We start from the raw sequence: 69,203 nt of genomic DNA on the forward strand, positions 1-69,203 counted from the left end.
TGGTTAAGAGGGTGAAGTTCAAAATCAATATTATAAGGGTCCACTGGCTGGGCATGATGAGCTAGCTCTAGGGTTGAAGTGTGAGAGTATATGGCTGATTTGGGGTAAAAGATAAGATTATAAATGGGAAGGCATTAAAGAAAGTGAGTGGCCAGACAGGAAGTACCTGAAAATATCTTCAACACCATTAACCAAAGTGAAACCACAATGACATCTCACCTCACACCCAGAGTCAGCTGTCATCAAAAAGATTGACATCACCAAATGTTGGTGAGGACATGGAGACACTGGAGTGTTCACACACCACTGTCAAGAGGGAAAGTGGTGCACCCACTCTAGAAAGCAGTTAGGATTGTCTTTAAAAATTAAGCCCACGTTTACCATGTGACCTAGCAACTCACTTCCTAGGCCCCATCCAAAAAACATAGGTTCCCACAAAGTCTTGTGCATCAATTTCACATTGACATTTTTCATGATAACCAAGGAATTGTAACAACACATATCTACCAATTTTAATAATATGGTATATCCATATAGTAGAATATTATATTAACAAAAGAAGAAATGAGACAGCAATTCATACTCCAAAAAAGTGAAACTTGGAAACATTATGCTAAATGAAAGAACCCAGACACAAAGGCCACATAGTGCATGCTTGCATTTATATGAAATTCCTGAAAACCCACAGAAACAGAGGTAGATCAGAGGTAGATCAGAAACCTCTGGAGCTGAGAAAACAGAACCAGAAGAGCCCATAAATGGTGGAAAGGATCTTTCTGTGATGATTAAAATGTCCTAAAATTAGACTGCAGTCATAATTCTGTAAATCTAAAAATCATTGAATTACACTATTTAAACAAATGAATGTTATATAAATTACAACTCAATAAAGGTTTTTTTTTAAATTCAAAAATAAAAAGCAAAGAAAGACACTGATAGACTGAGTTTTAAAGGGGACATCCGTGTGCATGTTGAGGTCCCCAAGGGGAAGGGCAGGAGTTGCTGTGGAGAGAGAGAGAGGCAAAGAGTTTCTCCAAGGAAGAGGTGCTTCCAGTCTCCCAGGGTAGTGCAATGCACCTGGTGTCATGAGCTCTGCACAGGTTTCAGGAGAGGAGAGACGGACAGTGGACTAGCAGCACAGGAGAGGAAACGGAATGCATATGCTAAGAACCAATAATCATCACAACTTTCCAGTGAGGTAGGCAAGAAGCCCTGGATTTGGAGACACAACTGGGACCCTCGTTTTGGTTCCTCCAGTGATTGACAATTGACTTACCCTCTTGGTCTCTCAATAGTGAAATGAAATGCGAATAATAGTCCCTATCATCCTCATAGCACAACAGAATACAGGGAGATTCTGAGGGTGAAACTTAAGTATGTACAACCCACCTCACATTTTGTCATAGACCATGAGAAACTTTTATCCTCCAATACATTGCATTGTTGCCAATAAAAAAGAAAACCCTGGACTTTAGAGAAATTAGGAAATTTTTCTAAAGCCACATAGCATATAAAGAAAATGAATATCAGATTCCTCCCAACACTATACTATCTCCTTCTTGCAAATCACCTCTCAAGGGCAACTCCTGGGATTTCTATGCTGACTCTGACACAGAAACATTAGAAAATATTAAAGTCCTTTCAGTTCTATAAAAAAAATTACATCAGAGAATTTCTGAAGCTAAATTAGAATGAGTCTGCTCTCAGTAGGGCATCTTGGAAAATCGGGACACAGTCAACGCTCCAACTCTGGGCCACTCGAGGTTCTTTCTCTGCACCAGACACAATATATTTCTTGCCAGTTCTTCAGTGGGTCCTGCCCAACCATCTGCTCATTAAACAATTATCTGTTGAATTCTTTCTGTGCCAGGCACCACTTTTTTTACTGGTGACTCAACAAATTCTTGGAGCTTCTGTTCTAGTGAAAAGAGGAAAGAGCAGAAGGAATCGTATATTAAAAAACATAACAAAGGGGGACACACAAAAGTCACTTGTCGCCAATGAACAAAAGGGATTATTTCTGATAATGAGGTCGGCAGGTGACCTGGGGTGGTGTGGATGAACGGGAGGTGGGGGGACACACCTAGGGTGGTCGGCATGACCTCTCTGTAGAGGTGGCATTTGTAGGATGAAAGCAAGCTGGCCTTGGGAAGTTCAGGGAGAAGGTGCTCCACAGGTGCAAAGGCTGAGGTGGAGTGAGTTTGGTGTGTTTTAAGGACAGACAGGGGCCAGTGATGGACACAGCGTAGGCAACACAGGAAATGGAAGGTGGGATGGGGGCTTTTTAACAGGCAAGAAGAGAGATCTGGGGCAGGTTGAAGAGGATGAGTCCAGCTGCTGCTCAGCAGACGCCAGCTGGTTCCCTGAAGAGGGAAAGAGGGAGATCAGGAAGGGGGATCCTACGCCCTGAGACAAGCTGCTCCCTTTCCTTCAGAATTCCTTCCCGTTTTCTTTGCCGGCTAAATCCATACTTCACCCTTGCCTTTCAGAAAGGTTCGTGATATATAAAAGGTGGAAACAAGCAATGCCATCCGTCGACAAATGGATAAACCAAATGTGGTATATCCACAAAGTGGAATATTACTCAACCTTACTAGAAATGAATGCTGACACGGTTAGGATGTGGGTGAACCTTGAAAACATCATGAGAAGTGACACAAACCAACACAAAAGCCAGAGTACGTGATTCCAACTATACGAAATATGGAAAATAGAAATATCCAGAGATGGAAACAAAAATAGCAGGTGCTGGCCCTAGGGAGGGAGAATGGAGAGCAACTCTTAATGAGTACAGGTTCCATTTGGAGTGAATAAAAAGTTTTCTTCATCAAAGAAAACTTGATGAAGTGGGTACACAAAACTGTGACTCTACTAAATGCCACTGAATTGTACACTTTTAAGTGTTTAACCTTATGTTATATACATTTTGGCTCAATTAAATTTTTTAAAAAAGGTATAATTGTGTGTGTGTGTGTGTGTGTGTGTGTGTGCGCGCGCGCGCATGCACATGCATGCGTGCACGTATTTGGTAGCAGGCAAGATTAATGTGTTCTGACCAACTTAAATTAGAAGAAGGAATCCATTCAAAAGACTCTGAGTTTCCTCAGGGATTCTATGAAAGACATGGTTAAGTAGGTTTGGGGGGACCCCATCAGCAGGAGAGCATATGCCTCACTCCTGAAGACTTGTTCCTGGTCTTCCTCCAATCACCTCCTATCCCCCAGAGAGGTGAGAAAAGAAAGAAAACCTGGTTGGCCAACATTGCGTCCCATGCTTCCGTTGTCCTTAGGCCTCGGGGTCTGGATCTGAGCTCATCAGCCCAGAATTCCCCCCAAAGGGATAATTGCCCAAAGAAAGATCATTATAAGAACCAGAATTGGAGAGGAAGGGAAACGGTGTGTCTTAGACCATTTTGTGCTGCTATCACACAATTCTACACACGGGGTAATTTATAATGAACAGAGATGTGCTGCCTCACAGTTCTGGAGGCTGGAAGTCCAAGATTGGAGGGAGTCGGCAGCTGGTAAAGGGCGTCTTCCTGCATCATCCCATGAGGAACAGTGGAAGGGCGAGCGAGAGCAGGAGTGGGCCATTTTATAAGAGCGCTAGTCCCAGGCTTGGGGTGAAATCCTTGTGGCCTACCCACCTCTTATAGGTCCTACCTCTTCATCCTATTGTAATGGCCATGAAACGTCAGCCTGAGTTGGGGAGGACACACATGATGATAGCAGATGTCCACTGGACACCACCAGGTCTTACATCATTTCAACTGCATCTATCTGGTCATTGTTCACTAAGTACCCTGCAGCAGGCCTGTTAGGCACTAGAGTGATAACCACATTGAAGTGGCCTCTCTGGAGTGGTGGTCATGAAGAAGGACAGGCCCTGGACACAGGTCTGTGGTCTGAGTGCTGCAGCAGTGCAGAGGACACCTGGGAAGTGTCCGCCTGTTACCAAGCAGAGGAGGGGAGAGCTGCCCAGATGTCACTGCTCATCACATTGACGTCACCACCCCTTTGTCTACCTCGCCCATTAGACTGTGCGCCTGTGAGCTGCACCAGCCACAGAACAAACCTGGGGCTGAGCACTGAAAGAACAGGGAGGGGAGGGAGGCAGGGAGAATGTGGTGACCAACTGCGTGCCCCAGATTTCACCATGGGTCCTGCTCCCCTTCAGACAGGGTGTCTTCAAAACTGAATTTCATTATGTGACCATCTTGCCCCCATTTTGAGGGCAGGGTGGGGTGACACTGGTGCACTGTGACAGCTGATGGCAGGGAGTTGGGCCTGTCACCTGATGGAACTCTCTGCTTCCAGCAGGCAATGGTGACGTGACCGACCCCAGATGGCGGCAGCTTCTCCATCCACTGCTCTCTCCCTGGACTGCCTTGGTCCCCTATCAGCCCACATCCAAGGAGCCTTCTTGGAGATGAACCAAGCTGTCTGTCGTGGTTAGCTTCTTATAGGTTGTGAGATGCTGGGTCATTTTTTTTTAAACTTGTGTTTACTTGAATTTTCTTTTTTTACTTAAATAAAATGATGCTGAATCACTTTCAAAAATAAAGAAAATCGAATTAGAGAAGCTATTTTTCTCCTGCCACTCTTTAAGTCCCTGTGACACGGATACTGCAGCCAGCACTTCAGAGAAGGCCACAGACATGAACTCGTGCCTGCTACACAGATGAGAAGCAGGAGGGCCAAGGGAACTGCGTGACAGGTCCAAAATCACAAAGCTGGAAGCAACGGAACAGCCGGAATTCTGTGTCTTCGGCTTGCCTACATCTGCTGACTTCAAAATCCATGCTTTGTCTTTGTACCACTCTGCCTTCTGTTAAATGTTGGAAGAAATTGTTTATTTAGCTGGATTGACCTCATTCCGCTCTCCCTTCTAGTAGTCATCCACCAACTGAGAAATCCCCCAAGGTCCCAGGAACTGGCACTGCTAGCACTACTAACCTTGCTATTACCACGGCCACAAGGGTAGGAAGAAGAGGAAGCAAGGAGAGCCCGCTTTGAAAGAGCTCGCCTTGTGTCTAGCACTGTGTTAAATGCGACGTGCTTTGCCTGCATGGACTCGTTTAATTCTCATAAAAATGCCAAGAACCAGGCGACATTGAGTCCTATTGAGGACTTGGAGACGATGACTTAGAATGGTGAGGTGCTGGTCCAAAGACCCAGCAGTGAAATAGCTGGGGCTCAGCCCAGCCCAGCCCAGGGCCAAGTCTGGCTTCAGAGTATCAAGCTGTCTGTTATGCTGGTGTTCAAAGGATGCCACTCAGGGGGAAAAGAAAGCAGGAAGTTGGGAAGGTGCAAGGTTCTGGAATGTGCTCCTTGAATTTTCCTTTTACAAAAAAAAGAAAAAGAAAAAAGGAAAGAAAACAGACCCACTGGCACTGTGTTTCAGCTAACTCCTCCCCAATAACAGCAGATCATTTTCAGCCTTAACTTGAGTTTCACCTACACAAAGGTAGCTGTTTGATTTGGAGGGGGCTGGAAGAGTGGGGCGCCCTCCCTTTTCACTAGGCAAATGTAAAATGACTCACTTTGGTGTTGAAAATCCAAGTCCTGATACACCAGCCTGTGTTTTTCTCCAGCCGTTTCATTTTTTCTTTGTTTTTATTTCCTTTAAGGCTACAATAGGAGACGAAATTTTTTGCAAAGAGGTTGCCAGGTTTTGCATGCACCTGCTGAAGTGCCCTTGCCCCAGGGTACCATGCCTGGCTCCCTAGCAGGTGTAGCTTGCAGCTGTAGCAGATTTCACCCAGCATGGGACAGATGGAGGGGACCCAGCCAGCACAGTGGGATAGATTTTTAAAAAATACATGATCAGACCTTCATCAAGGCCTGGTAGGGAGATGTGGCATCGAGGCAAAGTCTGCCAAGTTGGCAGGTGTCAGCGTCTGCTGCCTTGTGAGCAGCAGGGGGATTCCTCTTGGGGTGGTAGTTGGCATCCCCTGCAGCACAGACAGATCATTCTGCATCTCAGTCGTTTGGAAGTGGCTAGGTAGATAGCAGCTTGGAGAAGCTTTGCAGAGAGAGTGTGAAGGGGCAAAGGCACAGGAGCCTTGGAGATCTGGGGTGGAAGAAGCCCCGCTTCACCATCACTGAGCGTGTTACATAGGCAGGTCAGGCATCCGCTCTAAGGTTTCCCTTCCTCACTTTCAAAACAGGGATGGGACAGCATGACTGGAGTCACTAGAGACCTGCTCCCTGCTTTCCTCACTGGGCTGCCTCAGTGGACTCACATAGTCAACCCACAAGGGAAGGAGCAGGGCTCTCTCCTGATGCAATTAAGAGAGGACATGGCAGGGAGGCTGGGAGGCCATCCGTGCATGGCCAGAGACGTGGTTGCAAGATGAAGGAACATCATGTTGGTTGTGACAGCTGACACAGGACTGCCATGAGGGTTACGGGTAGAGTGGGGAACACCTGGCACGTGGCAGGTGCAATGTTAAATGGGCAGCTGCTTTTATAATAAACCGCTGGAGCTGCACAAGCCTGTGAAGGCAGAGGCCGTTCCGTGGGCCAGTCAAGGGCAGGCGACGTCTGTTCTGCGCAGCATTCCAATCACGGCAGTTCTCTGAGGAAGTAGATGGGAGAAGCATGAGGTGCAAGAAGAAAGGAAAGGTCAGGATTGGCCTGGAAAGTTGGCTTTATTTTTATTGGTGTGTTGTGATTCAATACACCAATAAAAAAATTATACATAATAGTGGGACTGTGCATACCCAAGAGCATAATTAGATCAACCTCATTCCCCGGTACCTTCCCCTTCCTCCCTTTCTCCCTCTCCCCGTTCTGCTCGCTCTACTCAATTGGTCTCCCTCCTATTTTTGTGATATCTCCTTTTTAATTCATTCTCTCTCTCTCTAGCTTCCACTTATAAAAGAAAACATTTAACCTTTGACTTTCTGAGTCTGGCTTGTTCCATTTTATATGATATCATCCAGTTCCACCCATTTATCAGCAAATGATGTAATTCCATTCTTCTTCATGGCTGAGTAAAACTCCATTGTGTGTGTGTGTGTGTGTGTGTGTGTGTGTGTGTGTGTGTATCACATTTTCCTCATCCGTTTGTCAGTTGGTGAGTACCTACACTGGTTCCATAACTTAATTTGTTGTGAATCATGCTGTTACAAACATTGGTATGCATGTATCACTAGAGTATGCCGATTTTACTTGTTTTGTATAAATGTCAAGCTGTGGTATAGCTGGGTCATATGTGCTTACATTCTTAGTCTTTTAGGGAATCTCCACACTGCTTTACAAAAGGGTTGTACTAAATTGCAGTCCCACCACAAAGTATAAGTAGACCTTTTTGCCTACTTCCTTGTCAATAATCTATTTGTCTTCTTGATGATTGCCATTCTAACTGGAGTGAGATGAAATCTCATTATTGTTTTGATATCTAATGGTGAGATTTTTTAATGTAATTATTGGCTCTTTGTATTTCTTCTAAGAAATGTCTACTTAGATCATTCGACCATTTATTGATTTTTTTGTTTTATGGCGTTAAGATTTTTTTGTCTCCTTACATATTCTGGATATTAATTCCCTATCAATCAGAGGAGTAGCTGGCAAAGAGTTTCTCCCATTTCCTGTAGGCTCTCTCTCCATGCTCTGAATTGTTTCAATTTCTGTGCAGAAGGTCTTTAATTTGATGACATCTCACATATTGATGCTTGGTTTTATTTCCTGAGCTTTAGGTGTTTTGATAAGGAAGTCAGCACTAATATTTTGAATTGCTGAGCTTATCTTTCTTATAGCAGTTGTGTTTCTGGTCTAATTCTTAGGTCTTTGATCACTTTGAGTAGATTTTTGTGCAGGATGAGAGATAGCAATCTAGTTTCATTCTTCTACATATGGATGACCAATTTTCCCAGCCCCAATTGTTTAAAAGGCTGTTTTTTCTCCAAAGGATGTTTTTGGCACTTTTTTCTAGTATCAAATGACTTCATCCAGGTGGATTTTCCTCTGTGTCTTCTATTCTATTCTGCTGGTCTTTATGTCTATTTTGATGCCAATACCATAGCTCTGAGTATAATGTGAGATGAGGTAATGTGATGTCTCTAAATGTTGCTCTTCTTGCTCACAATTGCTTTGACTATTATGGATCTTTTATTCTTATATATGAATTTTAGGACTTTTGTCCAGTTCTGTGAAGAATTTCAATGGTATTTTGATGGGAGTTGCATTGTATCACTTTTGATAATATAGCCATTTTGACAATATCAATTCTGCCTACTCAAGAACATTGAAGGTCTTTCTATCTTTTTAAGTCTTTTTAAATTTCTTTCTTCAGTTTTCTATAATTTTTATTGTAGAGTTATCTCACCTCCTTGATTAGATCTATTCCTAAGTATTTGTTTTCAGCTATTGTAAATGGAATTGCTTTCCTGATTTCTTTCAGTAGATTCACTATTGGCATATAATAAACTATTGATTTTTTTTGTATGTTGATCTTGCATCCTGATACTTTGCTGAATTTATCAGTTCTCTAGAAGAGTCTAAGTTTTAAGTCTTCTGGTGGAGTTTTTTTGGTCTTCTAAATAGAAAATCATGTCATCAGTGAACAGATAATTTGACTTGTTCTTTTCCTCTTCATATCCCTTTGTTATTTTCTTCTCTTGCCTGATTGCTTTGGCTAGAGTTTTAAGGAAAATGTTCAATAGGAGTGGTGAGAATGAGTGTCTTCATCCTGAGTTTAGAAGTAAGTACCTTCTATCCCTAGCTTCCTCACTGTTTTAATATGAATGATTGCTGGATTTTCTTGAAGTTCTTTTCTGCATTGATTGAGATGATAATGTGGTTTTTGGTCTTAATTCTATTTATGTGATTAACTGTATTTATTAATTTATATATATTGACTAATCTTTCATCCCGGGGAACTCTGTTTTTATTTAGTCTTTTTTGCTTCATGGAGAAAACTCTCACCTGCATTAGCATTTCTGGCAAGAACAGCTCATGTAATGATCTTAAAGGTCACATGCCCTTCAACTACCCTTCCCAGCATCAGTCCACCGCAGGGAAAGCAAAGGCAGTGGGCAGACAGATCTGGATGTGAAACGTAAGGTTCCCACTTACCCTCTTGGGAACCCTTGGGAAAGTTTTTTAACCTCTCTATGGTTATCTATCAAATGTATAGAATGCTAATTTCCATACCTGCTCTGTTAGATTCTCCAGAGAAATAAAAGCAATATGATATATGTATCCATATTATCTATAGTTAATATTATATACATCATATATATTATTGGTTATAATGTGCCTTATAAATATATATTGTATATCACATACTATGTTTATATCATATCTTATTGGTCATAATATGTTATTAAATTATATTCTCTTATATATTATATACGGTTATATTATATAATATATCCTATTGAATCTGTGTTGGGGAAACCTTTAACTAATACAGTATACTGAATATGTGTATAAATAAATAAATAAATAAACAAATAAATGTAGGGTGGGGGAGAGGGAGTTTGATTTTGTGGTTTTTTTTTTTTTTCATCTTTCATACATTTGATTCAAGTGGGTTATGAACTCCCATTTTTACCCCACATACAAATTGCAGAATCACATCGGTTACACATTCACATTTTTACATAATGTCATATTCGTGACTGTTTTATTCTGCTACCTTTCCTATCCCCTACTATCCCCCCTCCCCTCCCCTCCCATCTTCCCTCTCTACCTCATCTGCTGTTGTTCAATTCTCTCCCTTTTTTTCCCCCTTTCCCTTCACAACCTCTTATATGTAATTTTGTGTAACATTGAGGGTCTCCTTCCATTTCCATACAATTTCCCTTCTCTCTCCCTTTCCCTCCCAGCACTCATCTCGGTTTAATGTTAATCTTTTCCTCATGCTCTTCCTCCCTGCTCTGTTCTTAGTTGCTCTCCTTATATCAAAGAAGACATTTGGCATTTGTTTTTTAAGGACTGGCTAGCTTCACTTAGCATAATCTGCTCTAATGCCATCCATTTCCATGCAAAGTCCATGATTTTGTCATTTTTAAGTGCAGAGTAATACTCCATTGTGTATAAATGCCACATTTTTTTTTATCCATTCATCTATTGAAGGACATCTAGGTTGGTTCCACAGTCTAGCTATTGTGAATTGTGCTGCTATGATCATTGATGTGGCAGTATCCCTGTAGTACGCTCTTTTAAGGTCCTCAGGGAATAGTCCGAGAAGGGCGATAGCTGGGTCAAATGGTGGTTCCATTCCCAGCTTTCCCAGGAATCTCCATACTGCTTTCCAAATTGGCCGCACCAATTTGCAGTCCCACCAGCAATGTACAAGTGTACCCTTTTCCCCACATCCTCGTCAGCGCTTATTGTTGTTTGACTTCATAATGGCTGCCAATCTTACTGGAGTGAGATGGTATCTTAGGGTGGTTTTGATTTGCATTTCTCTGATGCTAGAGATGGTGAGCATTTTTTCATGTACTTGTTGATTGATTGTATGTCCTCCTCTGAGAAGTGTCTGTTCAGGTCCTTGGCCCATTTGTTGATTGGGTTATTTGTTATCTTATTGTTTAATTTTTTGAGTTCTTTGTGTATTCTGGATATTAGGGCTCTATCTGAAGTGTGAAGGGTAAAAATTTGTTCCCAGGATGTAGGCTCTCTATTTACCTCTCTTATTGTTTCTCTTGCTGAGAAAAAACTTTTTAGTTTAAGTAAGTCCCATTTGTTGATTCTTGTTATTAACTCTTGGGCTATGGGTGTCCTATTAAGGAATTTGGAGCCCAACCCCACAGTATGTAGATCGTAGCCAACTTTTTCTTCTATCAGACGCAGTGTCTTTGATTTGATATCTAGCTCCTTGATCCATTTTGAGTTAACTTTTGTGCATGGTGAGAGAAAGGGATTCAGTTTCATTTTGTTGCATATGGATTTCCAATTTTCCCAGCACCATTTGTTGAAGATGCTATCCTTCCTCCATTGCATGTTTTTAGCCCCTTTATCAAATATAAGAAAGTTGTAATTTTGTGGATTGGTTTCTGTGTCCTCTATTCTGTACCATTGGTCCACCTGCCTGTTTTGGTACCAGTACCACGCTGTTTTTGTTACTATTGCTTTGTAGTACAGTTTGAACTCTGGTATAGCTATACCTCCAGATTCACACTTCCTGCTTAGAATTGCTTTTGCTATTCTGGGTCTTTTGTTTTTCCATATGAATTTCATGATTGCTTTATCTATTTCTATAAGAAATGCCGTTGGCATTTTGATTGGCATCGCATTAAACCTGTAGAGAACTTTGGGTAATATCGCCATTTTGATGATGTTAGTTCTGCCTATCCATGAACAGGGTACATTTTTCCATCCTCTAAGATCTTCTTCTATTTCTCTCTTTAGGATTCTGTAGTTTTCATTGTATAAATCTTTCACCTCTTTTGTTAGGTTGATTCCCAAGTATCTTATTTTCTTTGAGGATATTGTGAATGGAGTGGTTTTCCTCATTTCCATTTCAGAAGTTTTGTTGCTGATATACAGGAATGCCTTTGATTTATGCGTGTTGATTTTATATCCCGCCACTTTGCTGAATTCATTTATTAGTTCTAGTAGTGTCTTTGTAGACCCTTTTGGATCTTCTAGGTATAAAATCATGTCGTCCGCAAATAGTGATAATTTAAGTTCTTCTTTTCCTATTTTTATGCCTTTAATTTCTTTTGTCTGTCTAATTGCTCTGGCTAGTATTTCAAGAACTAAATTGAATAGAAGTGGTGAGAGAGGGCATCCCTGTCTTGTTCCAGATTTTAGAGGGAATGCCTTCAGTTTTTCTCCATTAAGAATGATGCTAGCCTGAGGCTTAGCATATATAGCTTTTACAATGTTGAGGTAAGTTTCTGTTATCCCTAGTTTTTCTAGTGTTTTGAACATAAAGGGATGCTGTACTTTGTCGAATGCTTTTTCTGCATCTATCGAGATGATCATATGGTTCTTATCTTTAAGTCTATTTATGTGGTGAATAACATTTATTGATTTCCGTGTATTGAACCAGCCTTGCATCCCAGGGATGAATCCTACTTGATCATGGTGCACAATTTTTTTGATATGCTTTTGTATTTGATTCACCAGGATTTTATTGAGAATCTTTGCATCTAAGTTCATTAGAGATATTGGTCTGTAGTTTTCTTTCTTTGAAGTGTCTTTGTCTGGTTTCGGGATCAGGGTGATGTTGGCCTCATAGAATGAATTTGGAAGAGCTCCTTCTTTTTCTATTTCTTGAAATAGCTTGAAAAGTATTGGTATTAATTCTTCTTTGAAGGTTTTGTAAAACTCCGCTGTATACCCATCCGGTCCAGGGCTTTTCTTGGTTGGTAGTCTTTTGATGGCTTCTTCTATTTCTTCCTTTATTATTGGTCTGTTTAAATTGTATGTGTCTTCCTGACTCAATCTGGGCAGATCATATGACTTAAGAAATTTATCAATATCTTCACTATCTTCTATTTAATTGGAATATAGGGTTTCAAAATACTTTCTAATTATCTTCTGTATTTCTGTAGTGTCTGTTGTGATATTGCCTTTTTCATCCTGTATGTTAGTAATTTGAGTTATCTCTGTTCTTCTCTTCGTTAGCATGGCTAAGGGTCTGTCAATCTTATTTATTTTTTCAAAGAACCAACTTTTAGTTTTATCAATTTTTTCAATGTTTTTTTTGTTTCAATTTCGTTGATTTCTGCTCTGATTTTAATTATTTCTTATCTTCTACTACATTTGCTGTTGTTTTGCTCTTCCTTTTCTAGGGTTTTGAGATGTAGTGTGAGTTCATTTATTTGTTGGTTTTTTCTTTTTTTGAGGAATGAACTCCAGGAAATGAATTTCCCCCTTAAAACTGCTTTAATAATGTCTCATAGATTCCAGTATGTTGTGACTGTATTGTTGTTTATCTCTAAGAATTTTTTGATTTCCTCCTTTATGTCTTCTGTAACCCATTGATCATTCAGTAACATATTGTTCATTTTCCAGGTGATGCAGGATTTTTCCTTCCTTCTTTTATCATTGATTTCCAGTTTCATTCCATTATGATCAGATAAGGTGCATGGTATTATCTCCACACCTTTATATTTACTAAGAGTTGCCCTATGGCATAATATATGGTCTATCTTTGAGTAAGATCCGTGTGCTGCTGAGAAGAACGTGTATCCACTTGATGATGGTTGATATATTCTATATATGTCAGTTAAGTCTAGGTTATTGATTGTGATATTGAGTTCTATAGTTTCTTTATTCAGCTTTTGTCTGGAGGAATTGTCTAATGGAGAGAGCGGTGGGTTGAAGTCACCCATAATTATTGTGTTGTGGTCTATTTGACTCTTGAACTTGAGGAGAGTTCGTTTTATGAACGTTGCAGCACCATTGTTTGGTGCATACAAATTGATAACTGTGGAAACGACTTCGTTTTATGAACGTCATGATAATTGATTTTGTGGAAATGACTTATAGGACTGTGGGAAGTGCAAGTCTAGAATCTGTAGAGCAAGCTGATAAAGTAAAACTCAGATGAGAGAGATGCCACTGTCTTGAGTCTCTTGGCTGCAGACTCGGGCAGAATGTCTACACTGCAGCCTGAAGGGAGCATTCCTTCCCCTGGAGGAGCCTCTGTCTTTGCTCTAAGGCCTTCAACTGACTGGGTGAGACCTACACGTACTATGGAGGTTACTCTGCTTTCCTAACATCAAGGAGTGTGAACATTAATTGCATCTACAAAACGCCTTCTCAACAACATCTTAACGGGTGTTTGACAAGCCACGGGGCCCATGGCCTTGCCCCACTAGCACAGAACATTCATCGTCATGCCCAGGGGGTGTCGGGGGTTCAGTGTGTAATGGCCACAGCGGTCCCAGGCATTTTCTCCCACTGTTTGCTAATTACCACGGTGACAGTTTTTTACATTTTCTTCTCCCCATTTTTGATACTTGGCTTTTCCTGCCATACCTCACCTTTCTCAAGAAGAGACAACGATACCACGATTCTCATCAATGCAGAGGAAAAAACTCACCTAAACTACTGAAAATTCTGACTTAGTAAATGTTGCTTGAAAAAATGTTTCAGTTCTTAAATGTATCTGACACTTGAAATCATATGCTTAGCCAATTCTCTGTCTGCCGACATCTGTTCCTTGAGAATAGAATGATACTTCATTAAAAAGAAATTTGGGTCCCTAAAAAATACTGTGTAACCATCAGGCGATCAATAGTTGCAAAGATTGATTAAATTTGTGTATGGATGAATGAGCTTGAGCAACTGTAAAATATTTGAATTTGCTAGAACAACAGAACAATACTTCTCATGAAGGTCTGTGGATGACCTGCATCAGTCAAAAGAGTGATGCTTCATTCAGCAGATGGTGCATCTCCTACCAGCACTGGCACACACCAGGGGTGGTTTGTTTATGCCCTCCCCCAACCTGACATGTTGGCACATCCCTGATGTGATGAGATTAGAGCGTGGGACCTTTGGTAAATGATGTGGTCATGAGGATGGGCCTCCCATGAATGGGATTAGTACCCTTACAGCAGGAGGAGGAGACCCGGGGTCTCTCTCTCCACCATGAGAAGAACTGAGGAGAAGGCGGTCATCAGCAAACCAGGAAGAGGACCCTCACCAGATAGAGTTAACAGGAAGAGGGTCCTAACTAGAAAGATTCAGCCAGTGCCTTAATCTTGGACTTCTGGGTCTTCAGAACTATGATAAAGAAATGTTAGCTATTAAAGCCACACAGTGTATGGTATTTGTTACCACAACCGGAACTGACAAAGACATTGGGTGACTGGGAGCCGGCTGCAGTTCTTAGCACCTCCTACCACCACGGGCCATACGGGAAGCACCCTTCTCATTTCGCACATGTCTTGTTTCCCTACTGGACAGCAAGCTCCCTGAAGGCAGGCAGCCCCCAGCTTAAAGCATTGTGTCCCTGGCTCAGTTCTTGCAGGTAGTATGCTCTCAAAAAAAAAAAAAAAAAAAAAAGAAAGAAAGAAAAGAAAAAGAAAAGAAGAAAGAAAGAAAGAAAGAAAGAAAGAAAGAAAGAAAGAAAGAAAGAAAAGAAAAGAAAAGAAAAAAAGCTGGTTGAATTTTAAAAGTTGAGTTACTCTCTATGGATTCTTTTCACACTTTGATTTACTTTCCCAACCTTTTTGGCATCTTGTTGAGGGATAAAGTATGCAGAGTTTGGAAGCTGAGAGGCATACTTTCTGCACAAATCTACATATGAACCAGAATTTCTTCATACATATAAAATGATCACACATAGCATCCCACCACCCTTGAAAGATGCTAAGGAACTAACAAACTCTGATTTGAAAAAGGTAAATAAGGGGAGAGAGGTGGGCATTCATTCTCCCTTTCCTATAACATCTGAACACTGGGTAATCAGACGGCAGATGTTTCCCTGTACAGACAGCCCCACGAATCAATAAAGAAGATATAGTTGAACTAGAATTTCATCACTTTTCCACCCTTAAAACGGTAAAGGTCTAAGCATTGAGCAGAAATGGCTACTGATGGCATAGATACTGTGTCCCTTTTGATGAAGACTTTGACACCACCCTTGAAAAAGTTGTCCCCCAAAAACCCAAAACTAAAAATGATGAAGCTTTAAAATCAACCATCCATTGGCAGGAAATGTGAGAGAGTGAAGGAAACGCTGGACTTCACCACAGGAATGCAACCCGCAAAACTCCAGCTGAGGAAGTCACAAGACAGAACACAAGACAGAGGATCCAGTTTCCATCAGAAACAAACTTCAAAGGCTGGGGACGGGGTGGAGGTTGGTGGAGGAACCAAGGCACTAAAGAGACCCCAAAGACACGTGAGACCATCCAGCCAACAACAGGAAGTGCTGTGTGGTGGTCTGGAGGGTGCACAGTGGAGAGGGAAGTACGGGTAAGGTACAGAAGTAATTACCATGAAAAAAAGGACAGTGGGAGTTCCCAAGGTGGGGCTTTCCAAGGAAACCTGAAGCCTGCCATATGGATAGCTAGGTTTTGTCTGTTTTCATGTTTGATTCTTAAAAGGGTCTTTTCCCTATAATAATTCATTAATTCACACTTTTTTAACTTTGTTTTCTGTGTTTTTACAATAAAAGCTTTTAAAAATGGCTGTTCCACCTGTTTTAGAGTGACCGGAGCCTACCTACACACATCATCTCACAGGTGCAGGGCCTCATCTGTCTTCTTTGTTGTCAACACCAGCAAGCCTGGCTTTCAGCACATGGTTGGACTAAATATCTATTTACTAAGTGGATGAATAAATGAGACTGTAGAATCAAACGCACAGTGGATTTTGACAAAGGCTTCAGCAACGTCTCAGATTCCCAAGGCATGGCACTCCAGAACTTTGCTGGGTGTTGAGGACCTCTGCAGTGTCACATGGGACATTCAGCCCTTTCTCAGTCAAACCAAAGATACGGTGACATTCCCTTGTTGCAGGTCCAGGTCACCTTGGTGGGCATCAGGAATGTCCCTAACCCCCCTAGCGGACAGAAAGGTTCCGTGTGGAAAGAAGGACCAACTGGCACAACGTGACACTGAATGTGCAAACTGCATTTCTTTACTTCCCAGCTGGAATTGATTACATGAACTTATTTTCAGTGGCCAATTAAAGCAGGACAGTAAGGCACAGGTTCCCACCAGCTGGCACACCCAGGAATCCACCCTTCACTAGCCCCACACAGGATTCTCCAGTGAAAATTAAAGCTTGAGAACCAGGGCCTGAGGGAGTGACAGGGCCATTCACCCCAGCGCTCTGTTCTCTCTTTCCCACCCTCGCCCTTTCCTTTTCAAGGAAAGCAAAGTGTTCGCAAAGGAAAAGCAAATTCATGATTCTCATAAGCATGTTACCATTGTGAGGGGAAACTGAGGGTTTGAACAGAAGCCCCATAGCCAAATTTGTTTTTCCCCCCTCCATCATCCAGCTGCTTACTCCCTTGCAAATATAACAGTCAATTCCAAGCAGACTGCAAGTTGGACAATTTCCGGATATTCAGATGGAAGAGATTCATCAGAGGCATTCCTAAATGGTTGTCAAATTCTGGCAAACCTAGATTGGAGAAAAGAGAAAAGAAATGCATAATTCATCTACATGCATAGGAAATGCGATGTCTAATCACACACATGCAAAACTGGTTGGAATAGTCACAACTAGGAAGACTGGATGGAGCCTCAAAGTAACTTTCTGTTTTTGTTTTCTCCCAAGTTCTCAATGTTCTGTCCTCTGAAAGACCAGGGAGGCTGTCACCCCTAAACCCAGGTTGGTACTTGGTTAATAAACCATTTCCGGGTTTTCTATTCCACTCCCAAGACAACAGCTTAGAGGATACCTGTGGGTTTCCCTTGCATTTTCATTCCCTAAAGTTGATTCATTCACCCACCAAGTATTTGGATATAACTTACTCTGTCTAACAGTGGATGGAACAAATGGGGCTCATTTTGTTACCAGGAGGTGGTGAACATGTTACACCTGCACCCGACGCTAACACATTGTTGGCGACAGGGGATACCTGGGCGTCTTTATTTTCAAGGGATGCTCCTGACATTGGTGAACAAGAGAAATAGCCCCACGAAGGCAGACTTTGAACTGAAAGAAGAAGGCAGTTGGAATAGAATTTCCCTATGAAGGGAAAGGGAAATGACCCCGGGAGAACAAAACCTTGAAGAAGAGGCAGCTGTTCTCATCTGAGCTCCCAGGGAGCAGGAAGGGCGCGGAGGGCTGCTGGGCTCCTGTTCACTGAACCCTACTCGGTGCTCACCGGCCACTTCCTCAGAGTCTCCTCAGTGGTGTTAGAGGAGGCTTGAGTCCTCCTTGATTCTTGGTATGAATAATCATGTATTTGGCTGGTTAGCTCTGGATGTGTTTATGTAAGAGAAAGAGGCTGGCAAAATCTTTAATACGCAGGCACAGAGCTCTTGCTATAAAGGAAGTGCTTCAAGAAATGATGCTGTGTATACCTTCAATTTGCTGAATATTTATGGAGTGCCTATGAGTTTCAAGGCACGGGGGTGAATACAAAAATGGGAGTCAACAGTCCTTTCCCACAGATCTCAAATGCAAGAGTGTGTGTATACGAGGCCAGGTGGGTGGGAAACCGGAAAATATGGAGAGGGGATGAAGGAAGTCAAATTATGTACATAAATAATCAAAGAAGAAATCCTATTCTAGAAGTGAGGCTGCAGATGAGAATGCTTATGTAGGAAACAAATGTGGTCCTGAGTTGCTGTTTTAGTAGAGAACAGCAAGGAGCTCAAAGCAGCAGAAGGTACTGAGTAACCTGCAGAGAACCATGCCTTCTCCTCCAGGAAGCCCTCCCAGCCTGCAGTCCCTGCCCCTGTTGGTGTAGAGAATTCTCCCTCCTGGGGTTCCCTTGGCCTCTGTGCTAGCTCCACACTTGCACCTACCATTAGAATTCAACTCTATCTTGCCCTTTACATGTGTGTTACTCTCATCAGACTCTGAACTCTTAAGCCTGGCCAATATCTTGGTTTTGCAACCTTGTTATCCATAGTAGAGACTCCATGAATGCCTGCTAAGCTGAACTGGGCATCCCAGGTAGAATAGAACAGAGTCTAATTCTCAGTGAAGATCTGGCAGGTTAAGAACTGCTACTTCAGAAATCAAGGGGGTAAAGCATTTTAGGAACTGTCTTCCCAAAATTCTCATAATTAATGATCAAAGAATTTCCTGGAGAGTCTGTTAAAAATGAAGACCATTCCTTCACCCCCAAACTCTGATTCAGAAGGTTTGGAATCAGGATTCAGACCCTGTGATTCAGATCAACTCTCCTGCTGGTTCTAGAACAAACAGTCCCGTGCATACTTTGAGAGACTCTGCTCTCACCCAGAGCTTCCCTACAGAATGACAACTGTCTTTCTAATTACTTGTACAAGCCAATCTTAAGAGCTAGAGAGAAGGAATTTTTACAGGTCTCACTGTTTGACAAACTGTGATCATGTTTTCTCTTCTGGAAGTTGGGTTTTAATATGAATCTTGAATGACAATCTTTTGACTAGACATTTCTGGTAGTCTAGTCCTGATTCATGGTCACTTCAGTATTCAGATCTGAGCACAGATCTGCAGTGAACGTCAGGTCAGACATACCTAGAGCTTGTGCATAGATCTAGAAAGAAACCTGCAGTCTGAGGAAGGAACATGGGTATCTTAGAAGAGTTTTAAACAAAGGCCATTGATTTGCCAAGGATTGTTGTTGATTCCCAGACCCAGTTTTCTAACTATCAGATTAAACAAAACTTAGTTCTATCAGTGACTGCCCCCCAAGAAGTCCGAATGGCCTAGAAATTATTGGAAGTGTCACTCAAAGTGTCAGTAAATCAATATTGCTGGGAGTGGTAAACAAAATAAATCTTCATTCAATCCCATTGTGATTTCACATTTAATACAAAGATTTCAAAAACAGGGAAACGCAGTGTCCAGAGCAAAGACCAATCAACCAATTTGAATTGTAGACCTTCACCTCCAAGCTGTGGGAGAAGGTAATTAACATGGGCCATCTTGCAGTGGGATGGCACGGTGTGGACTGTCTAGAGTCCTAAGAGCATCTCACCCTTTGAAATATGCTGCACCAGAGCAGCCAGCACACAGGGGCATCATTAGTGGGTAAGAGACAGCAGAGGAATTGCAGTTCATAACAGAACATCTAGTGGGCAGTCTGCCAGCCGTTTGGAATAACATAAGATAAAGGTCTCTTAAAGTGAGTATTTATAAAGTGCAGGGCTATGAGTCTTTAAAAGCCCCTTTCAAAATAATTGGAAAGGCCACTTATTTTCATATTATTTCCTAAGTCTTTCTGCCTTAAAAATTAATTCAATTTTGATGGGAGAATTTGGGAGGCGGGTTGATACTATCAGATTGACTGAAAGTATTGTTCAGGAAGAACAATCAGGATCTTTTCTATATGTAGTCATTGCCAACTATTACTCAGCAGAAACCGTTCTCAGATATCCAGTGCCAGCCTGGCATCTCTGTTCAGAGGAAGAGAACGGCGCAGGCAACACTCACCAGGCATGGGCGGTGGCTTTGAAATAGCTGGCAAGGCTGAGGAACAATGACTGGACAACATCTGGGGCGGAAGGGAGAAACATTGTTAAATAACTTAAATGACCAAAATTCAAATGAAATCAGAACAGCAGTTTGCAAAACTGTTACTTACAAGCAATTGTTATCACCACCGTGCACGTGAAGACATTGGATAATACCCCTCCAATCCACCATCTGAAACAACAAGATCGCTGCCACTTAGCATGCAATTATGCATTTCCAACATGCATGATGGCCTTTTAGACTTAAACAGACTTATAATTTCCAGATTTACTATAAAACTACAATAATACAGATACAGTATTGGAAAAAGGATAGACAAATAGATCGATGAAAGAGAATTGAGAGCCCAGACATAGGCCCATATGGATGCAGTAAAATTTACTTTTTTTTTTTTTTTTGTACTGAGGATCGAACCTAGTGGTGTTAACCACTGAGCAATATCCCCTGCCCATTTTTATGTTCTATCTAGAGACTGGGTCTTGCTGAGTTGCTTAAGGTCTCACTCAGTTGCTGAAGCTGGCTTTGAACTCACAGTCCTCCTGCCTCAGCCTTCCAAGCTGCTAGGATTACAGGCATGTGCCACCATGCTTGGCTAGTAAATTAACTTGTGTGTGTGTGTAGTACTGGGGATCCAACCCAAGGGTACTTTGCCACTGATTTTAGCAGAGATGTAAAGGAAATTCAATGGAGAAAGAGTAGTTTCTTCAACAAATGATATTGGAACAATTGGTTATTCACATGCAAAAGAATGAACCTCCACATATTCACCATATCTCACACAAAATCCAACTTAAAATGAATGCTAGACTAAAATGTAAACTGTAAAAATATATAACTTCTAGAGTAATACAAGGTGAAAAACTATGTGACCTTGTGTTTGGCAATAAGATTTTAAATTCAACACTAAGTCCCCAATCTCTCGAAAAAATCAATTAATTGGATTTTATGAAAAAATATTTTTTAAAGTTCTCTCTGTGAAAGACTCTGCTAAGATAGTGAAAAGACAAGGTATAGTTTTGTGGAAAATATTTGCAAATAACATTTCTGACAAAGAAATTCTAATCACAATATATAAAGAGCACTTAAAACTATACAATAATAAAGCAACCCACTTAAAAATGGGTGAAAGATCTGAACAGACACTCAGACACCTCACCAATGAAGGTATTCATATGGCAAATACATTTAAGAAGCTATGCCCAGTGTCATTTGTCATTGGAGTAATGCAAATTAAAACAGCAAGACTCCTCTCCATACCTATGATGATGGCTAAAGCTCCCCAAAATGACAATAACGAATGTAGAGAGATGCACAGCAACAAGAATGCTCATTCATTGCTGATCTGAGCGAAGTGGTACAAACACTCTGGAAGATGTTTGGTAATTTCTTGCAAAGCAGCTCATCTTATCACCCAGCAATCACTCTGCCTCCTGCATACCCAACTGAGTTGAAACCCTGTCTCTATTAAAAAAAAAAAAAGAAAAGGTTTTCTTGTCAAAACTTTATCCAAATTTGTCAAAAACTGGAAGCAACAAAGATGCTTTCAACAGGTGAATATATAAACAATCCATGGTCTGTCTATGAACTGGGCTGTTAGAATGGCATATTTCTTCTTGCTGTAGGTTGGTACCTCTTCTTACAAGAAGGATGTGTCGCAGAGAAGGTGAAAAGATTTCTGCATTGATCATATATTAACAACATACCCTATGAAAGAAATTTTTTTTTTCTGGAAAAGTAAGGAAGTGAAGGAAGACAAGGAGTGGTGGGGAGAACTATGGTTCCACGTGGAGTAAAATTCAATGTGAAATCCAAGTTTTTATTTCTACCCCTTATCCTCTTCTCCTTGCTTTATTTTTTGCAATTGTTACTTCTAGATTTATCATAAAAATAAAAAGGAATGAGCTATTAATTCATGCAACAATATGAATTCATCTTAAATGCATTTTGCTATGTTAAAGAAGGTAAGCCAAAAAGGCTACATACTGAATAACTACATTTTTAAAGAATTCTGGGAAAAGGTAAGGTCATAGGAACAGCAAACAGATAAGTGGTTTCTGAGCGTTTAGGGAGGAGGGGCATTCATCTAAGGAAGCACAGAGAATTATTTCAGTTGTTGAGACTGGCCTTGAACTTGGATTGTTCTCTGTCTCCGGCTTCAGAGTTGCTAGGATTATTGAGGTGCACCACCATGCCCAGTTATGGGCTCTTTTTTCGGTGATTAAATGGAATTAGGTAGTGGTGATGGTGGCATGACTTTGTGAGTGAACTAAAAAAATACACTTTAAAAAAATAAATACAAAAATAAAATAAGAAACTTTTTAAAATACATCAAATAGCATTCTATATACATTTCATAGGTACTATTGTAGGTTCAAGATAAATTCCCAGGAAGAATATAGCCAAGTCAAAGGGGACATCCTTAAGTTTCAAAGAAATTGTCAAACTCTTCTCAGCAAAAGAAACAATCTGTGGGGCTGGGGATGTGGCTCAAGCGGTAGCGCGCTCGCCTGGCATGCGTGCGGCCCGGGTTGGATCCTCAGCACCACATACAAACAAAGATGTTGTGTCTGCCGAAAACTAAAAAATAAATATTGGAACTCTCTCTCTCTCTCTCTCTCTCTCTTAAAAAAAAAAAAAAGAAACAATCTGTGAGGTGAATAGAGAGCTTACATCGAGGGAGCAAATTTTTTACCCCTCACACATATGATAGAGTTCTAATCTCTAGGGTATATAAAGAACTCAAAAAGCAAAACACTGGGGATGTGGCTCAGTGGTCAAGTGCCCCCTGAATTCAATCCATAGTACCAAAACAAACAAACAAATAATCCAATAAACAAATGGGTCAAGGACCTGAACAGACACTTCTCAGAAGAGGATATAGAATCAATTAACAAATATATATAAAAAATTCTCATCATCTCTAGCAATCAGAGAAATGCTAATTAAAACCATTCTATGATATCATCTCACTCTAGTCAGAATCGCAGCTATTATGAAGACAAACAAGTGTTGGAGAGAATGTTGGGGAAAATGTACACTCATACATTGCCAGTGGGACTGCAAATAGGTGCAGCCAACATGGAAAGCAATAGGGAGATTCCTTGGAAATCTTGGAATGGAACCACGATTTTACCCAGCTATTCCTCTCCTCGGACTGTACCCAAAGGACCTAAAAACAGCATACTACAGGGACACAGCCACATCAATGTTTATAGCAGCACAATTCACGGTAGCTAAACTGTGGAGCCAACCTAGATGTCCTTCAGTGGATGAATGGATAAAAAAAAATATGGCATATATATACACAATGGAATTTTACTCAGCATCAAAAAAGAACAAAATCATGGCATTTGCAGGTAAATGGATAGTGTTGGAGAAGATAATGCTAAATGAAGTTAGCCAATCCCCCAAAAACATATGCAGAATGTTTTCTCTGATATAAGGAGGTTGACTTACAGTGGGGTAGGCAGGAAGGGCATGGGAGGATTAGATGAATTCTAGATAAGAAACAGGGGTGGGAGGGAAACAGAGGGGGCAGGGGGTTAGCAAGGATGCTGGAATGTGATGGACATTATTATACAAAGTACATGTATGAAACTTGAATTAGATGTCAAACTACTTTATATACAGAGATATGAAAAAATTGTCATATATATGTGTATTAAAATTGTAATGCAAAAAAAGTAGATGTATAAAGGCATAGATTGGTATGAACATACTTTATATACAAAGATATGGAAAATTGTGATCTAAATGTGTAATAAGAATTGTAATGGGGATGGAGATGTGGCTCAAGCAGTAGCGCGCTTGCCTGGCATGCGTGCGGCCCGGGTTCAATCCTCACCACCACATACAAAAAAGAAAAGATGTTGTGTCCGCCGAAAAATAAAAAATAAATATTAAAAATTCAAATTAAAAAAGAAAGAAATTGTCAAAGCGTCCTACTTAAGGGATTTTAAGTATTAATGATTAAAAATTTCACCAGAAATGTAGAAGCGCAACTGCTATCTCCCAGCCTTGCCAAAAATGTGTGTTATCAAATATTTGGATTTTTCCAATCTGATGGGTGGTTGTATGTCAGGGTAGTTATTTTTTTAAGAAAAGAATAATTCCTTGTTGGTTTTAATTTTCAAAATGTAAATTATTTGATATTAAAAAAATAAGTACAAAAGAAAAGAAAATGTCATTGTTTTTAAAAAGAGAGGTGAGAGAGAGACAGAGAGAATTTTTAATATTTGTTTTTTAGTTTTTGGCAGACACAACATCTTTTGTTTTGTATGTGGTGCTGAGGATCGAACCCGGGCCGCACGCATGCCAGGCGAGCATGCTATGGCTTGAGCCACATCCCCACCCCGAAAATGTCATTTTTAAAAAGCCACTTCCCAGTACCCGTCATGATTAAAATCTGATGACTGTCTTTGCCAATATCTCTTTTATGATTTTCTAAAACTTTTTCTCTAAATTGAGCTCTAACGTATGTACTGTAAAGAATAAAAATTGCACATTTCGATTTTGACATTTTAACATAAGCCCTGAAAATGTTATCTAGATTAAGATATAGAATATATTCAGCAACCTAGAAGGTTCCTTTGTTGTTTCTTCCAGTTTAACCACTGTTTTTATGTCTATAATAATTCATAAGTTTTGTCTTCCCTTGACTTCTACATAAATGTCATCCTACAGACTTTGTGCCTATCATCTTTTTTCATAACTTCTTTTATTTTAATGTAATCATTTCAAATATGTGGTTGGAAATATATATTTTCTCATTTTTCTTTTTAAGAGTTTTTATTAGTGAAGGGTAGTTACACATAATAGTGGGGCTCATCTGACATAATCATGCATGCATGGAATATAATTTGCTCCATTCAATAGCTAGTTTTCCTCTTTCCCTCCCCAACTCCTGCCCCCTGTTCTCCACTCTACTGGTCTTCCAGTATTCCAGTATTTATTGTTTTTTAGATGTGATTTATAGCTATATGTAAAGATGAGATTCACCGTGGAACACTCATATATGTATAGCATAATTTGGTTAATTTCATTCCACAGTTCCTCTCTTTTCCCATCTCTGCTTCCTCGCCATCAATCCTATCAATCCCCTTTCCCTGCTGCACTGTTCTCCCTTCTATATTCATGGAATTCTCTCCTTTTTCCCCTTATTTTGATCTAGCTTCTACATATGGGGGAAAATATTCAACCTTTAAATTTCTGGCTTATTTCACTTAGCATGATGTTCTCCAGTTCCATCCATTTACCAGAAAATGCCAAAATTTCATTCTTCTTCATGGCGGAGTAATAGGGCAACATATCTGAGAGACACATTCATGCTTTTGCTCATATCATTATCTCTTTTGTTAAATGATTCTTAAATAACCTATTTTTTAAAATTAGTGTCTTGTGGATGTCCATGATGGTGAGATTCACTGTGGTATAGTCAGAGCTATTCCACTGATAGTCTCTTATCCTGTCCCTTCTTCTTCCCCCTCAATCCCCTTCTTCTATTCCACTGATCTCTCTTCTATTTTGATGGAATTCCAGGCCCCCTTCTTCTGCTTTCTCCTCTCTCTCTTCTTATTTTGGATTAGCTTCCACATATCAGAGAAAATATTCAACCTTTGACTTTTGAGGATTGGCTTATTTCACTTAGCACGATGTTCTCCAGTTCCATCCACTTACCAGCAAATGAATGATTCTATTCTTCTTCACATCTGCGTAATATTGCATTGTGTGTATAGACCATATTTTTTTTTATCCATTCCTCTGCAGAAGAACGCCTAGATTGGTTCCATAGCTTGGCTACTATGGATTATGCTGCTATACACATTGATGTGGCTGAATCCCTATAGTATGCTGATTTTAGCTGTACTGGATACTTACTGAAGAGCGGGATAGCTGGGTCATATGGTGGTTCCATTTCTAGTGTTTTGAGGAATCACCACTCTGCTTTCCAGAGTCATTGATTTGCTGTCCCATCAGCCATGTATGACTGTGCCTTTTCCCAAATTCCTCACCAACACTTATTATTATTTGTATTCTTGATCATTGCCATTCTTACTGCATTGAGATGAAATCTCAATGTAGTTTTGATTTAAATTTCCCTAATTGCTAGAGATATTGAACATTTTTTTCGTATATGTTTGCCATTTATATTTCTTCTTTGGAGAAGTGTCTGTTTCGTTCCCTTGCCCATTTATTGAGTTATTTGTTTTATATAATAATTTAGATAAATAGAGAAATTGAATAGTACATACAGAGGGCTCCCAGGTGTCTCTCAACCACCTCCCTTTATTGCGGGCATCTTACGTACTATCCTGCATTCATCACAATTAAAGAACCAACACTGGTACCTGACTATTAACTCCACGCTTCATTTGAATGTCCTGATCCCCCTACTTCCCCTTCCTGTTCCAGGCTCCCATCCAGCCTTCCCCACTGTGTTCGGTCATCAGGTCTCCTTGGTTGCTCTGGGCTGTGGCACCTTGGCTTCAATGACCTCCATCTGAGTGAAACTGCTCAGCTCATGTGGAGAAGATCCCCTAGTTTGGGTTCTCTGCCTAAGTTTCACATGACTGGGTTTTTTGGAGGACCATAGAATGAAGGGCCTTGCCCACTGCATTGTCCCAGGCACCTGAGGTGGCTCTGGCCAGGTGTTGCCACAGTGAAGTTGCCCTTCCCCTTTCCTTACTCCATTTTTGGAAGCTAGTTTCGAAACACAGTTCACCCCTCCAGGGTTGGAGGGTAAAGCTCTACCTCTAAAGCAAGGAGGGTTCACATAAATCAGCCTGAGAAACACGGTGATAACCCCGCTGCTGAGCCCTACAAGATCTCGCTGGGCCACCATTCTGATAGAGCAGTTGTGCTCTTCCAACATGGAACGCACAATGCAGAGTTTTGCAAATTTATTTTTAACCCTAGGACCTCCCCCTTCTTATTCTCTTGGTCCCATTGTACTCTAAAATTGCTTCTTAAACCTCATAATTAACTGGGAAGCTTGTTTTAAAATACCACTTCTCACTAGACCTAAATTAGTGTCTCCCGGGACAGTTTCTGGAACTTGGTGTTTAAAAAGCAGCTTGTCGGGGTGTCTGACCCTTGAGGGGCAGCCCTTGAGAGAAGGCAGCATCTGCTGAGTGAGAGTGAGGACTGCAAAGCTCCGTACCAGCCATCTTTGCTTCATTGATCCAGCAAATATTGACAAGCCCCTGGCATTGGGGTTCAGAAGTGGAGGAGGCACACGGCGTCTCTGACACTGTCACTCATATTCATGAAGGGACAGTTAGGTCATTGATATTTAGAGAAGTGAACCTAAGACAGGGAGGTGGTGATCAAGGCTCTGAAGAAAAGTGAAGCAAGGAGTTTGTGTGACAGACAGGTGTGCTGCCCATGCAGGGTTGTCAGGAAAGGCCTCCAGGATGATGTGACATTTGAACAGATTCCACAAAGAAGTGAAGTCACATGTTATGAGGCTGTCTGTAGAAGACTTGTGCCAAGCAGAAGAAACAGCGAGTGCCAAGGCCCTGAGGCATGAGCAGATTTGGGGCCAAAGGGGCTTGTTCACTGTCCTTCATGGCTGGGCAAAGAAAGAAGCCAGGGCAAGGACACAGGGGGAAGACAACAGAGCAGAGACAGCTGTAGTCAGAAAGGAGCTGCAGTCCCACATGCTCTGAGTGGACTTCCCTGAAACTGACCCTTCATCTGTCAAAGGACTGTGAATGTTGGCAGAATCAAGATGGAGTCACATGTGTCAACTGTAACAAAAGTTAAATAAAGCTGGGACGTGAGGAAGCAAGGTTCCCTAGGCATGATTGCCTGGTGGTAATTATCACCACACTCTGCCAGAACTGCAAGCTTGCCCAGAGGCACTGCAATCTTATACAAAAAAAGTACTTCTTATGGACATTTGTCCAGGAACTCTGTTCAACTTCAGGCTAATGTCACCATTACTACTAGCCATTGTGGTCAAAGATTATTGTTTCAAAATATCGACTGTTATCCTCTTCATTTTTGCCTTTAAAAACCTCCCCGGCCTCCATCTATTTGAATATGTTCAGTTGAGGATGGCATAAGAGTTCCCATCGAAACTCTGCCAGTCCTGATGCATTGTTATTCTTTGGAGAATCTCTTACTGATTATTCTTTTTTAGATCGACATAATTTAGGACAAAAAAATTACTATTGGAGAAAAGGAGTGCCCTACTGGGGACTTCAAGTGCTCTCGGATTCTGGGAAGGGACACTTGGACTATCTGTAGTAGGAGCTGCTGAGACTTAACACAAAGGATAGACATGGTAGAATCCAATTTTAAGCGAGACACACTGGCTTTTGTGTGCTTTGCTAGAGGATGAGAGGAGGGAGGGAAGAGATAAAAAAGACACCATGATAGATACATGAGCAGATCTTAACCACAGAGCTGCCTAAAAATGCTCTGAGGAATAAGGCAAGGAAATCATCAGTTACACTCCATTAATTATGAAATACTGCTGCATGAAAATAAAATCTGAATTACCTTGCACATAGAGAAATGATGAAGCATGCTGTAAGCAGCACTGCCTGAAAGGAGACACCCGGAAATACACTGGTTTCTAATAGGAAGAACACAAATTAGTGGATCAGAAATCATGGCTGATTAAATCATCTTAGAACAACAAAAAAATAATACTAAAACGTCTCTACACACACCACACACACACACACACACACACACACACACACACACACACATCAAATGCATGTCATCTTAAGCAATGCTAGGGTTTGGATATGAGATGTCCCCGTTAAAGCTCTGTGTCAAAGCAGGAATGTTCAGAGGTGACACATGGATGGAGGAGGTGGGTCACTGGGGGCCTGTCCCTGGTGCACGCACCCACTCTTGCTCTCTGTGCTTTCTGGCCACCATAAATGGGACAGCATTCCTCTACCATACCCTCCCGTCATGATGTTCTGCCTCATTTGGGACCCAGAGCAACGGAATCTGTGGATCCTGGCCTGAACACTGGAAACCATGAACCAAAATAAACTTATTCTCCTTTCAGTTGTTCTTGTTGGGTATTTTGGTTCCAGTGGTGAGGAGCTGACTAACTAACACAAGCAATTTGTCATAAGTAATGATATAAAATCACCTAACGTTATACAGGGCCATTCATTAGACAATTAGGCAAATTACCAGTTTTGTTTATCACTATAAAAGACTTTGTTACACAGTTTAGGGCTGCCTGTTGCTTTCATGTCAGGCAAAGGCTTTGTGGAGCTGATGCTAATGTCAGAATGATGATGACAATGATGGTAAAACAATCATAATGCCTAAAATCACTAGAGGGCCTTTTAATTCACAAATAGCTGTCACACATCAGTTCATTTAGTCAGCACAACAACTAGGTGAGGTGGGTAACATTATCTTAGTTCTGCAAACAAGGAGACCAAACTGAGAGAAATGACAGATGATCCAGGGTCACACAGCGATAAGACACCAGAGCCAAGTTGTAGAAACCACATCTAGACAGAACATAATGTTTTGTCTGAAGTGGGGCAGGGAAAGACAATTGCAGCTTTGCCTACTGGCAGTCTCTAAAGACCAGAACAGAGAACATACATTATGAAAGAGTTTGTCCTTGAAAAACTCTCCACAATCCACATCTCCATGCTGTTGAGCCGCAGTGGAAATGACTGCAGATCCTCCAGCACTTCTAAGCACGAGAGTTCAGTCAGTCATGAACCTCAGTGGGACCCTAATTACCTAAAGAGAACTGGAGCTGGCTTAAAGATTACTACAGAAAATTTGAAGGAATCTATAAACAGACCTCAACTTATTTTTTGCCAAATGCTTCCAAAGCTCAGTTTTACAACAGTTGTTTGAAACTTGGAATGACTTTATGAATGTATTTATTTTTGCTATTTATGCTATGAATGAGGATTGAATCAGCTACAAAAATTCCTTAGCCCATCATGTGGGTGGAATAGTGAAAACTGGCAATTTAAAACGTAGCAGTAGCAAATTATTTGCTGAAAATATATGGAATTGATGTATACTGTGAATTAAATAAGTTATAGTGGGTTCCATTGAACACTCCACCATCTTTCTAAAGTGGGTTTCTATTCTTTGCCACCCCCGACTTCATGTGGAATTTGGAAAACATTTCCTGAGAGAAACAAATCCAACTTGACAACCTGCAAATCTCTCTAGACTTAGACACTGAAGGATGAATGGGTGTAAATATGAGTTCCACAAAGAGAGGGGTTGTGTCATTTTGGGCCAGTTTTCAGGCCCCTTCCTTTAGCAGCCATTTGTTTCATACCTATTTTGGTGAAGCGGGTCTAACCCCTTGGGCAAGCCTGCCTCCAGCCTCTACCCAGCCCTGAGTTCCGCGCGCCCCCCACCACCGCTTCCCCCCTTCCTTCCCATCTCCCTTACCATTCTCTTCACACCGAATTAAAGTTTTTGTTCTACACTCTGTTTCTCCCACAAGGCTCCACGCTGCACTTCCTAATGGAGGAGACAGCACCCGTGGTTTACTTGAGGAATCCCTCTCCCGCTCTCTCCTGGTGCACAGTTTAGGTGGGCTGCTGGACTTCTTTGATCTCCCTCCCAGCATTTAAACCCTTCCAAGGTTTTTGGAGCTTCACATACTTATCTACAAAATGACCAGTTTCTTCATGTAGGTGAATCCTTTCAAATACCAATAAAACTTAATTCTTGGCCTCCCATCATAACTCCACTGAACTGGAAATTAGAAAGGTCAAGGTACAAATCAACCAGGAAAACGATGGCAAGATGGCCTTTAAAAAGCAACACCCACAGAAAAGAAGAGACAAGAAGAGACCCTATGCCTGGGAATTTTCACTAACTTAAACCCACAGATTCCATGACTGAGCAGTCCACTTTGAGTCGGGACTTCAGAATCAAAAGCTTTGACTGACAGAGATGAGGCTGTACACACCTGTACCCTCAGCACCTGGAATATCACCTGGCAGAGAAGACACACTCAGAACCTACATTTGAAGGACTGCAGAAAGATGGAGACCTTGTCCCCTCCAGGATCCAGAGCTCAATGAGGAGGAGGGAAATGCATGTTTGACTAGAGGTGTGCATACTGGGTGCTAGGGAAGTACAGGGCCACCTCCAGTGGCCAGAGGGGCAAAGAAGACCCTTTAATGGACCATGAGGAAGAGCAGGGGTGCTCCAGGTACAGCAGGTGGCACTGACAATTCAGACAGCAGAGAGCAGCCATTTCTCCTTGCAAAACTTTGCCAACAGTACCAAGGTTGACTTGGCCTTGCTGAGTCAGTACTCTTATCTGTAGTATGGAGAGGGAACACTTTTAAATGGTCCACCACAGTCACAGAGCACAAGGAATTTGTGGAGGACTGTGACCTAGTGCCCATCCTGAAGGAGTTCCCAGGCCAAAGATGGGGGTGCTTCCCATGCAGAGGTAAGCATGCGACAGTAGTGCAAGGAGTGGGTGTGAGACAGAGAATCCCTGGGAGCCTGAGGAGCACAGAGAAGGGAGCTTGCTGGAGGAGGTGGCTACTGAGCCTTGTAAGGCACTGATAACTTGGCCACTGTCTGGACAGTAAAATCACCTTCTCTATCAACCCAACACCTGGAAAGGGAGCTCACAAAACCCTTCAACACTTATCTAATGGCTGCACCTGGGTGCAGGGAACCTTGGCCTTTGTAGGGGAAGGGATGACCCATGAGGTTCATATTCATGATTTTGAAAAGGCAAATAAGAAGATATGTTTCCATTTCATCTCACCTTTGCATAATCGTAACTTCACATTCATTGAGCATTTAGTAGACATGGCCCAAATTGCTTTACATGAACTATTTTAGTCTTTATGAGATAAGAACTGGGATGATCTGAACATGCGCATGAAACCATTGCATTTTAGAGTTTGGTAAGCTGCTCAGCTTTCTTCCTTGGTGGTTCACAGAGTCACTACAGCTAACACATGGGGAACAGGGCTTTGCCTCTCGGTCAACTGGCAACAGGGCCAGCCCAATAGCAGAGCCTGATTCCGGCGAACTAGAGAAGAGGGGCTTGATTGCTTGCTGGACTTATTCCACACTGACTTTCACAGGAAATGCCAATAATTTTGGATATTTTTCCTTTTCTTACTAGAGGCATCCTGTAAAAGGATATTCTTTTCCTGCTGGGCACCATGGCACATGCTTGTAATCTCAGAGATTCGGGTGGCTGACATGGGTGGATCACGATTTCAAAGTCAGGCTCAGTGACTTAGTGAGGGCCTAAGCAACTTAATGAGACCCTATTTCAAAATAAAAAAATAAAAATAAAGGGCTGGAGTAGTGGCTCAGTAGCTAAGCACCCCTGGGTTCAATCCCCGGTACAAAAAAAAAAAAAAATGTTCTTTTGCTCATTTTCTTGTTTTTCTTCTGGTGTGTGTCAAATATACTGCTATGTATAAAGAGTAAAACAGCAAGATATGTGTTCCTTCTCCTGTGCTCTGTTAGAGCCTAACATTATATCACACCTCTTCAGAGTTTTTGAAAAAAATAAAGCAGTGTACATTCAGTGCTTCTGATGACTCTAAGATGATACTAAAGGCAATGACCTCCCTTATGAACACATCTCAAGGAACCTGGCCAAGGTCTGGGTCCACCTCTCTTTAAATAGGTAGAAGCCAGTACCTAAGAGCATGTCAGTCAACCTTTACCATGTCAGGCCCTGAAAGGAAGAATCCTTTGGGAATGTCAATACGTAAATCAATCAATAAATAAAAACACTCACGTGAATGATTCACAGTGTTCTCTTGCAAATGTCCAGAGACATTCCACAGGGACGGAAGGGTGTCCTGGGAGCTTCCACTGGGAGGCTGGGATGTGATTTGGCTGGAAGTGGAGGCTTTCACAGATGCTGCCTTTGGCTTCTCCAGGTTGTCAATCAGAGAAGAACAGTTGAAATCCCCTTCTGAAAAGCAGATAGGTTCAGAGTGTGTGAGCATGTGTGTGTTCAGTGACTGCTTTATGCATGCTTCATAGCAATAGGAACCCGGATGCACTGCTGGAGTAGAACGGCTTTCTAATTGGTCCTCCTCTTGAAGCTGCAAAGAAGTGGCTCAGGGCACATACGAGCAAGGCCAGAGGCCTAAAGGTTTGGCAAAGGAAGCAGATTGCAATGGGGTTAGAACAAAGGGACCCAGGGGAGCCCAGCAGAAGATGAAGCTGGAGCCAGACTGAGGACTGGTCACCAAAGGCACTAACCTCCAGCTGAGCAGTCAGGGACTCCTGCTGCAAGCAGTGGGATGATCCCGAGTAAGGGCAGCACTGTACACACTCTACACTGGACACATAAAACTGTGGCATTTTTATGTAGGTAAAATAAGGTGAGGTTTGGATATATGATGAAATGGAGGTGGCCCTGGAAGAAAGCACGGAAGGCTATCCAAAGACCCATGTGGAGAGGAGACAGGAAATCCCACCCATCATGAGGGGCAGTGAATGGGTAGACTTGAAGAAGCCTGATGACCACATAGGCCACACATATGTGTAGCATTAAATTCATAGTGGGCCTAACTCCTTCTTCTAACTCACTCACTGGCTCGTTTGGCATTAATCCAATGTTACTATAGATCAGAAACTGACTGAGCTGCTGGGAAACAATGGAGTATCAGACAGATGTCATCTCTGTCCTCAGGTGGCTTGTGTGCTGGTGGGAGGAAGGTGGGACTAAGGACAACCTCCCACTATAAAATACATTGATGTGCTGGGTAAAATGCTGTGTAGCATGTGTTTTTTCATCTAAGGGGTTATATAATTCAAACATGGTTTCAAGGACCTGTGGCCTATTCTCTTCCACAATAGTCCACACATAAATAAATATGTTTTACCAGCCCTTTAGTTAGCCTAATATCACCTCAAAAAGAGTCAATCAAATTCATCTCAAAATCATGTAGCACAATGTTGCATACCTGCTAAGCTAACTCCTAATGAAGATTGGTGTCTTCAATCTTAGGACATTAAGGAATGACATGTAATTGTTGGCTCTGAATTTGAGTCTGGGGTTACAAGGTCCTAAATGGCCCAAGTCAGAGCTCCAGGCAGGAAGACTGTGGTGGGCATGTCCTTCCACCTCACAGAAGGTTCAGCACCACCCCTGACCCACTACAAGTCTCTGAGATTCATCTGGCATGAACGCACCCAGGAATTCCCTTGGTTCTGTCTTTGGTGGTCTGTGTGATGCCCACCCAGGGATAAACTTTACTTCTGTGACCTTGAGTAAAAATTTGAGCCATGGAGAGCTCATTGACCTGGAAGCAAAAGCCTCTCACAAAGAGCAGGCAGAAGCCCTGCCTCGGACACAGGTGTTTCCTGAGCTGGTGTCAAAGATGGCACACATCCAACTAATGTGTTTTAAACTGTATGGCTGAGCTCAAAAGAAGGATGCGTTCCCAGAGGCCACGGCAAGGACTCCCAGAGCTCTGAAGAGTCGTGGCCAAACGGCCCTGGAGGGTGGGGGTTTCTAGAAGCCAAAGGGCTATGGTTTCAATGATACCATAGGAGCAGAGAAAAGGCCTTGGAGCAAAGAGAGACCTAAAATTAGAACTGAATTCTTATAAGAACTTGAGTCTATTTCCCCAAAGAAAGGGCAGGCTAAAGAAAAAAAGTCACTAAAAGTTCAGGGAGAGAGCTTGATGGCTCTTCTCCTTTGGTCTAGGCAGCTATCCCCCAAAGATTTTATGAGGAAGTGGTTTTCAAGTCCAAATTTATGCTGAGAAGTTACTATTTCAAAACAGTCTTCACTGGTACTGGTCCTGTGATGTACACTAGGATGTACACTAAAATCTCGTTTTAGAAAGCTCTCAGCCCCAGATGCACAGATTCTCTCAAAGAAAGCCCAAGGGAGATGAATTCACAACCCAAACCACAAGATTCTCCAGGAGGTACTCTCCAGGGCAAAGGCAAACATGTACCACAGTCAGAAAAGGAGAACCCTAGGGCAGGAGGCAATGGGGGACCCCAGGACATCATGCTTGATTTTCAGTTTAGAGCAGTGGGTGTGGGGTCTGAGAACATTGTGCTCATTTATTTTACCCTGGGGAAATGCTGAAGCAAACCCATAAAAATGTTTTTTCTAACTATACTATCTGCTTATTTTTTTCTTATCTAAAACAGAGAATTATTTCTATGGCCCGTATGTGTCTTGGTTTTATGACTATAGAATTACTCAAATCAACTGTGTACATATGTATCACCCCATATGCTAGAGGACACTCAGGTGAATGAGAGGGATACAGGAGAAGAGAGACAGTGCCCCAAAGGTGGTAGAAATCCCAGGTGGTGTTTGTGCACATGAGAGTCACTGGTGGGAAGTGGTAAGGAGGGAGGTGTTCATTATGTAGGGGACACATGCAAACGAAGAAGCAAAGTGAGATTTGGTGGGAATGCCAAAGACTTGGGCTTCAGAAGACAGAACCCGAGTCTTCATGCAAGAAACACAGGGCATGGTACCTAGGTTTTCTGACCCTGAGTTTCCTCATCTATAAAGTAGAACATTCTATGAAAAAGAAAGGAAGGGAGGGAGCAGAGCTTATTGGTGGACATATGGAAAGGTTTTTTTGTTGTCGTTTGTTTGTTTGTTTGTTTTAAATTGAGTGACTCTCAGGGAATTGCGCTACCATGCAGGAGCTCCTCAGCCTGTTCCCAGACATTTCTAGGCACACATCTCATCCCACATGGTTGCTTTGTTACCCCCTGCTCACTGTCTGGCAAGGTGTCTTTTTATTTCTATTTCTTAGTTTATTTTAGTTATATACAGCACCAGGATACACCCTGACATAACCACAAGAGCATGGAACACAACCCACTCCAGTTCAGTCCCCACCACTCCCCTCCTCTCCCCCAGAACTCCCCTCATCCCCCTTCAATCCATTTATAGTTTACTTTTTATTTATCTATTTTTTGGTTTTTACTTAGCATCTGTGGAAGAAAGCACTTCAGGACATGGACAGGGCTCTGTCCTCTTCCACCTGGACCATGGCAGAGCTGACTGTGCCGAGCAAAGGGGTCTCCAGGAAAGACACAGCTGAGGCATGGTGGGAACAGCCACAGGTCCAAGATGCATTTGGAGACAGGGACAACAGAAGAGCAGCCACAAAATCAAATCAAGGAGGTTATTCTTACCACACAGATACTTCAAAAGGAGCAATTTGGGGCTGGCATGGGTTATCCAGGCAAGTCTAGGAAGCAGTGTCTGAATGGGTCTGGGGGAAGCCAGGGAGCCTGGCCTCGGTGGTCCTAAAGTGGACCCTTGACAGCAGGAAGGCCAGAAGAGAGGGGGAACTGGAAGAAAGGGAAGATGCAGTGCGTTCCCAGAGGGCAAGACCCAGGCACCAGACAGGAGCACATGCCTGGGGACCCTGGGAGATGGTGCTGGCTGGACCGCTAGGAAAGATCAGATCTTAGGGGCCTGGGTCACACTTGGGAGCTAAGATGACTCTGTGGGAGTCTGAAGTCCTTAAAGCCATAGGAGCATGAGGAGCTCCATGTGTTGAGATGCTCACTCAGTGGCGAGGTCTAGAGATTCCCAGTCCCTGAGAGCTGAGCAAGTGGGGACTTCCAAGAGATACTTGGGGTCCTCATATAACAGGAGGCCTCTACCCTGTTATAGGAGGGGATTTCTCCTCCCAGACAAATATTTTTTTTTGCATCCCAGAACGTGTTTGACTGACATCATTTAGTCCATGGGGGTTGCAATTGGCATCTAGTGAGCAGAGGCCAGGGATGCTGCTAACCTGCTCTGGAGGACAGGCTGTTAGGCCAAGAATATCTGGCCCAAAGTATCAATAACCTTGAGTTTGAGAGCCTGCCAAGGGGAGACCAGACCTAAATGTACCGGCGTCTTGATCACTGGAGCTTTCAACACCTCTGGGATGCATGGCACGTGATACCTGTCTCTTTTTCCTATTGTATTTACTCTTGTCCAAACACCCTGCTGTCTGCCTTGGTGGGATAAATCATTATCACAATTTTATAAATTTCCTATAAACTCAGACTATAGAATGTATAAATGGTGTGGTCTTTGTTTAACATCTGTGTTCCTGACTAGACTAAATTTCCAAAAGGAAAAGTTCACCTCAGCGGCTCCAGACACCAGCAATCAGTACCAGCTCATAGTTGGCCCTCAGTAAGGTTGGTTATGTTAGTGGATGGAGGTTGCCCTGGAGGTGAGCGCTTCTGATGACTCTAATATGATACCAAAGGCAATGACCTCCCTTGTGAACGCATCACAACCACCCTGGCCCAGGCTTTGGTCCAACTCTCCTCGTACAGGTTGATGCCAGTACCTAGGAGCATGTCAGTCACCCTCTGCCATGTGAGGCCCTGAAGGGAAAAATTCTTTGGGAATGGCAATACATAAATAAATTAATTAATACAAACACTCACGTGAGTGATCCACAATGTTCTCTTGCAAATGTCCAGGAGCATTCCACAGGGACTGAAGGGTGTCCTGGGAGCTTCCACTGGGAGGCTGAGATGTGATTTGGCTGGAAGTGGAGGCTTTCACAGATGCTGCCTTTGGATTCTCCAGGTTGTCAATCAGAGAAGAACAGTCAAAATCCCCTTCTGAAAAAGCAGATGGGTTCAGCGTGTGTGTGCATGTGTGTGTTCAGTGACTACTTTATGCATGCTTTGTAGAAATAGGAACCCGGATGCACTGCTGGAGTAGGGCAGAGCTTCCAGATTAGGTGGCTTTCTAATTGGTCCTCCTCTTCAAGCTGCAAAGAAGTAGCTCAGGGCACATTCAAGTAAGGCCAGAGGCCTAAAGGTTTAGCAAAGGAAGCAGATTGCAATGGGGTTAGAACAAAGGGACCCAGGGGAGCCCAGCAGAAGATGAAGCTGGAGCCAGACTGAGACTGGTCACCAAAGGCACTAACCTCCAGCTGAGCAGTCAGGGACTCCTGCTGCAAGCAGTGAAATGATCCCGAGTAAGGGCAGCACTGTACACACTCTACACTGGACACATAAAACTGTGGCATTTTTATGTAGGTAAAATAAGGTGAGGTTTGGATATATGATGAAATGGAGGTGGCCCTGGAAGAAAGCACGGAAGACTATCCAAAGACCCATGTGGAGAGGAGACAGGAAATCCCACCCATCATGAGGGGCAGTGAATGGGTAGACTTGAAGAAGCCTGATGACCACATAGGCCACACATATGTGTAGCATTTAAAAATTTCTTTAATGTAGTAGTTCATTGTTTAGGTATTCAAATTTTATGATTGTTTGTCCCATCAATAAAAGTTTGTATTTTATTTTATTTTAGAGCTTAATAGTTATATGGAGCGGTTGGATTCATCCTGACAAACTCATACATGCATGGAAATTGATTTCAGTTCCATCAGTAAAAAGTTTGAAGATTCAAAAAAAAAAAAAATTCATAGTGGGCCTAACTCCTTCTTCTAACTCACTCACTGGCTTGTTTGGCATTAATCCAATGTTACTATAGATCAGAAACTGACTGAGCTGCTGGGAAACAATGGAGTATCAGACAGATGTCATCTCTGTCCTTAGGTGGCTTGTGTGCTGGTGGGAGGAAGGTGGGACTAAGGACAACCTCCCACTATAAAATACATTGATGTGCTGGGTAAAATGCTGTGTAGCATGTGTTTTTTCATCTAAGGGGTTATATAATTCAAACATGGTTTCAAGGACCTGTGGCCTATTCTCTTCCACAATAGTCCACACATAAATAAATATGTTTTACCAGCCCTTTAGTTAGCCTAATATCACCTCAAAAAGAGTCAATCAAATTCATCTCAAAATCATGTAGCACAATGTTGCATACCTGCTAAGCTAACTCCTAATGAAGATTGGTGTCTTCAATCTTAGGACATTAAGGAATGACATGTAATTGTTGGCTCTGAATTTGAGTCCGGGGTTACAAGGTCCTAAATGGCCCAAGTCAGAGCTCCAGGCAGGAAGACTGTGGTGGGCATGTCCTTCCACCTCACAGAAGGTTCAGCACCACCCCTGACCCACTACAAGTCTCTGAGATTCATCTGGCATGAATGCACCTAGGAATTCCCTTGGTTCTGTCTTTGGTGGTCTGTGTGATGCCCACCCAGGGATAAACTTTACTTCTGTGACCTTGAGTAAAAATTGAGCCATGGAGAGCTCATTGACCTGGAAGCAAAAGCCTCTCACAAAGAGCAGGCAGAAGCCCTGCCTCGGACACAGGTGTTTCCTGAGCTGGTGTCAAAGATGGCACACATCCAACTAATGTTTTTTAAACTGTATGGCTGAGCTCAAAAGAAGGATGCGTTCCCAGAGGCCACGGCAAGGACTCCCAGAGCTCTGAAGAGTCATGGCCAAACGGCCCTGGAGGGTGGGGGTTTCTAGAAGCCAAAGGGCTATGGTTTCAATGATACCATAGGAGCAGAGAAAAGGCCTTGGAGCAAAGAGAGACCTAAAATTAGAACTGAATTCTTATAAGAACTTGAGTCTATTTCCCCAAAGAAAGGGCAGGCTAAAGAAAAAAAAGTCACTAAAAGTTCAGGGAGAGAGCTTGATGGCTCTTCTCCTTTGGTCTAGGCAGCTATCCCCCAAAGATTTTATGAGGAAGTGGTTTTCAAGTCCAAATTTATGCTGAGAAGTTACTATTTCAAAACAGTCTTCACTGGTACTGGTCCTGTGATGTACACTAGGATGTACACTAAAATCTCGTTTTAGAAAGCTCTCAGCCCCAGATGCACAGATTCTCTCAAAGAAAGCCCAAGGGAGATGAATTCACAACCCAAACCACAAGATTCTCCAGGAGGTACTCTCCAGGGCAAAGGCAAACATGTACCACAATCAGAAAAGGAGAACCCTAGGGCAGGAGGCAATGGGGAACCCAGGACATCATGCTTGATTTTCAGTTTAGAGCAGTGGGTGTGGGGTCTGAGAACATTGTGCTCTTTTATTTTACCCTGGGGAAATGCTGAAGCAAACCCATAAAAATGTTTTTTCTAACTATACTATCTGCTTATTTTTTTCTTATCTAAAACAGAGAATTATTTCTCTGGCCCGTATGTGTCTTGGTTTTATGACTATAGAATTACTCAAATCAACTGTGTACATATGTATCACCCCATATGCTAGAGGACACTCAGGTGAATGAGAGGGATACAGGAGAAGAGAGACAGTGCCCCAGAGGTGGTAGAAATCCCAGGTGGTGTTTGTGCACATGAGAGTCACTGGTGGGAAGTGGTAAGGAGGGAGGTGTTCATTACGTAGGGGACACATGCAAACGAAGAAGCAAAGTGAGATTTGGTGGGAATGCCAAAGACTTGGGCTTCAGAAGACAGAACCCGAGTCTTCATGCAAGAAACACAGGGCATGGTACCTAGGTTTTCTGACCCTGAGTTTCCTCATCTATAAAGTAGAACATTCTATGAAAAAGAAAGGAAGGGAGGGAGCAGAGCTTATTGGTGGACATATGGAAAGGTTTTTTTGTTGTCGTTCGTTTGTTTGTTTGTTTTAAATTGAGTGACTCTCAGGGAATTGCTCTACCATGCAGGAGCTCCTCAGCCTGTTCCCAGACATTTCTAGGCACACATCTCATCCCACATGGTTGCTTTGTTACCCCCTGCTCACTGTCTGGCAAGGTGTCTTTTTATTTCTATTTCTTAGTTTGTTTTAGTTATATACAGCACCAGGACACACCCTGACATAACCACAAGAGCATGGAACACACCCACTCCAGTTCAGTCCCCACCACTCCCCTCCTCTCCCCCAGCACTCCCCTCATCCCCCTTCAATCCATTTACAGTTTACTTTTTATTTGTCTATTTTTTTATTTTTACTTAGCATCTGTGGAAGAAAGCACTTCAGGACATGGACAGGGCTCTGTCCTCTTCCACCTGGACCATGGCAGAGCTGACTGTGCAGAGCAAAGGGGTCTCCAGGAAAGACTCAGCTGAGGCATGGTGGGAACAGCCACAGGTCCAAGATGCATTTGGAGACAGGGACAACAGAAGAACCGCCACAAAATCAAATCAAAGAGGTTATTCTTACCACACAGATACTTCAAAAGGAGCAATTTGGGGCTGGCATGGGTTATCCAGGCAAGTCTAGGAAGCAGTGTCTGAATGGGTCTGGGGGAAGCCAGGGAGCCTGGCCTCGGTGGTCCTAAAGTGGACCCTTGACAGCAGGAAGGCCAGAAGAGAGGGGGACCTGGAAGAAAGGGAAGATGCAGTGCGTTCCCAGAGGGCAAGACCAGGCACCAGACAGGAGCACATGCCTGGGGACCCTGGGAGATGGTGCTGGCTGGACCCCTAGGAAAGATCAGATCTTAGGGGCCTGGGTCACACTTGGGAGCTAAGATGACTCTGTGGGAGTCTGAAGTCCTTAAAGCCATAGGAGCATGAGGAGCTCCATGTGTTGAGATGCTCACTCAGTGGCGAGGTCTAGAGATTCCCAGTCCCTGAGAGCTGAGCAAGTGGGGACTTCCAAGAGATACTTGGGGTCCTCATATAACAGGAGGCCTCTACCCTGTTATAGGAGGGGATTTCTCCTCCCAGACAATTTTTTTTTCTTTTTTTGCACCCCAGAACTTGTTTGATTGACATCATTTGGGACACAGGGGTTACAATTGGCATCTAGTGAGCAGAGGCCAGGGATGCTGCTAACCTGCTGTGATGAACAGGACGGCTGTTGGGCCAAGAATGATCTGGCCCATAGTATCAGTAACAGTGAGTTTGAAAGCCTGCCAAGGGGAGACCAGACCTAAATGTACCGGCGTCTTGATCACTGGAGCTTTCAACACCTCTGGGAAGCATGGCACGTGATACCTGTCTCTTTTTCCTGTTGTATTTATTCTTGTCCAAACACCTCAGTCTCTGCCTTGGTGGGATAAATCAGTATTACGATTTTATAAATTTCCTATAAACTCAGACTATGGAATGTGTAAATGGTGTGGTCTTTGTTTAACATCTGTGTCCCCGACTAGACTAAATTTCCATGAGGAAAAAGTTCACCTGAGCGGCTCCAGACACCAGCAATCTGTACCAGCTCATAGTTGGCCCTCAGTAAGGTTGGTTATATTAATTGACAGAGGTTGCCCTAGAGGTGAGAGTTTGAGACACATAGCCTTACCCAAAACCTAACCTGAGGTTGTCACAGTAGGGCTACAGTGATCACAGAGATAGTGGATCTGTTTGACCCCTGAGGAGGCTGAGGCTGACCTGATTAAGGCAGCCTGACTTCACCTGACGTCCTGCTCATCCTGAGTATTAACTCAGTGACCTGGGGCTTTTGGTCTGGGGAATTCCTGCCAACCCCACAGGTTTCCTGGCACCATTCTACCCAGCACTAGCCACAGTGGCCGTGAATATAAACAATCTAAGCATTCACTGTCAGAAGAATGGGTAAAGAAAAGGTGGAATGTCATTCAGCCCTGCATAGAGAAGGCAGTCTGCCATTTGCAGCAAGGTGTATGAACCTAGAAGACACTAAACTAAGTGAAATAAACCAGTCACAGAGGGACAAATCCTGCATAAGCCCTTTCTATGAGGATCCGTGAAGCCAAACTCCCTGAAGCAGAGAATTCAAAATGACTGGAGGTGGGTGAGGGTGGGGGAATGGAAGCTGCCTGTAAACGGTAGTTTCAGTTATGTGAATGGATTTTTCTACAGAGCTGCCATGCACTGCAGCGCCTGGTTTGCTAAGAAGACACATCTCACGTCAAGTTCTTACCATATGCACACACGCATACACACACACACAAAGATATTTATGGGAGGGTATTAGTTTTAGAGAAAAGCCACAGACCATCTTGCCTGTCCTAGGGTGAGCTGAAGTAGAGCTAGAGGAAGGTCCCATTCAGTCCTCCCTGTGTGAATTCTCTGTTCTCTTTCAGGGTGACTCACAGACTGGGAACACATCCCAAATTGCAGTATTGGGGTCTGGGGAGCTGCAAAGCACCATGGCTGAAGAATGAATTGCAACTAATGAGAAAAGGTGTCTTGACACAGCTGGGGAAGGGGTGAGCTGAGGACAAATGAAATAGGCAAAAAAAAATCCTCTCTCGCCTGGAAAATGAAGCAACAGAAAATCAGGGGAAGTAGTGTTTGATTGCATCCATTGCACAGAGAGAAAACAGAAAAACAACTTAATTTTGAATTCTTCTGGAGTCTTCTAACTAGGCTACATTTCCAGAGAAAAGTAAATTGCTGATAAAAGTCACGGGGTCTTGGGTAAATCCAGAGAAGTCTGGGGAAAATTTGATTACAACTGATAGCGGAGATGAGAGATTTCAAAGTCCTGTGCACCAGGTTGACTAATTACTGATTTGGGAGTGGGGTGGTTTGGTATTTTATATTTAGAAGATATTTGGCAACCATGAGAATTTTAATAAGATACCTCATGCACGTGGGGGACTGCTGTGGCCCAACTGCTTTGAAATTGTTTGGACATATTTTGAACATCCAACTATGGGAAAACTAGATGTTAATTTCTGAGCATGTAAAATACTGCCTTTGGAAGGGAGATTTCCAGACTTTGGTCATCAGGCATCATTGCCCAGATCTTGGACATATCCTAGAAGCTTCTTGCTTTTAGTCACTTAATATTGTCTTCAAATTGTCTCATTTTGAGCTTTTATTTTAAAGGTAACTTTATACCCATCACTTAAATGCCCTAAAGAGATAGCAAATGTGAAAATAAGTGCAATGAAAACATAGAGTTATTTAATTTGTGCCAACTACTGGTAGAGGGAAAGCTCTGAGCCTGTTGTTTGATGAAAAGAATTTTATTGAAAGAGAAAACAGCAAGTGTTTGAGAATCCCAAAGTTACCAGGAGCCTAGACTGAGCAGGTCTCCTGGGTTCTCTGAAGATTATCAGAAGAGGGACCTCTGCTTCTCACTGTGTAACTCAGTGTCCATTTCTGCTGGATCCTACAGGCATTTCCCACCCCATCCCACACTTTGGGAAACTTTGCTTTAGATCTGAGAAGAGATCTGAGCTCCAGAGAATTGGGCTAAATCCCAAGGATGGAAACTGGCAAAGACAAAGGAAAGGTCAGCATAAGCCCACCATCTTGGCCACAGCCCTAGCCAGTGAGGGGAAGAGGCAACTTCAAAGACAATGAGAGGGTACACATGGATGCTGGGGGGATGCTGGACAAAGGGTACACAGTTTCCATGAGAGGGGATCAGATCAGGTCTGCAGGTCTATCACATAGCATGGTGACTATAGTTAATAATGATGGGGTAATGTGTACTTAGAAATTGCTAGAGAGTAACTCTGACATGCTTCACAACTGTCTGAGAGGATAGATGTGTTAATTAGCTTGATGTCACCTTTTCACATATATGTATATACAAACATCACATCGTTTGCTGTAAATACATACAATTTTTGTCAGCTATTCACTAATAAAATTTTAAAATAATGATGACAGTCTGAAATAGGCAAATCCATAGAGACAGAAAGTAATAGCTTAATGGCTGTCAGGGGGCTGGCTAGGAAGGGGCATGACCCCTGGTGAAGGTGGGTTTCTTTTGGGGGATGAGGAAAATGTTCTGCAAGTAGAAGGTGGTCATGGTTGCATAACCTATCTTGAGATGATATTAAAAAAATCAACGAATTATATACATTAAAATGGTAATTTTTATAGGAGGTGAGTTATATCTCAAGTATTGAAAGCCCTTCATTATTGAAGGTGCTTGTGCCAATTTGTCAGGGACACCAACAGTGGGCAAGGCAATCTCTCCTTTGCCTTCTGGTGAAGATTTAGTAGGTAACTTATTCACCAGAGGCTTCTTGTAGGCCACAGGACTCTTGGATTGACGGCTTCTCAGACGTCACTAGACATCTCTCTATATTCCGTGGCATACCGGTTCCTCTGGTTCTTGGCCTGTGAGCCTCTCCCCAGTGACCCACAGTGCCTAAGAGCACAGGCTCACGTGCTTAAGGTGGAGTCCTGGCCACGCTCCTTCCTAACTGTATGGCCTCATGAAAAGCATGGATCTGCCTCAGCCTCCTCCTCTGGAAAGTGGCAATAAGAACAGCAGCTCTCCTTGGGGTTCCCTAGGAAGTGGTGTCGTCCGGATGTGGATCTGCTGGGATGGAGTTGGTCCACAGCACCCATGACTCTGAGTTGTTCCTTTCTGCTCATTCACTTGGTTTCCTGGGGAGACCCCACTGTTCCAGAGACCTGTACTGCTTCTCAGGTTGACTTTCAAACCACTGTCTCAGATCCTTTCCTAACTCCTGAACTTTTCTCACACCTTGACTTGGCATCTTTCCTAAGTACATCAGATTCAGCCCTTATGGAATAGAATTCATCGTCTCTCTTCCTGACCTGAGTCCTCTCTTTTCAGAGCTGTACACACTGAACAGAATGCCAGCCCCTGTGCTAACGCAGTACTTTTTATGGATTGTTGCATTTTGTTCCCATGGCAATTGTATAGGCTATTATTTTTCCTCTTTGAAATATGAAGAAATGGAAGCTCCAAGAGGTTTTTTTTTATAACTTTCCCAAGACCACTTAAGTAGAAAGAGATAGTCCAAGGACTTGAACTCAGGTCTTTGCAGCTCAAAACACACTCCGCCTACTGTCGCCAGCCAGAGGCCACCAGTGAAAGCTTTATGCAGCCCTCCAAAGTAAAACCATCAGTTTCCTTTACCTTCTCCCACTTTACCACCACCACATACAATGTGTCACCAGCCTTTAATTCTACTCTGAAAGATTTTTAAAAATCTTTTCCCTGCTCAGAGCCACTTTCTCTTGTGCTGGTTAGGGTCGACTGCGTCAGAGCCCCACTAGTTACTCCTCATCCTGTCTTCACGCCGTGATACTGAGAAGGTCATTGAAAACCTGTATCTTATGAATGTCACCCTGCTTAAGATCCTTCAAAATTACCCTCGATTAGTTAGGTGACTTCCAGTCCTCAGGGTGCACAGAAGGTCCTTCACCGCCCAGTCTCTCTTTCCACGTCCATTCTCTGTGTTCCTGCCTTTCTTTCCCCTTTTCCTGCATGTACCTCCTTTTTGTTGTGAGGGAAAAAATGTATTTGACTTAAATTAATCCTTTGTTCATATTATGGAATTGTTTCTTCATTTAATAAGCACTTGTTTTATTTTTAAAATGTATTAGATATTACACACAATCACAGAAGTGGGTGTAAAATCTGGTGGAATCCTCATGTATTATGTCACTGACAATTTCCTGGTTTTGATAATATTCTATAGTTGTATAAATTGTTACCAGTGGGTGAAACTTGATGAATGGTACACAGGCACTGTCTGTACTGTTTTTTTGTTTTGTTTTGTTTTGTTTTTTTTTGAAATTTTGTATGCACTTATAATTACTGTAAATTTAAAGATTTTAAAAAGATAATGTAACTTTTGCTTTATGTCCAGGAACTAGTTTGAGAAAATTAGTAGACATACAATGACAGTGCACTTAAATTATTTGCGACTGTATCATATGACTAAACTTGCTTGTTCTTTGAACCTGGGCTATGAGATATATGCTGGATTTGACCTTGAAAAGGAAGGTAAAACCCTTCTTGGCAAAGAGCAAAGGCAGATCTTGATTGAATTCCAGCTCTGATGTTTATAAGTTAAATGAACATGGGCAGGTTACTTAACCCTGAGCCTCAGTTTCATCCTAATTATAATAAATATGATAATGTGACCTACTTCTTAAGGGACTGGGGGATATTTAAACAAGATAGTGTATGTAAACAAGGTTAATACATTTAAGCAAGACAGACTGTAAAGTGCTCAGCCTATAACAACCCCTTGATATCTGTCTTCCTCTCACAGCCCACATGGGGAAAATCCAAATGACTCTGCCTTTGAAATGTGTCCAGAATCCCAATCCTTCTCACCCTCCTCTGCAGTCATCTTAGTTCAAGCTGCCATCTTCCCCATTGGAAATCACTCCAAACCCCACCAGATTCGGTGTTCTGTCTCTCATATTTGACATCTAATCTGAACCAGGCAGCCAGAGTTTTCTTGTCAGAATGTAACTTGAGTCATGCTATTTCTTGATCAAAATCCCCAGTGGCATCTCAGCTTGCTTGGAACAGAAGGCCCAGCCTTGGACATGGCCCCTTGGCTCTCCTGTCCTTCCCCCACTTACACTGGGACACACACACACCTCCCTCCACTCCCCCATCCAGTCAGCAGCTTCCTGGCCCAGAGCTTCTGCACTCACTCTTGCCTCACCTGGATGCCTCCTCCCCAGATGCCTACCCAGAGGCTTTGCTTCTGCTGAAAGTCCTACTGAAGGAGGCCTTCCCTGGCCACCTTATTTCAGCCTGCAATCCCCATCACCTCACCCTGAGTTGTTCTTCATTCCGCTCATATTACTTAACATGCTATATAATTTACTTATTGTCCATCTCTCCCCAACACACACACACACACACACACAAAAGCAAGTTCATGAGAATAAGTAATTTTGTCTGTTTCTGTCGCCACTCTGTCTAAGCAAGCCCACGTGTCTCCTAACACTTGATAGGATGCTGCCTGCAGGAGGCTGCCATGGCTGGCCTTCAATGAAATCTCCCAAATGAATGAAGGAATAGATTCCGGTAGAGTAAGCAACCTGAGAAAAGTGACAGGAAGACTGTGGTCCATTGGGAAACTCAGGGAGATGAGAATGGTCTGAGTGGAATGCATGGAAGAGAAGAAGATGAAGTTGAAGTCAGGACAGTGGTGTGGGCATGGGAGAAGTGCAACCGTACAGGCCCCATGCCCAGAGGGCTTCACCCTTGGTTTAACACTCTGCTGTCCACATTTGAAACTCCTGAACCTTTTTTTAACGAGATGCCCTGAATTTTATTTTGCACTGGATCCTGCACAATTAATCCATTTCTGGTTGGGAAATATGAAAAATTGAAAGAAACTGTATATTAAGAAGGAATAGCAAGGCCACATACTTGTCTTGGGAAGCCCATTCTCTCAGCAATTTGGAGGATGGAACGGGGAAGCTAGAAATATCCTTCTAGCTCATCTCCACCAAGCTAGCCCACATGTATCCTAACACCTGCTAGGACGCTGCCTGCTCTGAGATCCTCCAGGCTCCTGCAGGCAGAGCTAATATTGCTTTCCCTGGCTCACCAGCGGGCATTCTCTCTGCACATAGCTCATGCCTCTGCTACAGTGCTGAAGGTGTCATACAGCAATTATTTGCAAACACACTTACCTCCCTATCTTCAACCAGGAGTTTATCAAGATTAGAGTCATGTCTTATTCAACTTTGAGGAATATGTGCTTAGTATGACTGCCAACAGAGCAGGCAATCAGTCAGGAAGTTTGAAAAATGAGCGAATAAATAAGAAAATATGCTTTGGCATTACATCATTGTGGTTATACATGTTTGCATGTATGCACACATAAGCACATATTTATGTATATTTTTATTATGCAATATATGCAATTTATGTTATATTAGATGTTATCTATTTCAAGAGAAATATATATGCACATGTATGTATATATCTTGTTTTTCAAAGAAGAAATTGAGATGCAGCAAAGTAATTATCCCAGTGTGTCCAGACTAGGTCTTGAACCCTGAATCCAGTACACCTTCTCTAATAGAGGTCTTTTAAATCTGACTCCAGTATCATTTTTCCACCAGTATCCCATACAGGAAAAGATGCTTCAGGGAAGTGAGAGTATTTCCTGAGCATTATCAACTAACTATTCTACACATTAACATCAGGGTGTTCTGTGCCACAGGGACACCTACACATTTCTATCATATAAGTCCTGTGGAGAGAATTTGGGTAAATTTTTAATGTGGTCCATCCTCGTTATCAAATTCACTCTCACCTTTGGATCTGACTTTGGTCCTGGACCACAGGCTGCCACTGCCAATTTGGATGACGCCTCATTCTGGAAAGTAATACTCAAACTCACCATTCTCACGGCTGTGGTATGGATCCAGCCTCCTGGCACCCTCCAGCCAGATGTCCTCATGGGGGGAAGTATCAGAATCACCCAAGACACTTCCACACAGCCAGGATTGGGAGGCACTGAGGCTGAAGAGAGAAGGAAGGGAGCGGCGGACTCTCTTCTTCCTCCTGAATATTCTGGGAGGAAACGAAAGTGGCCTGGTAAACTGTGAACAGCAGTCACTGCAGGTGTGAAACAGTGCCCCATGGAGGGACTGTGCAGAGTATATGTGTCTAGAGCACGAGTCTGGTCACTCCACTAATTCCACAGAAGTTAATTAAAATTCTACCATGTGCCAAGTCCTTGGATCAATGTCAAGGATATGAGCTAAAGACTAAACCATGTGTACACAAAGGTCACAGTCTACTCTAAGAGAAAGACAAACAATGCAGGTCTAGCTGGTGCTTTCCTAGAACCTGTTGTGTCCAGGTGGGTTTCTCAGTCTTTACCTGGATATTCAGGTTACCTTCAAGCAGCCCTATGAGGTGGGCACTATGATTACTCCATTTTTGCATTAAGGAAACTGAGTCCTAAAGAAGTTAAGTTACCCGACTGAGGTCATCCAGCTATCAAGTGGACAGTCTGGCTTCCAGTCTGGTCTAGATCACCAAAAAATTAGGGGGTATGTGCTTGTAAGTAGGGGGTATATGCCTCTCCAGAGGCAGGCTTGAGAGCATGGGGAAAGGCATCGCTCACTGAGAATTGAAGGAGGCTTTGTGGAGTGAGTTCCAAGTTGCAAGAGCCTGCCCTGCTCACTGATGGACAAGTGGGTCTCATTAGGTCACGCTAGGAATTGTGGTTAGAAAGGTAAACATGGGCAGATAGTGAAGAATCTTGTCTATTTGGGGAATGAGGCAAGATTTAATGTTACTGCAAAAGGAGACCAAACTCAGAAGCATGTCAAGGGGGAGTAAAGGGTGGTGACCTGCTTGGGTTTGCATTTTCAAAAGATTCTTGGCCACAGAGAATGGCTCAAAGGGGCCAGACCAAGGACAGAAAGGATATTCAAAATATACAGCAACACAAGGTGGTTGTCAGCCAAACTGGGATGTGCTGAGCCTGCATTATGCACACCCTGGAGAAGATAATCAGGGCCTGAAGCAAAGCCCAGAAGTGCAAAGAGGAAATGGGACACTTTTCCCATTACAGCAGGCCTCCCTGCCATGGGCATCTCTAGCTGCCCTCAAGGAGTCTTTGGAACTGAGTGCTCTCTCATATTCACATGGATTGCAGCAGGCCTTGAGCATTGTTTTTCCTGTTGGTTCCCCACGAGGGTGACCTCAGTCCTAGGGAACCTTGGCAGGAATGGGGCCTTGGTTGAGAAACTCGTTTTGGGGCTCACTCTCTCTGTCATCAATTTCAAGTAACAGCAAGTTAAGAAAAATGACAGAGTTCATCATCATGAATAACTTCCTTGTGAAAATGAATTAAATTTGAAAGATTCTTGCAGGTTCTAAAATGAGATCATCTTAAGTTGATTAAGCAGTAATTAGAAAATTTCTATGTACTCATATATTGATTAATTCACTCAGCAAGTCTTCATTAAGCACCTATTATTGGGATGAACACCTATCAAATTTGAGAACAAAATGTATGGCTAAAACATCATCTGTAAGGTCAAGAATATCTCTACAATAGGATGGAGTTAAAAGTGGTGGTTAGAAACTTGTTCTCTCAGGTCAGAGAACCTGTTCTGGAATCCTGGTTCCAGTTACTAGCTCTGCAAGCTTGGGGGAGTTACTTACTTGGACTTAGGTTTCCCGTGTATTCATGGAAATGGTGATGCTAGAATCCAAGTCAGAGTAGAGCAGGAGTTGGAATCAAATGAGAGTGTGTACTTAAATGGTTGAGATAGTATCTAGCATACAGCAAATAAGAAATGATATTGGTTTTCCATTTATTTAGCAAACATTGGTAGTTATGATTAAGGTAAACTGGGAGAAAAAGAAATGGAGTAAAATTCTCCTGAAGGAGGTCCCTGGGCCATGTCAGAAAGCCACTGTGCAGCAGCTTGGAGAGGTCCTGGAAGGTGGATAATCCCGGACAGTCAGAGTGCTATGACCAACTGCATAGACCTAAGCAAGAGGGGATGGCAGTCTGTAGAAAGACAGTGGCCATAAGGACGGAGAGGAGGAGAGCGACTCTAAGTAGCCCTGGGCAGTCGACTCCTCTGCCTTAGCCACTGTAGCAGAAGCAATAAACTTTCTACGTAACTATTCTGCTCTTCTTCCTGGGCACACACTAGGCTATATTTCCCTGATCTCTTGCCACCAGGAGCAGCCATGAGCCACAGGGTCTTCCAATGGAGTGTAAGCAGAAACTCAGCCCAACTACAAAAAGTGGACTAGCTGTTGTGTATCGCTAGGATTTTGTCACTGTTCTGCTATGGGAGTTCCAGAAAAGGACGGGCTCTTTCAGGAAGTGAACTCTGGCTTTGTCAGCTGGATGTGAAACGAGACCAATCACCCAAAGCAGAAATAAAGGAAGGGTGTGTTTGGAGGGAAGAAGATGAATGGATTCACTCTGGATCGGTGACACAGGATTGTTGAGTCAATAGCTGAGTGATGCAGTCAGCATGTGGGTGGTTTTGCAGCAAAAGAAAATAGACCTGATTGCCCAAATTCCCTGATCCAAAGGGAATCCATTTGTCTTCTTTCCTCCAAATACACCTTTCTTTGATTTCTGCTTTGGGTGACTGGTGCCACTTCATAGCCAGTTGACAATGCCAGGGTCCCACACTTCATCAAAGTGCCTTCCTTTTCTGAACTCCCACCTGAAAAGCATCCGGACCGTGCCCCTTTGCCATCCTGTCTATGTGCCGCCCTCCCTCTTATCCTAGTCCCGGTACCCTGCCTTCAGTTTTTTCTCTTCTACTCGCTTTCCACTTGGATTCCCGCCAGTCCCTCCACTGAACACCAATCACTGCTGTCCTTCTGAGAACTAATCAGACAGTTGGTCAGTGGCTCTTCCTGATGTAGGGACTGGAGCCCACATGCCTGAGCCTGGTGGGGACCCCACCTTGGTGCTCAGCCTGCTTTCCCACAGACACTCCTTCCCTTCCCACCATAGCTGGACCGTCCTGAGCTACCTGCACTGCCCGACGTGTATTGGTTTCTCAGAATCCCACGTCTGTGCTCTCTTCCCAGTTCGTCCCTTGCCTACACCACCTAATACCTCTCATCTCTATCACTCCAGTCCGCCGTCACCAGCTCTAGAATGCCTGTTTTTAACCTGTACCCAGGTAAACTGGCCTCCTGCTCTTTCCTTCCACCATCCCATACAGATTCCTACCCGGCACCTGGATCACTTCACTTTACTTTTGCTCGTTTTCAAGTCAGCCATTATTGTCCCTTCCTAGCGGTTGGTCCCCACTATCTGGAGCACTAATGAGCTCCTTAAGGATGGCTGCTGAGTGGGTGAGGGAACAATGAGCCCTCTGAGGCTGGAGGGGACTTGAGCACATCCTTAGGAAACAGCCTCCACTTACCTGACCAAGTTCTCCTTGTACATGACGGTGGTCTGGGAGGGGTTCAGAGTTATGTTGCCGTCTTCGTCACAGAGGAAGCTGTCCTCCGTCCACACATAGTAGCCATTGGTGAGGAGTCTGGGGCTGCGGCGACAGGTATAATGGGAGCCTGTCAAGGGGTTGATGGAGCAGCATTCGAAGGGACTCCCACTGTCCAGGAAATCGAAGGCAAGGCTGGAGAGGGAGCACAGAGGGTCTGTGAGGGCACCGTGCTGCAGCCACACAGCCGCAGTGCCCAGCTCCCGGGAAGAAAGGGGACCGCTTCCCATTTGCTCTATTGGTTACTTCCTGGACCCTCACGCTGTCACTCTGGCCTTTGGGGATTCAGCATTGAACCACACAACGTGTAGTGCCTCTTTCTATTTTAAACTTTGGTGAAAACGATGTGGCTAAGCAGCATCTTCCCCACATGATGAGCCTTCACTCTTGACATGAGTCCATTTTCTTGGGTGGAAAAATTGCAAAACAGCCTTTCTGGGATGTTGGAAACCGATAATTCCCTTCGCCCCCCCCTTATCTTGAGTGCCATCTGCCACATCCTTACTCTTCTCACTATAACTGAGAAATTATAACGTCTCTTTTCCTTCCATCTTGCACCTAACAGCCACTCCGCTTCAGGAAGACACTTTCTGCGTCCTGCATGGGTTCTCTGTTTTCCACACTAAAACTTTTCCAGTTCATTTAACTTGACTTTACATGACACAATGTGGTTTTGATCTCTTTGCAATCATATTTTGACTGCTATTCTCTATTTTGAAAAAATAGAGCTTTTAAAACATCTTTTCATGTATTGTGCCCAGCATGGAACCCAGCCTTTTAAATGTGACTGTCTAGAGAAGATTGGGACTGTCATCTCCCTCATTATAGAATCATGTCTTTAATGATGAAGCCCAAGTCATGTTAGCCTGATTCTTTTCTTTATTTTTCTATAGTCACCACCAACTTATCATCATACAACTGAATCGATTATCAATTTCCAGACTTTCTCCCATATACTTAATCATAATCCCCCCACCCGGCATTAGGATAAATTACCCTTTAGGATCAATCACCCAATTACCTTAGAAAGTCAATATATAATAAAGACAAATAACAAAAGTCTTTTATCTAGATAAAGCTGGGTTTACAATTGAGATTGAATCCTGATTCTGCCACTTGCTAATTATTTATACACCCTAAGATTTAGCTTTCTGTAAATGCAAACTTATATAACAAGCTTTACCCAAAGCCAACCTTGTAGAGTTACTATGAAGATAAAATATCATCATGTCATCATTACATGGAAGGTTAACAGCTCTATCTTTCATCGTCCAGGTGCTATGAACTGAATCTATTGCCTAGTATTTGAACGACCCAAGTTTTGTGCTTTTGGAATTTGGGAGGACTCGGATTATACCATGACATTTTTAATGTATTTACATAATGTTGTTCAAAACTGTTATCCCTAGAATTAATATGTCCTTAATTCGAACCTGTGATGAAAATTTTGAACAGTACAGGTAGAGAGGCTTGGGAATCAACAGGAGAGTCTACTTTGCAGATATGTACTGACTCACCTCATTTTTGGTTTTGTTCCCTTTCTTAATAGTTTAGAAAATGGAGACTCCAGTAGGATAGTTAATTGTTCAAGATCTTAAGACTTGTAATTGGAAGAGGCAAGATAAGAATCTACATCTTTTGTCTCCTACCTTGTGATTTTTTCCTCTATACCATTTTGCCTCCTCAAGAATTAATCTGGAACACACCTGAAATCCCAGTTTCTTGGGAGATTGAGGCAGATGGATTCCAAGTTTGAGGCTAGCCTGGGCAACTTAATGAGACCTTGTCTCAAAGTTAATTTTCCTTTTTAAAAGGGCTGGGAATGTTGCTCTATGGTAGAGCACTTGCATAGCATGTGTAAGACCCTGGGTTCAGTTGCCTGACCACACACAAACAAACAAACAAAAATCATCGGGGTGACTCTGATGCACTGGACATGTAGGAGATACAGACTTCCCGGCCTGCATTTCCATGAGCCCTCTAACCCCCAAGGTTTCAATCTTGAACGTGGGTCAACAGCAGTTTCTTGCACCCCCAGGTGTCTCCCCTTTCTACTCCTCTTGACTTTGTCTCCTCTGTCTTGATTGTAGACAAAATAGAGATGTTTTTCCAGACACCCACACTATAGTTAGAAAGAGCTGCTTCCCCCAACACTTTGAGGTGTAGCACAATTGCCTCTAGATCTTGATGTAACTCTTCAATTCTTCTGTAATAATTGCAAAAGCTGAGTTTTCCTAGAAGGTGCCTTCGAGCTGGTTTCAGAACTCCAACCTCACACAAAGCCAACAACTAACTCAACTGCCCAAAGAACAAGTCTTGTCTTGCTTTGAGAAGTGACTGACCAGGCTTTGGAAGAGCCTGGAGCTCAGCTTTCTAGGGTATCACAAAGATTGACTGGCATTGGTGAAGGGACAAACACTGCTAGGGTTTTAAAAAAAAAAAAAAGCATACAATTAATCCCACATCAATGGAGCACTAATGAGCTCCTTAAGGGTGGCCGCTGAGTGGGTGAGGGAACGAGCCCTCTGAGGCTGGAGGGGACTTGAGCACACCCTTCTTCAATAAATCTCCCTCATGCTCCACGGAATCCCTTTTGTTTTCAATTTAAAAGCCTATCCATGATTAATATATGCACCCAAGTTCTTAAGGAAATAATGTTTTAATAGGTATTATTTATTGGAACTTATCATGTGTCTGGACCCACAGTTTTTTTGTCTGCTCTTCAATAATCTCTCTAAATATAAGTATCACTGTTCACAGCCTTGTACAGCAGGGAAAAAATGAGATGCAGAAGGGCAAATTACTTGGATATTTTACACAGCTTGTATGTGGCAGAGCTATGATGTGGGTGGACCTGGTTGATCTGACTCTAAAGCATGTGTTCTGTCCACAGTCCTGTTCATTCAACCAGAGCTGACTCTTTTGGTAGCTCAGGAAGCCTAGAATTAATTTACTGGGAGGGGCAAGTTCTAATATCAGTGACTGACCCCTTTATGGGCACATTTCACAAAATGCATGGGAAAGTCAAACTTCCGAGGGTCCGGAAAAAAGGAAGGAAGGAAGGAAGGAAGGAGGGAGGGAAGGAAGGAAAGAAAAGTCTGTTTAGTACTTGAACACAATGGTAGCATCTACTTGTGTGAGTGAAGTGTGAAACTTAGGCAGCTTATGCATTGGTGTAAAATAATATGGCTTCATAACATGAGCTAGGAAGACATATTTAAGAGACCATTATGGATGTATAATACGTCAAAATACACTCTACTGTCATGTATATCTAAAAAAAAAAAAAAACAATAAAAAGAGAGAAACCATTGATGTGAGAAAAAGTAACCATTCATCAATATTCACTATAGCTTCTCCACTCAAGAAAGAAACAATTTGTATCTGCCTACACATTCACACTAAAAAAAAAAAAAATTAAATCAAAAAATAAAAAATAAAATCCGTCCTCAGATTAGTTTTTGTTTTGTTTGTGCTTGAAAATATATAACCACATCAAAACCAGATGATCGCTCAAATGATATTTTCAAATCAGGACAAAATAAGACCTACAGGAAGGGAATTTGATTTGATGGTGAAAAGCTCGGCGGCATACCTTGGGAAAATGCACGAGGGAGCCAGCTCTCCAGTACATTCTGTGTTGGACCTGGTGGAGCCTGCAATGCAAATGGGAGACGAATTCATGGCACCTCACCAAGACACAGGATCCTGACAATGGTGGCAATGAGACAGTGTCTCAGCCTAAGCAAGAAGACTTCAGCTAGCCCAGCCTCGCTACCAATCAGCCCAACTTGTCACCAGACCCCCATGGGAAGAAAGAAAGGATGTTGGGGCTTCCAGTTTCTGTCCCTTCTTACAGCAGTGCTTTAGAGGTTCCTCAGTGTAAGATGAGGCAATAATAAGTCCTTGGCATCCAAATGAGCTTGTGAAAGGAAGGAAGAAAGCATCGAGTAGGAAAGAGACCAAAGTCAATTGCCCAAAGACTTACTATAGTTATTGTAGTTTACTCAGTAATCTGAGAAATTCAGTCATCAGCCCCAATTCTCCCTCCTTAGTGCATTCTAAGAAAGTTCTGTAAAGTTGTGAGCAGAACACATTAAAGGTGTTTCATTTGTTTTGTTTTTAAATATGCAATGTTCCAATGTTGGAAGCCTATGAGTATTCCTCATTAAAAAAAAAAAAAAAAAGTCACCTATTCATTGAGTCCAGCTTAACAGTGGACCTGGCAACTTCCCTTGGGGAGAATTGCTACAGATTTAATAGTTTAAACTCCAAAACAGCATTTAATACTGTGCAGAGAGGTGTCAATACTTATAATAGACAGGCTCCAAGAGACTGGATTCCATGACTGACAATCACCAAGACAAAGAAAGGAATTTAGACTTTCAGATTGGGCTGGTTGATTTGTCAGGAGAAAATCGTGGGTGTGTGAGGGAGGGTTAGAATTGAGGTTTGGGGAGAAAATAACAAGAGGAAGGAAGGAACTTGAAACCACTACCATTTTAACAACGCCCTTATTTTCTGCAAGTAGCTATCAAAATCATTCAGCATTTTTTATAGACAGTTTTGCATCTTAATAGTAGCTGATAAACAATCTCCTTTCACATTTATGCACAGGCATCTAAAAAAGTAGTGAATTTTTTTCTACGGAAAAAAAAATACCACATTTCTCTCAAGGAAAGAAATGAAGTCAAAATCATCACGGTGGCGCACACTGGCATTTAAGAAGCTAAGCTACTGACAGATGGTTAATGGTCTAAGTATCAGCAAAATCAAAGCAAGGAAATTGCTAAAAGGCGTCTAATCGTTCAAAAGATAATTGCGTATAGCAGTTTTCCTACATTTACTTGCTACTGGTGTTGACATCAGTTGAGATATTCGGTACATCTTGGGAAGGCCGCTTGTTCAAACTTCACAGATTTTCTGCAAAAGATGTTTAAAAAAAAAAAAGCAAAAGATGGACTATATATCAAAAATAGAAAAATGATGCCAAAACAGATGGCATCTACTAATTGCACTAGTCAGATTTGTTTACTGAAATAGTACAGAGATATAGGATTGAAGGCAGGAGACCAGATTGTGGGGTTTCTGTAAGGTTGTATCTGCCTCTGTGATTTTGTGTTCTATCTTCCATTGTCTTGGGACACTGAATCATCTTTTTCTTTAAATAAGGATAACGTTTTATTTGGGAAAGCCAGACTTACAAAGGTTGATTTGTCATCCAAATATAATAATGATAGTGAGTTATTTAACCAGGAAGTCTGAAAAATGACTGCTTCCAGAAAACTCCAAACAAACTGATTCATATTTAAACCATCCAGCACAAATCAACTTTATTATCAAGTTTCCAGCTGTGCTTGGGGATGGTGTCTGTCTTTTGCCCAAACAACTTGAGCCACTGACAGGTAGTCACAGAGGGTCAGGGCTTTCTTTGCAGTTATTATCAGTCTGATATCAGGCTGAACATTCCTAAATAGCATAAGCATCATTGCACTAAAAATAGCATAACACTGGGAAGATTTCAGAACTCAGCTCCTGTGAACATTTAATTTACTTTGTTGGTTACCAATTCAGCACAAATAAAAGTGTATAAATTATATAATCTTTGATCACTTACCTCTCATCAAATTGATCTACCTGCTATTGACTACTGAAATGTGTAAATATCAATCTACTCAAGCTTTGTGAAGTAGGACTATGATTTTCTGAATCACTGCCTCTGTCCAAGTTATCGAAGTGCAAAGGATTGTTTTTGTAGTTTTTAACAAATAATTCATCAGGTGATTCTCAAGCTCCATGCTTATTGTTTTAATAAATTATATAAAAACCTTGTTAGGAATTATAGAACTCAGCTTATAGTAAGTACCCTTCATGGATGTTAAATGAACTTGCTAGCATTCCTTGGACAAAAATCTCTAAATCTAAAAATGCACATTTGTAAATTTCACTTGTTAGTAATAAAAAAATATTGTTTACAATCTAATACATTAGTATATCATTTGTCATTTTCATTTTTGATCAACATAATATCAATTTGTCCAACATAGATTACCCTATATTGCCCAATGCTAGTATTTTTCAAGCACTAGGTGTTGTTTATTTTTTCCCCCTTGTACTGGGAGTTGAACCCAGGGCTCACACTGAGCTGTGTCCCCAGCCCTTTAAGCTCATTTTAAGCCAACAAACCCTGCAACAGAAAGTAAGGTCTTGTTGTTATGTCTTATAAATATCAGTGGCACTCTACAGGTAGTACGCTGACAGTTAATTGAGAATTAGTAACAGTGAAAATGACTTCAGTTAGAGCTCTAGAACCTTTCAAGAACACAGTCTGTTTACCAGTTCCTTCCAAGCAACACATGTTGCTCCGAAAAATACTTTGCCCATACGTGGTGCTCCTTCCGGAGGGAATCCCTGATCTCTTCCTCCAATTAATAAATGACAAAATAATTACGGAAATGTGATGCTCCCTGTGGTTGATAGCAGAGAAAGCGAGGACTGAGCCGTTCTTCAACTGAAAGTAAAACATCAGAACGCCAACAGGTGCCGAAGCCTCTTGAAAAAGGAATTTCCATCCCCTCTCCTAATACTTGCTGTGCACATGACTGCAGTGTGCAGAAGTCTGGTGCTCAGGCGACTGTTTCCTAGAAGGGAGGAATGTGTAGTCTTTGGGAAAGCCAGCCTCACGCGCCCCCCCCACCCCGCCCCTTCTTTTTTTCTTTTAAAAACCGCCTACATAACATAGGCAGAGCCAGTGTGAGGTCACACTTCCTGCCTGGTTCCTGCCAGTGGTATTCAAGACAAAGGCAGGGCGAAGATCTCACAGAGTCTCCTGCAGGAGCAGCAGGGGATTTGCAGCCCTTGAGACCAGAATGTACTATGGTCGCTACAGGGTGTTTTTCTAAGCCAATGTGTCACCACTATAGCTGCAAGAACATGAGGAAATCTTTCAGTGAAGAAATTCTACTTGCTCATCCTCTTTTTGACATTTAGTTCTGAGTACTGCATAGCCATGCCCTTTATCCAAATCACTTATATTGATAATGCATTGATGCTCTTAAGTTCAAAATGTTATTAAATAACAGGAGCATGATTTTATGCAAAGTCTTATGGTGGTAATGTATCGACCTAGCAAAGTTGGGATTAAAAAAAAAGAAAAAAACTCGATGGGTAGCATTTTAGACTTTATATTTTAGTAGCACCCAAAGAACTTGGTACTGTTTGTGAGTCCCCACACTTCTGTGTTACTGAAGAGATCAAAGAAATATGTGTTCCGGGAACATTGAGGTAGCATTGGGTACTGGAAGGTGTGTGGGTTTTGAAGTCACACAGAATGAGTTTCAAACTCTTTGCTGTATTGGCTATGTGGCCTCAGACTTGTGAATTCAGCTTTTAGAGTTGCAATTTTCTCAACTATAAATATAATACTACATACTTCACAGGATGATTTGAAGAATTAAATGAGAAGAAAGAAGAGGGAAGTCACGAAGTCAACACACGCCTGCAGGATGCACTCCTTCCGGTTTTCTGCAAGCCCACACCTTGTCTGAGGCCTCTGTGGGGAGGCTTGTAGAAAAGCTGTTTTCCACCATTGGTTCTCAGGGTCCCTTTAACTTTGAGGTTCTGCTGCATGACAGAGTCTTCTGTAGAACATGACCCAGGCAGCAAAAGCCATCAGCAGGACTCAAATCCTGGTAGGACAGTTCCTGCATGTACTCTTAACTGGGAAGCAATAATAGTCCTATCAGATGTTTTCTGGGAGCCAGGTCCTATAGTAAGCATTGTAGATAAGAGGCCTTATTTAAGCTTCACAGCATCCTAGAAAGCAAGCTGAATGATCATCCACTCTAGCTGGAGGTGCAGGGAATGCGGCTCCCTCTCCACACTGCAAAGGGCTGGAATCCAGGCTTGAGGCTCCCCATATCTCTCCTGTCCTCAGGCTTCTCATCTCCTAGTTCAGGTTGGAATCTTTAAACTCCGTGTACCCTGTGCCCAGAAGGCCTCCCTACTATCACAGGGTTTCCTTCCGCACCTCCCTCAGCTCTTCATCCAGCACCTCCTTACTAACTTGATGCTCCTCCTTAGTAGGTTTCAGCTTGCAATATCCCCTGCACTCCATTCCTGGAACGATCAACACATTCTTCACTTAGAACATGAGCTTTAGAAGACCAGACAACTTTATCATTTTCCCTAATTTCTCTTTTCCCTGTATGAAGAATAGTGCACTCCATGTAATAGGTTATCAATTAGTATTTGTGGAATCAATGAACAAATGAATGGAAATCCAGGCAGCTGTGACTTCAGAACCTTTGTTCTTCCTTATGCTAGAATTTGGTGTTTCCAGAAGTACATTCCACAGAATGCTCAGCCCTCTGCTATTAACAGAAACACTAAGCTCTAGCATACGGAAGTGTATATGGGGAATTTAAGTACAAAAAAATCCTAGAAAAAATACACTTTTTAAAAACAGACATCTCTATAGGCTTTTAAAATGATATTGGGCCTTGTGACCATATATGAGGGAAAAAAAATCTTAGAATTTCTTGAAATTATTTGCCCTTGTGAAACTTTCATTCAGATAATATCTCCCAAGACCTGTGTCCCAGAGCTGTGCTTCAGAGGCTTTCCACATGTTGGGAATAACATAGGATCTTATAGAAGTAACTAGGCCTCGGGAACTGACTGTCCTTAGGATGCACTGTGGTAGACAGAATGCTTGAGAACACTGGGAAATTCCCATACAGATTGCTGATTTAACTAAGCAATTCTTATACTATAACCAATGAACAAACAGGCCTTTTTACTTAAATTTTTCACGTACTCATGATTTTTTCTCCTACCCCAGATTTCATCTCCCTAGGGAACTTTGTGCTTCATTAGATGGCATACCATTCTGTGTAATGGCTCAGGCCAGAAAATTGGGAGAAATCAGTACGACTCCCTGTGTAGCTCCTGACTGTGACATGTTCTCCAGCCCCACTGTATTCTCTGGGGATAATATTCCAAGTGTCTCTTGGCCTCTCTCCAATACATTTTCCAAGACACATCCAGAATGAGCTCTTCACTAGGAATATCTGAACATGCCACTCCTTGGATTAGACCCGTCAAGGGCTTGCTGTTGCAAAATCATCCCTGTGGCTTATTAGTTTCTGTGAAAATAGTTGTACCTATTTTCCAGCCTTGTACCACATTTCATCCCATCTTTCTTCTAGAATTTAAGCAAACTCACTTTCAGCTCTTCTAGCTTATTCAGGAGTAGTTCTACCTCAGGCCCTTGGAACATGGCTGTTTCCTTCATCTCTTCATCTCTTTTCCAAATAGCATTTTCTTGGGCAGTTTCTCTGACTCTATCAGACCTGGTTATAGATTTCACAGCTGTTTAAGCTTTGCCTTTGGAGCATGCGTCACAATTTCAGTTAATGAACCATGTTTTTATTGATATTATTCTCTCCTGCTCCACTGTAAGCTTTGGGGTCATAAGAACCAAGCTTTTATAGTTTGATATTACGTGTCTACGATTAGCACAGTAGGTACTGTCTTGTGCACAGTAGGTAGTTATTAATATTAAAAACAGGATCTTCTGTTGCCTAAATCTGGCCAGGCTCTTTGCCACACATAGCACAGAATTTCATCAGAACCAGAAGGAGATACATGGGTCAAAGCCTGGAAGGGCTAATAATCTGGAAGGAGTTGGCGGCTAACCATTTTATCCCAGCAATTAGGCCACAGTAGAAATCCACCTACAAATCTTAGTGTTTTGTAGCAATAAACTCTTGTTTCCCCACAAGCTGGCTTTGCCATGGGTCAACTTGGCTGTGCTGATTAGTTGGGGGTGCATGTAGGTCAGATCCTGTGGCAGCTCATGCACATTTTTACAGATCCTTTGGCTCACTGCATGGATCGAGCCCAAAGCTCTGTCCCTATTGAATCCCTTCCATTGACTTTTAAAATGATATTGGGCCTTGTGACCATATAAGAGGAAATAATAAATAAAATAAATCCTGGTCCTCGAGTGGATCTGACTCTGAAGCAAGAACATCAGCTTCTCCTGAAAGCATCCCAGGCCAAGGGGGCTGAGGCTTAGATATGGAAAGAGACCAACATGGCTCTCAGTGACAGACAGAGATGCATGTTCTAGCTGGCTCCTTTTCCGTTCCACTTTTCTCTGTTCTCTCCCCTACTTCATGTCCATCTTCTGAGCCTGAACAACTATCCTGGGACTCCCAGTTTAGCACCCTCTATAAGAAACAGCCAAGCTGGACTCTCTCACCAGAGTCCATAATTGCATGAGGCTTAATCCTATTTTAAACATCTGCACATTGTCCTCCGTTCCTGGTTCTGCTTCTCTGTGTCAGTCTGGTGAGCACCCTCTGCCCCAGGTTGGCTGCACGTTGGCTGTAGCCGTCCTTTCATTCCAGGAGCAAGGCTGGAGGGTCAGCCTCCATGGGGGCAACCCCTTCTGAACTGAGAGGGAAGAGAAAAAGAGAGCTGGCCGAAGCACTAATGGCATTTAAAATGTTTATTTTTTAGTTATTTGTTTTGATGCTGGGGATGGAGTCCAGGGGTGCATCACCACTGAGAAAAGGATCTCAAGAATTTGCTCAGGGCCTCACTCAATTGCTAAGGCTGGCCTCAAGCTTTCAACCAATCATCCTGCCTCAGCCTCCTGAGTCCCTGGGATCACAGATGTATGCCACCACTCCCAGAATTGTCCTCTGAAATTTCCACTCATGTGTCATTGGTCGAAGAATGTTGCATGGCCAGGTTGTGTGTCATTGGGATAGAGAAGTACACTCCACCAATGGAGTGTCACTAGGCAACATTGTGGGAAATAATACAAAGGGAAACAGGAAGGAGGGAAAAAGTGGGAATCCTTGTCTGATTTATTACCTTATTAAATTTAGTCTGTTCGCTTTAGCAAATTTAGTCCTCCGCTTTAGTGACAAATATTTACATCTCTCTCTTTGACTTTAAAAATATGTATTTGCTGCTTCTCCCTAAAGGATACCCCCAAATCCCATTTGGTCAAGACAGTATACTTCAAGTCCAGGATTTTATAATGATCCCTACACATCAGTGTGGTTCCTCTTGAAATGAAAACTTCTGAACCATTTCCCCCCTCTGCCCACACTCAATACTGGGAGAAGAATAGAATAACATCCACCAAAGCTCTCCTACTTAGAAAGGTGAGTGATGGTGGTCATCCAGGAGTAGCGCACATGTGGGTGCTCTGGAACAGAAAGCCCAGATGCTGTACAGGCCCTGGACCCGAGTGGGGGATGTTCCCTGATGCAGGCTCTGGTTCTGCAGCTCAGAACAATCATCTGTGGTTCTTTTCTCTACCGGCTGGAAAGAAAAAGTGCTCCTTTTTCATTGCTTTCATCAATCTCCTCCAAAGATTAGAGAATATGACTTCCCTGGGTAATGTTTTCAACTTGTACAGGTTGGCAAATGGAAAGTTATTTAGAAGTTTCAATCACCTTGAAACCAAGTTAGCACCCCTTTACTTGTGCATTTCATTAAAAACACATTGAGCATTTTTTTTCCTGTTTTATCCCAGCAAGTGTCCTATGCCTATATCCATTCCATACTTGTAATTCTTTTGAGACCTACTTACCTTTTGTGTGTGTGTGCTGGGGATTGAACCCAGGGGCACTTTACAAATGATCTATACCCCCAGACCTTGCTTTATTGTATATTTTGAGACAGGTTCTTGTTAAATTGCTCAGGGACATCACTAAATTGCCGAGTCCTACTTCAAATTTGTGATCCTCCTGCCTAAGCCTCCCAAATTGCTGGGATTAAAGGTGTGCACCACCTCTCCAGGCAGCCTCTTTCTTTTCACTTGCTGGCACTTTGAACTTATCAGGTTACCCATTTCTTGGGTATCAGGTGTCCTATGAATACTTCATGGATTCTGTCTTTAAATATTTTTCAAATTGTTTTTATGAGAACTAGATGATGTTGGCAATATAAGTTCAGATCAGATCCTGAAATCCAAATGCCACCAAAGTGTTATCTAGCCTGTAGGTAATATGGGAGTAAGGATAGGGATTACACATATCAAAAGTTGGAGAACATAAGAATAATTCAGTTTTGAGTTATGTTACAATATAGACAAATAAATCATAAAAATATCAAACCATATTTAAATTGTCTCACTTTGATTCCCTTGTAATAACAACAGAGTATTTCACGTCCAGTCAGTGATAGAAGAATGAAATCTCTAGCAGTTTCTTCTGAGTTTTAGAATCTAAAATCTCTACCTGGTTAAATTCATAGCAGAACTTTTATTATTTGCCTTTAGACTTGACTTTCATACAGTTGACATTCTCAAACTTCATTTATTGCTGATGTGTCTTTTTTGAATTATGTAATATTTCCTGCAACTAGAATTCCTGTCTCCTGAAAGTGCTTTAGATAAACGAGAGTTCATATTCAAATGACAGGTTTTTGTTTTTGTTTTTTTTTTTTTTGAGAGCAAGAGATACAGAGAAAGAGATGGAAAGAAATAGATTAAGAAATGAGGGGGCAGAGGAGGGGGGTCTACAGAGCAGGAGATTAATTAGTTAGTGGAAACATGGTAATACAGTCTTAGTAAAAGCATACATCCCAGGTAGCAATGATGGTGTTTGTTTCATCTCTGTCATCTCCAGCAGCAAACAAACAGCTAGTTGGATGCAAAGTAAGTTCTCAGACATTGTGTTTTCATGGAATCACAGAAAGAGAAATAGGACTTCTCTTGAAGATTGTTATGAGTAAATACTCTTGAAGATTGTTATGAATAAATAAACAGGTCTCTGAAAAAGGTGAGAAAGGACATTAGGAGACACTGGGCATCTGTACTAAGTTTGCAAAAAATGTAAATTGTGTTCTACCCAAGTTAATCCTCATTATAACTAAAAGGAATTAGGTTTAGAATTTGTGTTTACACATAAGGAAAAGTGAATCAGAGAAGTATCCCAAACATAGTGATAAAGTGTCAGGTCTAATGTGAGAGGCCATCCTCGCACGTGATTTGAGTTACCTGCCTGGCTGGACAGTTGTGTCAGAGCTTTCCCCACCCTTCTCCAGGTCTGAGGGTTTGTCCGAGCAGAGGAGTGTCTAGCTATTACCCCGAAGACCCAATCGTCTCCCCTGACCTTGGGATGCTGCCCCCCTTAATCTTTATTGGATGGGATTTTCCCAAGAATTTTTTGTTCCTCAATAAAAGTCCACTCCCTGGACATTGGGTCAGGGGAGATGATTGGGTCTTCGGGGTAGTGGCCAGACACACCTCTGCTCGGACAAACCCTCAGACCTGGAGAAGGGTGGGTAAAGCTCTGACATAGCTGTGCCTAAACGGTCTCGTCCAGCCAGGGAGGTAACTCAAATCACTAGCGAGGATGGCCTCCCACAGTCTAACATAAAATTCTCAGTCTTATTCCAAATCTCTAACTCTGATGTGTTTTATATTTTCAGTTGCTTTTTTTTTTTTTTTTAAAAAAAAGGGGGGGTGGGGAGAAGCAAACAGTAGCAAGACACAAGTTAATGGATGGACTTCCTTCAAATTTGCAGTTTCCTATGATCTTCAAGACATTTATAGTTGAAAAAAAGAGAAAGAAAAAAAGAAAACCAAAGGGTGTTTACGCTCACCCTGGAGAAACTGGCTTTGTTGAAAATTTCGAAAAAATGCAAAGGAGGAAGTAATACAATACCTGACCACAGAGTGTGCTGCCTCAGAATTTCTACTAAGGCAGACTGGACTGCGGGGTTAGGCTTGTGCTGACAAATTCTCTACCCCTGCTCCCCCACCTTCCCCCAGAAGCAAACTGTTCTATCTGAATATCTAGCAGTTACCTTGGAGATGTTGTTTTTGTTTTGTTTTATTGATACTGAGATAAATTGCAAATGGCCAGTTGCAAGTGACCCTGCTTGTTGCCCCAATGCTGAGACATACTGTATCCAAATGACCTCTTTGCATGCTGGGCTACTGAACTACCCTGTTAAATGCCTTAAGATCAGGAATTAAGCATATTCATCATTATGTTCTTTGAACCCTAGTGTACTTGGCACATTGTAGATAATGCTCATGGGAAGAAATGGAAGTATAATCATATTTTTTTTCAGCATTTGAATCACAATTATCAAAAATGAGGCATCATTAGTTACAGAGTCTGCAGAGAACCCTCCTTTGAAGCTCACTTCTCCTTCAAAGCATTGTCCCAACACTTCTTCCTTATGTCTTCTTCCCTGACTTATTGGGTCAGAATGAATCTATTCCATTAGGAGCTCTACTTCAAACAGGTTTGTATTTAGGTTCATACTGGATTTTGTGGTTTCTATCACACAGGTCACCTTCATATGGGTACCTAGTTTTATTTTTCTTCATGAATATGAAATTCCAGCAATAGGTAGGAATTAAATAAAAATGTGTAGAGTGCTATGAACTGAATGTTTGCATCACCCTAAATTCATATATTGAAGATACAGTCCTTATATGATGGTATTTGATCATGAAGGTAGAGCCCTCATGAATGAGATTAGTGCCTTTAGAAGACATAAAAGAGATCTCTCTTCATCGTGGTCACACAATGGACACTGTGGGAAAGTGTCCAGCTGCAAATCAGGAAGAGAGTTCCAGGAACCAAATGGATGGGCATTTTGATCTTGAACTCCCTGGCCTCAAGAATGGTTAGAAATACATTTCTCTTGGTTAAGCCACCTAGTCTATTGAACTTTGGATAAAGCAGCCCAAGGAAGACACTAAGTGGTTAAACAAACATGTGAATATTATGCGAATGCATCTATGCATGCTGTCTACTGCCTTTGAGGGTGCCATCTCTGTTCTCAAGGAAAGCAATGACCACTAAGAGACTCAGTGTTGGTTACTGTTAATTTGTATAGCTGGTACATTCTTCTGCTCACCCCTGCTCCACCAGTGTTAACTAACAATCCCGGCAGCGTTTCTGTTTTGGAGAGATTGCCTCTAAAAGCCAACACCAAAGGGATCAGGAATATGAATGATAGCTCAGTTTCTCCAGAGATTTGCCTCTCATTTAATTATTTTTTTTAATTTTGCAATTTATTGGATAGCAAATTGTAATTTGGAATTATAATCAGTATAAGCCATTTGTACCAGTTATTATTTTTGTCACCCAACTTTCATTTTCTTTCAAGTAGCAGCATCCCAATTTTGCTTTAAATCACATATTCACTCCCATCTCTCAGTCGATGAGTTTTGGGCTAGTCTCCACTCTCATCTGCTTGATTGGGAAATGGACTCAGGTCTAAGCTAAATCATCAGTACAAGTCAATTCCATGGCCACCTTCTTGGGTCAGGATTGGGCACTGAACTTAATTTAGGCCAGTGAGAGAGTGACTTCTAAGACTTGTTCTTACGTTCATTAAAATGTTACACTGGCAAATCTGATGCTGTCACCCAGAATCAAATTAATTCCTATGAAACAGAGTGAAACATGTTATAATTTGATCTTTGAATCAAATGGACCCAGAAGAAAAACTCATTCATTTCCCCAATGAATAAATTTGGGTTATTCTGAAGCCTTTTTTTCATTAAATTTTACAAGGTGAATCTTACCACCCTGCAGGTCTGAAACTTGTATACATGAGAATCATTTATGGTGACTTGTTAAAACACAGTCCCCAAAACTGAAATACAAATTAGTTCCCAATAACTTGCATTTTAATGAACAACCCAAGTAAGTTTAATGCAGATGATTGGTGGGCCAAAGCTTGACAAATACTGATAGGCTCAGTAAAAGTGATATCAGAGAACAACAAAAATTAAGAGTAGATGCTAAGTTTCAATATAACAGCTGAAAGTGAAGAGCCCATCGTTTGTCAGGAGTAGATTCCACATACAATGCTTTTCTGTTTAAGGAACACTTGACTTATTTCTCATTATTATTTCTTCCTGTTTTATGTGGTATGGTCACATGTTGCTGTTTGTCTGGGACTGCCCAGTGAAATCATTTCTTCCAAATCTAAAAGTCTTTAATATCTTAGAAGCACAGGTGGTTTCTGAATAGCATATGAACTTATAGTAAACATAAACTTACATATATATGTATAATGTCATCTGAAACGTCTCAGCATTCTTAGCATTGGCTTGTTCTAAGAACATGACATATAAACCTGTAGCAAGTAACAGTGAGAAATACTTTGGAAGTGTGGAAAATGCTCTATGAACTTGGTGAAAGACGATGCCCCTGTCCTTTCCTCCTTGGCTTGGAGGTCCCAATATCAGTGAATAATTCTGGAACAGCCATCATTTCCAGTCAATTAATAAAGGGATATGGTGACAGAGAGGCAAGATAAGTGAGCTTTATTTGTCAGGTGAAGAAAATAATGTTAATACCATTTTCAAAGATTTTTTAAAATTTCTAGAATGGCAAGACATGCCTGAGGTGTCTATTGTAGCATGTCTGTTTCTGATAAACTAGTGAATTTAAAAAATAAAAAAGCAAACAATCTTTGAGTTGTTTTGTCTTTATTGATGTTAATTAAAAATATTAAATAAACACCCAAAAGTACCATTCCTGTGTTTTATATGTAACTCAGATTATCTGGTATAGTAGTAACTTTTTTCCTCCCTTAAAATAGAAATATAGTTGTTAACTATTCCAGGAAGTTTTATGGTTCCACATTTGTATTTTTAATGTTG

At 42.1% G+C, this 69,203-nt stretch overlaps 1 protein-coding gene across 1 annotated transcript; it reads right to left on the reverse strand.

The window, feature by feature from the left end:
* Positions 1-16,637: 16,637 nt before the first annotated feature.
* Positions 16,638-59,157, reverse strand: Tmem71 (transmembrane protein 71). Its single transcript, XM_076836046.2, has 11 exons — positions 58,992-59,157; positions 57,382-57,463; positions 56,136-56,196; positions 52,463-52,675; positions 48,940-49,112; positions 37,467-37,646; positions 32,812-32,991; positions 28,569-28,644; positions 20,173-20,234; positions 20,022-20,082; positions 16,638-17,048 (listed from the first exon to the last, which is right to left on the reverse strand). The coding sequence occupies exons 2-11, from the start codon at positions 57,425-57,427 to the stop codon at positions 17,033-17,035; spliced, it is 1,068 nt and encodes a 355-aa protein (XP_076692161.2). The 5' UTR covers positions 57,428-57,463; positions 58,992-59,157; the 3' UTR covers positions 16,638-17,032.
* Positions 59,158-69,203: the final 10,046 nt, after the last annotated feature.

Source organism: Callospermophilus lateralis, chromosome 16 (genome assembly GCF_048772815.1).
Source record: "Callospermophilus lateralis isolate mCalLat2 chromosome 16, mCalLat2.hap1, whole genome shotgun sequence".
Classification (NCBI taxonomy): domain Eukaryota; kingdom Metazoa; phylum Chordata; class Mammalia; order Rodentia; family Sciuridae; genus Callospermophilus; species Callospermophilus lateralis.

Excerpts from the sequence above, each read along its gene's own strand:
- Tmem71 (XM_076836046.2), bottom strand. The coding sequence starts at position 57,427 with ATGTACCGAATATCTCAACTGATGTCAACACCAGTAGCAAGTAAAT. Across the intron at positions 49,113-52,462 it reads TACAAGGAGAACTTGGTCAG|AATATTCAGGAGGAAGAAGA; the intron begins GTAAGTGGAGGC and ends GTTTCCTCCCAG. Across the intron at positions 20,083-20,172 it reads GGTGGTGATAACAATTGCTT|ATGTTGTCCAGTCATTGTTC; the intron begins GTAAGTAACAGT and ends CTTCCGCCCCAG.